Genomic DNA, 72,089 nt, shown 5'->3' on the forward strand with positions numbered 1-72,089 from the left:
ACTGAGAATAATGAAAGCTTTGCCCCCTTAATTATACTTTAAAGAGCATTTAACGTTATTAGGCCTTCATTGGTTACACCTAAATTGATTAAATTGACAATAGTCACTGGAGTGTGAAACCATGTGCACTTTCACAAAAGCAGGGATTTTTTCTGAGATTGGGTATGATTAGTGTGTGTGTGTGTGTGTGTGTGTGTGTGTGTGTGTGTGTGTGTGTGTGTGTGTGTAGTAACATGTTGAAACACACAATGGCAGCAATGAGCAATAGCTCCGTCCAACCTGCTAATGGAAGAAGAAGACGCCCATGTTCGCGGTTCATTCTCTTTTCTGCCCTCTAGTGGTGACTAAAGGTGTGTGCATAAGGGGGATGATATTTGTTCACGTCACTTTCTCTTCTTACTTTCTGCCGAACTAAAAGCCAGAATTAGCTCCAATTCCGTCTGTATTGGTAGTAAATAAAAATCTCCAAAGTGTCTTCTACGTACAGAACCGAGTTTTGGAGCGTGGTAAGTTAACCGATCGATTGTTTTTTGTTATTTGAGGCAAAAATGAAACTAATGTACTAGCGACCGGAGCAGTCCCAAGCAACTCTTAATTATTCACTTTAAATCATTTCAGTTTTGGACTACAGGAGTGTTTCCTCTTCTGTGTATTATTACAAAGCAAAAGAAATACACTATTTTTGTTTTATTTTACTCACACATCCTGGTGGCCGGTGAACGGTGCTGGATGGAGTGGGGGGAAATAAAAGCAGGCCACACTCGCCCTGTCCTCTCAGTGCTACGGGCTGCTAGGCTAAGCTAGCATAACTAAGTGGACAAAACACAACATTATATCAATATAGTTTTCATTTTCACAGACTTTCCGAGTTATGTTCATCGTTTTTGTTTCCCAAACTCGTTATCTGAATGCTATTTTATGTAGCTTTCTATCAGAATATTAGAAGTAACCGAACCGGGCTAATAGCTATACATTTTGTTTGGTGTTTGCTGTGATTTGTTGTCAAAAAAATCGGTGTACAATGACACAAAAATAAAATGTTTAGATGTTTCTGTCACAATCAGCATTTCAGAAATAAACACTTGATAAATAATGAGAGAGATGTGATCGATCTAAAAGTCAGGTCACGTTTCGACCGAGTGAAATCTACAGAGTGAAACCAATTCAACAGCAGTCACTTGGCTAAGAAAGTAAAATAAAACATTTGTATTTCCGGGTTTTTTGTTTTTATTTTTGGTCTACATGCAAAAGTCGATTTTTAGAAAGAAAACAAAAGTAATTTGCTTTTATTTATTTATTTTATTATTCTATAATAGACTGGTTTAATTTGATAACGTCTCTTCAGGGAAAAAAAAAACAAACATTTGGTATCTTTTGATGACTCATCCTGTACCGGTCTCGTGTTTATCCAATGAAATGCTCTCTGGAAGATAATTAGTCTCCGGAGGCGGGGCTTGCTGTACAGTAGCAGCTCCTTGGGGCATTTTTGCCTGTGTGCTCCTTGCACTGTGTGTTTCTTCTCGTTCCCAGACCATTTCTCTTGGTTGTGAAATAATGGTCGGCGTTTAGTGATTTCGATGAGGTTGGAATTAGTGCGAATTCGCCGTTCTTGTTGGTTTCCGTCGGATCACTTTATCACCTCCTCACACTTGTTCGGCGTGTGAATGTGTTGCTACCTCAGGCTGATCATGATGGTGATCGAATCTTTATACACTGTACACCAGGTTCCTCTATAGTGTACCTAGACCAGGTGTAACATTATGACCACCTGCCTAATATTGTGTTTGCTGCCAAAACAGCCCTGACCCGTCATTTCTATCAGAACCAGCATTAACTTCTTCAGCAATTTGAGCAACAGTAGCTCGTCTGTTGGATCGGATCACACGGGTCAGCCTTCGCTCACCACGTGAGCCTTGGCCGCCCATTCACCACTGTTCCTTCCTTGGACCACTTTGTGATAGATACTGACCACTGCAGACCGGGAACACCCCACAAGAGCTGCAGTTTTGGAGATGCTCTGATCCAGTCGTCTAGCCATCACAATTTGGCCCTTTGTCCAACTCTCTCAAATCCTTACGCTTGTCCATTTTTCCTGCTTCTAACACATCAACTTTGAGGACAAAATGTTCACTTGCTGCCTAATATATCCCACCCACTAACAGGTTCCATGATGAGGAGATAACCAGTGTTATTCACGGCACCTATCAGTGGTCATAATGTTATACCTGATCAGTGAATAATATAGTTTTATCGAGTACCATCACATTTCAGATTAATCATGTTCAATATTCTGTTCATTTACATTTTCTCCATTACTTTCTGACTATTAGCCAGAAACGTAGGATGCTACTACAAACACCTAGCAACAGTCCAGCCAAATGATACCAATAATGATGACTCATTAGCTATAGAATTACCACCCGGACATATTAGACGCCTCCTGGTTGATGCCCCTGTGGCTTTTTATCCCTGACACTGATGCCTAGAGTGCGTACAGTCCAACTCTGAAACCAGATGGCAAAAAAAATTTGATCTTGTCTAGGTGCTTATTAAATTCACTAGGCGTGGCTGAAGGAGGCTTTGAAAATTTTGGGGGAAAAAGTCTCGGGTCATCTGTATTATATTTGCGAATGCCTAGACCATCGTTTGATAAAATGACAAAGAGGGAATTAAAGAGGAGACAAAACTTTGAGTGGGACCGATCTGGCTTCCCAGTCATGTACATATTCTAGATTATTATTTTAATTATTTTCATAATTATTTGTATTTATAAGATCTTTTTGTTCAGCTCTATGTTAGGAGGTTAAATATGAATGTGGTGTTTGTGACCAAGGAGAAATTTACAGAAATATAAGTGAACCAGTAACCATCTGAAGCATTGTATTGTGTTAATAAAGTGTTTTATTAATAAAATAATATGGTTAAGGTATTGGCCTACTGATCAGAAGGTTTCCAGTTCGATTCCCGGGTCCACCAAGCTGCCACTGCTGCGCCCCTGAGCAAGGCTTTTATTTCCATAATTAGCTTCTTGCTGTTCTAGCTTCTAGGTAAATTCATATATTTTGTGTATATATAACACATCCAAATGAATTTAATGATACGCTTTTAATGAATGAGAAGATTTTAAGACTTTTTCCAGTCTCTGATTGGTCGAGATGTCATGTTTGTTTGGTGACCCTGCCCAGAAAAGCAGTTCCCAGATCCTGCGTATTTGCTCAGTTTTGAGACATGTTCACACAACCAGTTGCTGTAAAAATCCATCAATGGAAGCAGGACATTGGTGGAGTTATAGTAGTTGATCAAGGATCCTTTAGCATTGGTGCAGCAGATTTTGTTGACAAACTTTGATATATTTTCCAGACTGACTCGCTGCATTTGCTGCTCATTCGGTCCCTCGACTCTATCCACTCATACAGCGCAGTGTTCTGTGATGAGTACAAGAAACCAGGATACAAATGTGTGAAGGTTTTTAATAGAAGATATATAAATATAAGAACCGAATATTTGTGATAACCAGATGGTGAGAAACAAGAAGACGAAAATGATTTGGAACAAGATTGGAGAGAAACAAGAGCAGAAGGAAACAATAACAAAAGCACATGGAAAACTAAGGAGAAAACACATGATGTGCACTGTGAAGGGAAATAGTTGACAAATATTTACCATCCACTAGGCAAACCTTCTTATGGCCTTTATGATCCTTGATGACAAGCAGGTTTGTGTTATTTTGTATGTATGAGAATGAATGAATGAAATAAACCAATTAATTGATGCACAGCATATACACTGTATGGACAGGCCTCCTGGTTGTTAAGCGGCAGGATCCCGTGCTCTCATTGACATGGCCTGGGTTCGATTTCTGGGCAGGGAGCCAACCCAGCCAGTGAAGAGTTAACTCTCAGTACCGGTCCTAAGCCCAGATAAAATCTGAGGGTTGCATCAGGAAGGGCATCCGGCATAAAACCTTTAAATCAAAGCATGCAGACCAAATGATCCACTGTGGCGTCCCCAAACAGGGAGCATCTTAAAGATCATTATCATCATCATCATATACACTGTATGGGCAAAAGACATCTGACCAATCACACCAGTATGTGCTATGTAAATGTCCCCTTCCAGATTTCCCCCTGTTTTAGACCCTTTTAATAATCTCCACTCTTTTGGGGAGGCTTTCCACTAAATTTTGAAACGTGGCTCTGGGGATTTGTCCGTTCACCCAAAAGAGCATTACTGAGGTCAGCTACTGATGTTGGGCAAGAAAGCTTCCTGGAGTTCCTCTTCATCACAAACATGCTTTTTTGGTTAGGGTTTTTTGCAGGTCAGTTGAGCACTTCCAAACCATGTCTTCATAGACCTTTTGGGACATTATGTGGCATTCATGCTGGAATTGATTTGGGGTCCAGACTTCCACTATAGTGAAATCTTAATGCTTCATGATGAATCCTTTGTAGCACATTGTGGTGTTCTTACTTTGTGGGGAATGCCCATATATGGGCGTGAAGATGATGGTGTCCACATACTTTTGGCTATATTGCGGTGCATAGACTTATGCAGGCATGTACAGATAATGTTGACAAACCGTAAACAAAACATCTAACCTGTGATAGTAGTTCAGATTGCATGCAGCAATGCCTGCCAAGTGTAGTGCCATAACCCTGGCTCAGATCAGGGCCTCATCTAGAATACTCTGCATAGTGACCAAGAAAGGAGTAGACGGTCAGCTTAAATCTCCTCTCAGGTCATTTTCATGATTAGCTTCCTGCTGAGGATGGATGGACGGACGGACGGACGGACGGACGGACGGATGGATGGATGGGTGGGTGGGTGGCTGGATGGATGGATGATTGGATGGACGGACGGATGGATGGATGGATGGATGGATGGGTGGATGGATGGAGGCTTCAAAATAAATTTTGTTTTCCAGTTAGGAGACTTTGTTTTCCTTCCATCCTCGTCTTGATGATTTGAGTTTGGTGTGGTGAAAAAAAAGCAAGGGTCTTTTATTGGTACATTTTCAGCCCCCTCAAATATAGGATTGAATGGAAAGCACTACAGTTCGTGCATAGAAATATCCAAGAGAACTCATTTGGTCAGAGCGACAACGTTTTTTGGTGTCTGATCTCTTTGAGGACCTGAGACCCAGGTGAGACTGGAGTGTGTATCCATGTAGCATTTCCAGGGCCCCTTTAGTGATAGGGGTGCTGAGGAACCTGCTAGAGACTTCAGTCAGAAGGCAGGCAGTATCTCTGTGGACATTAGCAGAAAAGGTTGCAGTGACCTAACAGTGTTGTGTTGGTGGTCAGTTTGTCTACAGTAAATTTTGTTATCCCAAAACCTGACCGCTTCTTTCCACAGCCTGTTCGACAAGCCAATAGAGTAACCCTGGCACATTTCCTATATATCTCATGATTGATTTACACACACTTTTTTTTTTTTTTGCACTGTTCAGTAACCACATTAATGTGGAGTTGCCGTACATCCTGGAGCACCTCCCTCACAGGGGGATCAACAGCAGCTAGGACTAACTGTTTAAAAGCTAGCTGTTAAAATGTTAAGACCACTGTATGATACTGATACAGCCGTAAACAGCAGCCGTGATGTGGATCATCATATTAGCTTGAACGCATGTCTAGTGGAGTCTGCGCTGCTTACGAGCTGCCCATAAGGACCTCCTGAACATGGCTGTAGACCTAACATCCTTTCACTTCCCTGAGTAGCAAAAGCAGAGTGACTTCTTCTCAAGGTACTTCCTCACCCTAAAGTATTGAACTTGGGTTTTTTTTTTTTAACCATACTCAGTTCCCCCTTTTTTAAAGGATGTACAAAGTTACATTTTGTGGCACTAGCAAAGGAGACTAATCCTGTGGAGAAGTACCCAATATTATCTCTGGAATCTATGCAAGCAGAGGGAGTATTGAAATAATGGGAGGACATGCTATTCCTTTACAGAGAGTGGAAACTCAACACTGTATCAGGAGAAACGGCACAGTTCCCACTGTTCTCCTCATTTATGACTATAGAGATTCAGGGATCGATGTAAAAGCTCAAAAATGTGAATGAACACCGGCAGGGGAAACGCTGGCTTGGGGAGATTTTGCAGCTTCTTCTAGGGGTGTACATGGAGATCTGACTACTTGGTTTAACTAGATCCCACTAGTAACCACTATTTGATTAATTATTGTGTGTAGTATCCACAAGAGATGTGAAGGTTAGTCAAGGAGTACAACTGGACTTTTGAAAGGATGTGGTTTTGCCCTAGCTTCAACACATTTTTGCCCCATTTTGTTGCACAGGGTCCTGTTCAGCTAGGTATGGGCAGAAATGTATTATTCACATCCAGTGCAATAGATCCCTTTGGATGGATTGGATGGATTCCAGTGGTAAGTGTTTGAACAGTGGCACACAGATAAGCTCAAGCCTTTTGGGTGCTCCAGTTGTGTTGAGCTCGTCTTTCCTCCAGGAGCTGATGACTAAGGCAATATCATTCTCAACAAATGTTCCTCAGCTGAAGCACTAACTGCATGCAAATAAATATTTGCCTGGCTGAAGGACCCAAAACTTGCATGTGCTTCTGGTTGCAGATGGTTTTTGCATTATTATCTGAGTGATGTTTGACATGTAGATTTCCAAGCTGTGGGTCTGTGAGCATTTACAAAAACATGAAGCTGGGATTGTGGTGTCTGCTCTGGAACACATCTGGGGGCAAAAGTTACTCCTACATTTTCTGTAACATCACACCAGCCTGAACCAACATCCTGTTATTCAATGCAAATCAACAGTTTCAAGTGAGTTTGTGTGCCACCAAAAAAAAGTTGCTTCAGCAAGTCACTGGCAGTTCCTGTAGGTTTTTTTTTGTTTTTTTTTGTGCACATACACGGCAAACAGCAACCTCTTGGGCTGTACGAGTTTCGGTTTATGACCTGAAGCACCAGCATACTAGTCCTTGCTTAATGTTTTTCCTGTTTAAGATGGTACTGTGTTGGCACTTGAATGACCAGATCAAGCTTTTAGAGGCTCAGGTAGTTTGCGGTGGATATCGGGAGACTGATTTGTCTGGCAGTATAGTTATGATATCCCACATTGAAACCAGTGCTTGAATACTATGCTTTTCTGATGAGGCGGTCTCCCATGAGGTGAGGAAGAGCGTCTTGTGAATAGTACAGAGATATTATACTGGAGGAAGAGTACATGAAGAGATAGGCAACCAAAGGGCTGGAATAATTGTAATCTATACCATAACATTGTACCACACTCCAGCTGTAGCTATGGACTTGGGACTGATTTTGCCACACTGGTGAAACCAAATTGCCCCTAGGTGTTAATGAGTGTGTGAATGTGTGTCTATGATGCCGTGGAGTGGCAGATTGTATTCTCGCCTGTTGCCAGGATGATCTCTGGATCTTCCACAACCCTGACTAGGTTGTTTGTACCAACCAAAACTGAAATGCAACTAAAAGTTCAACTCAAGGTTACTGGTAATTATTCATTTGGAATTGCAAAATCTGTCCTTCCTCAAGCTGTCTTGAGTTTGATCCAAACAGAGTTTGTTTTCTCTTCTTCTCGGGCTGTTTGCACTACACTTTGTAAATAATTGGTTGTACGATCAGATTGTAAACGATCAGTTAACTGCCCAAATCAAGAAACGTTTGGATCGTTAGAGTGCATGTAAATGCAGTGTGTGTGTGACTTTGTGACACCACACACCGTCCTCTATTAGTGTGTAACTAATAATCATTAGAGCGTTCAGTCATCTTCTAGCGTGTCTCCTTATGTTCAGAAGGTGAACCTGACTTGGATCAGAAAATAGAATCAGATGTAAATGAACCATGTGGAAAAACTGGACTGTGATGTTTAAAACTTGATCAAAGTACTTGCAATCAGAATCTGTCTCTCATGTCTCCATTTTCTCTTTCCTGTCTCACTCTCTGCCCTCCCTTTTTCTCTCTCACTCTCTTTCCCTCACCCCCTCTCTGTCACTCCTTATTCTCTCTCTCTCTCTCTCTCTCTCGCTTGCTCTCTCTCTGTCTCTCTCTCACTCTTGCTCCCTCCCTCCCTCTCTTTCTCTCTCTCTTTCTCTTTCTCTCTCCCATCCCCCTCCCTCATTCGTCCTCTCACTCCCTCTCTTTCTGTCTCCCTTTCATTCTGTCTGTCTGTCTGTCTTTCTCTCTCTCTCTCTCTCACTCGCTCTCTCCCCTCCCTCGGTCATTCTGTTTATCTCCTCCCCTCTCTTTCTTGCTCTCTCTCTATTTGTTCTTTCCTTCTCCCTCCCTCTCTCTCTCTTTCTCTCTCTCTCTCTCTCTCTCTCTCTCTTTCTCTCTCTCTCTCTCTCTCGCTCTCTCGCTCTCTCTCTGCCTCTCTCTCTCTCTCTCTCTCCCTCCCTTTCCCTCACTGAAAAAGACTTCTCCTCCCTCATCCCTCCATTTTCTTGTCTTCCTGAATACCTCTCTCTCAGCCATTTTCTCCTGAGGTGTAACCACTACAATTCTAAAAAGCCCCCCAAAAATGAACTGGGTTTATATACATACAGTATGTTGGGACATTAAATCATGTACTGATCATGATCAAATAAACAAACTGTGTATGGTGACGGTTCTTGTATCCATGCAGTTTAATGTTCATGATAAAGATTTGAATATTAAACATTTTTTTTCCCCCTAAAGGGCAATTCAATCAGCAGAAGTTAGTGAAATGAAAAGTGTACATGTTTACTTAGCAATGTTTAAACTTGAGCAAGTTTTTGTTTTTATGTGTATCATATTTGGACGTATGCATGAAGGATTCAGTATATTGATCCAGCGTACTGATTGACCATTACTGGCCTCGGGTATATACTGAAGATTTTTACGTATTCAAATTATGACCCTCTGACTTTGTGGCCAATGCAGATTTCTTAATGCCATATTTATCACTCCTCTTCACCTCCCATTTCATTCATTATTCTTTTGTAAATGATGTCTATGGTTTTGTCTTTTAATTCATTATGTTTGCTTAGTCACTCACTCCTCTCTCTCTCTCTCTCTCTCTCTCTCTCTTTCTCTCTCTCTCATTCTTTGTTTTAACTCCTCCAAATGTATTACTGAATTTGGGTGTTTATATCTAATATGTTTTTCTTTGGGGACATGAAAGCAAATACAATTGTGTGTGTGTGTGTGTGTGTGTGCGCGCGTGTGTGTTTGCACCAGTAAGAAAGAGAGAAAAAGAAAGAGAGAGAGAGACAGGGAGAGAGAGATGGGGGAGGGGAAAGAGGAAAATTAGAGCGAGCACATACGAGAGAGAGAGAGAGAGAGAGAGAGAGACACAGTCTGACAGAAAGGGAGGGGAGAGAGAGAGAGAGAAGAGAGAGAGGAAAAAGAACAAGCTCACATACAGAGAGAACAGAGACGGTGTGTATCTGTGTGTGTTTGTGTGTAGCTATAGACAGCGGTAGAGTGTGGAGCAAAAGGGGCAAGCAGGTAAACGTGAACTTTTGACTAAAGATGAGATCGCTCAAACATCTAAAACCTCAAACCAAGAGAAATTTGGTAAGTTTATATTAGACTGTGTGTGTGTGTGTGTGAGAAGGAGAGAGAGAGAGAGAGAGAGAGAGAGAGAGAGTGTGTTTACTTGTTCTTTACTGTGTACAATACAGATTTTAATGATTGAAGAGCTGTCTTATTTTAACCAAATGTTTTTTTGCCACATCTGAGATGCTATGCTGTTATTCGTTTTCCTCTGCTGTACATTTAAATGAAAATTTTATTTTTATATGCTTTTCATTTTATTCTTCACCCTCTCCCTCTCTCTCTCTCTCTCTCTCTCTCTCTCTCTCTCTCTCACTCCCCCCTCTCTCTCTGCCTATTTTCTCTCTCCCTCTCTCTCTCCCCCCTCTCTCTGCCTCTTTTCTCTCTCCCCTCTATCTCTCTCCCTCTCCCCCCTCTCTCTTTTTCTCTCTCTCTTTCTCTTTCCCTCTCTCCCTCCCTCCCACCCTTCCTCTCTCTCTCTCTCTCCCTTCCTCCCTCTCTCTCTCTCTCTCTCTCTCTCTCACTCACCCACTCTCTTGTTCACTCACACAGTCAACCCCTCCTCTTTTTTTCCTCTCCCTCCATCACTCGCCTAATCTGTCTTTTCTGTCAGTCGAGCTTCCTTTCATGCACTCTTTCCCTCTCTGTGCATATTCATGATATCTTTTTGTTAGTATCTCTCTCTTTTTACTTATTTTGGAGAGAGTATGGTGCTCACCAATAGAAAAAAATAGAGAGCTCAGCTATCAGTGTATCGTTTCTATGTGCAATTAAATTAGTTGATTGAATTACATTGTAATTACCTGACATAATCTCCAGTTCTATCCCAAATAAAGCATTTTAATTCCTCCTGAGATGAATTGAGTGTCTCTGTGGTTTAAACAGTGAACAGGCAATGCAATCCAACATATCTTTTAGTATCTTACTTGAAGCCTAGGTTGCTCATTTATCCACTCTGAGGTATTTTATTGTGTGTCTGTTTGGCAGGAGGAGAAGACCCAGCAGCTGGTTCGATGTTATGCTGAAGCCATGCACCAGCAGATGGATGTGGGGACACAGACAGACCCAGTGGTGGTCTTGTCTCTGGCCCAGGCTGCTGTGTTGGGACTTATATCCCAGAATGAGGTCTTTGGTGCCACCATTGCACCCAACGGTTTTTATACCGGAGAGCCCAAAGAATCTCCTGCTCCGTCCATCGAGCGGATGGACTACGAGTATGCTGACCAGCTCATTGGCGCCAATGGTGACTACCTTGGTGTGAACCTTGGAGAGGACGGTCAGGCTCACCCGAGCTGTGCTGAAAGGAGGTGGCAGGGAACACCTGAAAACACAAAGCCTATAGTAGTGCACCAGAACGCGGGTTCGCATGTCAAAGGTGAGTCTGTGACCCCGGGACTGCCTTCCTGCAACCACATGATGAGCATGATGCCTAGAGAGAACATGCAGATGGTAGACAACTCTGGTTACCGCCTAGCCTCCAAAGCTCATGCCAGCAACTGCTGCTCGACCTGTGTCCGGGAACCCAAGAGCTCACATCAGCCACATAACCACCATGTTCATCCCCACCACAACAGTCACACACCTAATGAGGTTCATTCTCATGACAGAAGTCATACACTGGAGAAAAGAGGAAATGAGGACGTGCAAGAGGACGGGAATGACACAAGGATGGGGAAGGCTGGCAGTGGAGGGGAGGAGATGAGCAGCTACTTCCGTGGTAATGAGGTTGGCTATGAAGGCGGGGATATGGATGGGGTAGGAGAGTTTGATGAGAGCAACCAAGGCCTGTTCTGGGGGGAGCCTGTGGAAGGGGAGGCACCGCGGGGGCGCCGCATTGACCGATTGGACATCAACATACAGATCAACGAGTCATATTGCGTGGATGTTGGCGAAGGCTTGAAGCGCTGGAAGTGCCGCATGTGTGAAAAGTCATACACTTCCAAATATAACCTGGTTACACATATCTTGGGCCACAATGGCATTAAACCCCATGCCTGCCCACATTGTGGGAAGCTCTTCAAGCAGCCAAGCCACCTGCAGACACACCTCCTGACGCACCAAGGCACACGGCCGCACAAGTGCACCGTCTGCAAAAAAGGCTTTACTCAGACCAGCCACCTAAAACGCCACATGTTACAACACTCTGATGTCAAGCCCTTCAGCTGCCGCTTTTGCCGCCGAGGCTTTGCCTATCCCAGTGAGCTGCGAGCCCATGAGGTGAAGCATGAGCGAGGCCGCTGCCACATCTGCTCACAGTGCTCCATGGAGTTCCCCACCTATGCCCACCTCAAGCGCCATCAGGTCAGCCACCAAGGGCCGTCCAGCTTTCAGTGTAGCCACTGCAGTAAGACATTTGCCTACCGTAGTCAGTTGCAGAACCATATGCTGAAGCATCAGGCCCAACGCTCTTTTTCCTGCAGCCAGTGCGGCCTGCAGTTCCTGCAGCTCCACCAGCTACGTCAGCACTCCCTCACACACAAAGTGCTAAAGCCTCAGGCACGTGCCTCTAAGGTAAAAATGACTTCTTTTTTTTTTCCCTCTTTATGCTTTTTTTTTTTTTTTCTTTATGCCTCTAAGGTAAAAATGACTCTTTTTTTCCCCTTTATCCTTGTGTATGTATGGAACTTCTAGCACAGTTGTAACAAACTCATTTCCATTGTAAATACAGATACAGAAGTGGGTACACAAATATCTTTCATGCGTTACAGTGCAGTGGGATGAAAATCCTAGGACTAGGACAAATAACAGTGCCAGATAAACAAAGTTTACGAATGGATTTTTATTTATAATGTTTAGCTGAAAATTTTGTTTTGAAGCAGAACTATCTTTATACCCTATTCAAGAAAATGAACCCAGAGAGCCCAGTTTATTAGGTATCTTATTAAAAGCTTTTTTTGTGTTTAATAAAATGCAAATGCGGCGTATCCTTCCTTTTCGCTTTTAAATACGGGAGTAGTGCACCTTTCATCTAGGTTGCATAGAATATTAGAGAGTGGGATTTATCTGCCATCTGCTAAGAGCTATGTGTTTACATCGAATATTTCCAGCGAGATGATTATGCCTAAGACATCTTTTGGTTTGGTCGTGACAGAAAACACTGCATGGCACGGTTAGGGAGAGCGTGTAAGTGACTTAGAAGTCATATGTAAGACAGAAAATGCCTACAGTTTTAAAGGACATGAAAGAGCAACATGTTGCTGGACTGTAGTTACAGCCAGTAATTAGAAATAAGCTAGAAAATGTGTGCGCATAGAGGGTTTTTTTTGTTCTATGGTTGGTCAGTTTTCTTGTATACAACTAGCAGGAGAATCAATACTGGAATATCAATATTATCTCTGCTTTGCTCCCAGCTCCTGGCTTAACTCCTGGGGAAGAGCCCTCAAGTAATTCCTAGCTTCCTTAGCCTCTGTTTTCTTTTTTGTTTTTTTTGTAAATGGGATTGAGCAATTATCTTATCCAGATGGTTGCTTTTTAATTGACGTTTCTTATGTCCTGTTTGTTTCTTCCCCCACCACATCTCACTCTACTGCCTGTCCATCTGTCCATCTAAGTGTATTGTTGGTGTCACGAATGAGCGGTTGAATGTTTATAGGATTTTATATAGAAATATCATTGTAAGAAGCAGATAAACTGATTTTGGTATCGATCCAAACTGGGTCAAGGTCACAGCAAGGTCAAATGTCTAAAATAGTTTTTAGCTCAATAGTATTTGCTCTCGTTCTGATTGTCCTACAGAGATGTTACATTACACCTTTATGTTCAGGAATTCGAGGCTTGCTATGATTTTTGCTGTTTGTCTGCCCATCTATTTTTCCAGGATTCTTTGGATTCTGCTGGTTTTAAGTTTGACTTGTTCTCTTAGCCTCCCTAGTTTTCCTCTAACATACCAGAATTGGTGTGGTAGTAGAGGGTAAACTCGAATCTCTGTAGGATTGTGGCTCAGGATCTGAGTTTGACACCCTTGCTGTAGATGTGAAAATGTTTCGCCTGAGCTTCTAGACTGTTCGATACCCTAATCCAGTGGTCTAGTTGTGCCTGGTTAGATGTAATGTATTTGGCCAAGGCAAGATTCAAACAGATGCTGTATTGTGTTGCAGAAGACAACACAAAGGCTATTTACTGAGAGAGCTACAAGTTTGAATTTTGATGATGCCACAGCCATCCATGACTGGCTGTCCAAAGGAAAACAGCTGACCATGGCCTCTGGGATTTAGGATGCCATTGCTCTTGCGCTTGTCAGTCAGTGATATTAACCGATCATAGCTGTCTGTGAGCTTGTGTATTAGGAAGACGGCAGTTAGCGGTTTTTTCCAGATGTGTGCACGGAGGCAGCAGTTCAGAAAGATGAATGTCTTGGAGGAAACACATCAAGTGGTAGCTGTTGTGTAATAGGAAGTATTGGCTAGTAAGAGGAAGTGGTAGCTCAGAGGTTAAGACCGCAGACTACTGATCAGAAGGTTGTGAGTTCAAATCCCACTACTGTCAAGCTGCCACTGCTGGGCCCTTAAGCCAGCCTCAACTGCTTAGATTTATAAAGAGATAAATGTAAGTCGCTTTGAATAAGGGCGTCTGCTGTAAATGCAACGGTGATGCATACTTCATTTCATGGTGCATTATTATGCTGGAAGCATCCTATAAAATGCAGGCAATCTGTAGTCACGGAGGGTTGAACTTGATCAATTCTGTGGTCATGTACAGGGGTCCATACTGAGCCAAATTCTAGTTTCTCCAGCAGCAAGATGAAAACCAAGTCTTGATTTTGTGCAACCAGGCAGTTTTTTGTTTAGTTTTTTCTTGCAATGACTTGTGTCTGCTGGAGCAGTGCTTTCTCTAAGACAGCACCTGTTATGGACATGCTACACCGAGTGTGCCCCGTCTTCACAAAAGGCCACTGTGGTTGCAGTATTTCCTTCCACCCAAGCAGGTACCAAACCTGATCACCAGGATCAGCCGAGTAAACAAGTGGAAGAACTCGTTTTGGCCCCTGCTTGTTTCGGAATAACAATTGCACCAGCTTTTTGTTCTGCTCAGATCATTTGTAACTTGCCTTGGATTAAAGTGTTTGGATTTCTTTATCCAAACAAAAGGTGCAAATGTGGAAGTAGTTAACATCAGCTATCACTCCATAAAATCACGATGTTCTTTCATTTTACCCTTTCCAGCAATCAGTTTCACAACCATGCGTAAGAACACTGCTCCACTTAATTTATACCACACAATGCAATTACCTCATGCACACTGGAATGTACAGATGGTGAGAACGGGGCTGTGTACCTAATAAACTGCCAACTCGATGCATGTAAACAATCCTCTTTTTTTTTTTTTCTTTTTCTTCAAAACATCACCCAAGCCAAAAAGAAATGATTGTTATTTGCATGAGATGAATGATAAGTGCTCTCAGACTGACATCTACTGTAAATCATTCCTTGAGATGTTCACCAGTATTTTTTTTTTTCCTGTTACTTCCTGTTGCTCCTCAGGGAACAAAAGGCTTCAAGTGTGATGTATGCGCTCGTGAGTTCACATTGTCTGCAAACCTGAGGAGGCACATGCTGATCCATGCCAGTGTCAGGCCCTTTCAGTGTCACGTCTGCTTCAAGTCCTTCGTCCAGAAGCAGACTCTGAAAACCCACATGATCGTCCACCTACCTGTGAAACCCTTTAAGTGTAAGGTAAGGCTTCAGGATGTCACAGCACCACAGACGTGACTAGCAATTCACATCACATGCACGTAATCACACAGACTGACCGTATACAACCCATGGTTGCTGACTTAGAGACTTTGCTGCTAGAGCTGGTGAATTTTGTGGGTTTTTCGAAATAAAAGAAACCTAGTGACAAATTTAGCGACTTTTTGAACAGACGATACAGATGTCCAGCCAGCGTATGCTACACTACTCATAGCATTTTGATAAATATATAAGTAACTACTTTGACTAGTTTGTAAATCCTTTTTTCGGTGCCTTCATCAAAGACATCTTCTGGCTATAATGAATGTTTTTGAATTATTTTCTAGGCTTATAACACTTTCTCTTCTCTTTCATTCTTTTCTTTACTATATTGTCTTCCCAGAATCTTCCTGTTCCATGTAACACGTTTTGATATGCAAACGATCCCGACAAATCAGTGAATATGCAAATTAGTCTCTGACATCATCTGGTGCCTTTCTTAGCATACAATAGCTACTTTCCCCTGAACAAAATCAGAAATAAATACAGCATTTTTCAAATCTCATTCAGTTATGATGTCACCACTTTGTGTTGAGTTTTATTTATTTCATTATTTTTTTCCAGGTGTGTGGAAAATCATTCAACCGAATGTATAATCTTCTGGGCCACATGCATCTACATGCCGGCAGCAAGCCATTTAAGTGTGCGTACTGCTCCAGCCGATTCAACCTGAAGGGTAACCTCAGTCGACACATGAAGGTCAAGCATGGCATGGACGTATCCCCAGAGGGACAAGGTAAGGAAGATCTCAACAATTTGTAAGGCTTAAGTTCAGGTATCAGCATTAAGCTTGATTTTTGACCTATTATTTGTGTCTCAGATGCTCCTCCAGATCTGGAACCCCACGAGGATTATGAAGAAGATAACTTCAACTTCGCCGCCCCTGAAAATATGGATGCTAACGACGCGCCTAATCTCACCAAGCTCTCTGAGGTTGCTATACAGGAGCTGGACTATTATAACTTTGGAAAGGATGTGGGCAGCTACAACACAGCATGAGCCCTGTGAATAAGACTAAAGCTGATATACTGTTGAGGATCCTTTGAACTAATTGGGCACTTATCAGCCATACGCTGGTTGTTATGTATTTCCATGAGAACCACGACTTCTCTATTATTACTGATGGACAGGTGGCCATCGTGGTTTTACTCATGTTGTAACTATTCTGATTCTGTTTCATAAAAACCACTGAATTTGCTAAGAGTCTTTTGAACAATTGTAAGTTTACCCTGTGCTGCTGTGTGGCATTGCGACAGCGCGTTATTGATTTAAAGGTCCACTCGGCAAGGTTCACGACCAAAAATGAACAAAATACATATATAAAAAGTGATTATTTACTGTCTTTATGTTGATTACATAATGTACACTCACATGAGATGAAGGATTAAATGCCATTGTTTGAATGTAAGATGATGGTGAGGGTAGCATTGTCACCTCACTGGTCCGGGATCCCTGATTTGATCCTGAGGTCGGGTTAGTGTCTGTGCAGAGTTTCTCTGCATGTTCTCCTCCGTAAAATACATGATCCTGGGTGGTTCAGCTGTGCTAAATTGCCCCTAGGTGTGAAATGTATGTGTGCATGCATGCAGTTGCCTATGATGGATTGACATTAACATCATCGGTGTGTCCCTACCTCGTGCTCAGTGTTAATGAGAGAGTTTATTCTACAAGTTTTCCTTGCCATGCTTGAGATGTTGTGTCCACAAAGTCTAAGTATGGGTATAGATGCCAGCAAAGACATTTTGCACTCTCATTGGGCATAGATGTCTCTTTAGATGCCCTGAGATCTTCCATGATCTCCACTTTGGGGATGTCAGACTGCAGCATATGAGGATGTAATTTCAAACAAAGCAGTTTAATTATTCATCTCGTGCAAGCATACATAATGTATGTAAACAAAAATAAAGATCATAAATATACACTACTATATACAGACCAATGACAAATTTTAAAGAAAATACACTGTAAACTGTGTGAAAGTTTTAGGCCCCAGAGCAACCAGAGCAGTTTCAGTGTGCTTTGGTCAAAAAAAGTCTCTGGAGCTGTACTGGAGAGATGAACATCATTTTGTCTAAAATGTATGCTCTTGGTTGGTGTTTTGCTGATGCTAGTGGAGAACCCTGTCCAACAGGTCTCTTAAAAATTTATCCTTGGATGGTGACTACATTGGTCATAGCATGACTTAGATTATCTTCATCCTCATCAAATCATTTAGTGAGCCCTGTGGATGGGGGCGGAGCCATCCTGGAGGAGACCATGTCCATTGGGATAGTATTGTTTTATTATAAGAAAAGAAATGAGAAGAACTTTGTCCTGATTTGCAGTGACTGTTCACTCCTAGGAGATAAATGGACTCCTTTCATGTCAACAAAAATAAATGCCCCCCCCCTCTACAGACACTGTTTTTTTTCTTTTAATCTGTGACCCACTTGTGTATCGTCTCTTTTTGTTCACTGACTGGACCTTTTAAAAACAGCCTAACTAATATCATTAAGTTTCTTTGCCTCTACTTACTGTTGTTTATAAATGAGAGAACGTAAAAGAGCGCCCGGTGTATTTGTGCTCAGTAGAACAGTGTACTAGCGAGTGTACATACCTGAGTGTGTGTGTTTGGGCCCCAGTACCAAAGTCACTGCATGACCATCCACTACAATTTCCAGAAAGCGATACCTTCACCAACAACCAGTTATTTGTAGAGAATAATTGTTCCCATATATTAGTTTGATATTTATTTTGCACCTTTGGATTAAAAATGCATTTAATATCTTTTGAGAAGAAACCTGGTTTATCACTGACAGTTAAAGCTCTTGTCTAATCTTCATCTCATAGGAGATAGATAGGGCAACATTGCCAGTTGTGTTAGTTTCTTTAAATAAAGCATTTTCAAAGTGATGTAACTTCCATAGTCTTTCCTTTTAACCTTATCCTGATTTGGTATTGAAACGCAGTGTAAAGTCACCACAGACAGCAGGACACTTTCATAGCTCAGCTTCCAGCTCCATGATGATTTGGGTAAGGGTCTCTCTTTCACCGGGTATGTAAATCAGCCGCCATTAACACCAACACTTGAAAATACTTGAGTACTATTTTGGGTTGAGTTTTGCTTTTCATGAGTGTTATTGAAAATGAAGACTTGAAGCACTGAAGTGAGTGAATTTTTCAGTCAGAAAAACATACAAGATGCATACGAAGTATATCAACATTACGTTTTGTCATTTAGTTAGTTAAATTAGCTATCCACTTTATTTTTGTTATATTAGCTAGCTAGTAAGGTTTTAACCAGTGAGCCATATTCAAGCCTTGATTTGAGTTAGCATATTTTCCTTATGACTATTTGCGTAGCAAACTAGCTAGTCCTGCAGGTTTGGGCAAGATGTCAGCTTTGTTCTTCAGTTAGAAATACCAATATACACCTGCCTTGAGATGAATGTAGATGAAGGTAGGTATTTTCACCCAAGTAGATTTTTCCCTCCATGCTGCTACTTATAATGGCGTTAGATTGTGCATTAGCTTTTACCTTTACTTGAGTACTTTCAGTGGCCTTTTTTATTCACCCAGATTCACAATGGGTGCTCGACCATGCAGTCACTGCCATGCTATTTTCCATCTAAAAAAAAACCTCTTTGTATTGCTAATGAGGCTTTTAAAGCAGGAATGCATTTGAAAGTATTAATCATTTTAGACCTTCCTCCATGGGGGATGTTATGCTGCAGTTTTTCATTCTAGGGTTGAATAAGAGTTAAAAACTTCATTCAGTAAAGCTGAAAACATGTCTCCATGACCACCGAATCAGAGAGAACACCATGTTCAGACACTCCTCTATGTTTTGTGATCTTGCATACAGGGAGTGTAGTTCAGACCTGAAGCAGTCCTCCTGCTTTGGCTTACATGCTATATGTAACTTGGTTGTTAAGGTCAATTGGGTTTCATTCATCTTTTATTCAATTTTGTATCTGACCAGGGTTCAGGAGAACACACAATCTTGTTTGGGAAAATCGCGGCTTCAGCCAAAGCAGGCAGGCAGTAGCTTAATAAAGTGAAGGAATGTGGAAAGGACATCCGGATGCTAAGTAACTTCCTCCTACTTAATTCCAATGAGGCAGAAATACTTGTCTTAGAGGCCACAGGCAGGTAGAAGTAATCTTGCAGATTTAGCAACTCTTTGTGGCTTTTCTGTAAAGCTGGACTGACGAGCTTGACCACCGTCCTCCTAAAGCCAGACAGAGATCTGTTTCACACTAACAATATACCATAATCTCACCTTTAAACTTCTGCTGTAATAAAAACAAAGACAACTCACAAAACACTTGCACCACATATCATTTCAACACTCGTACGTATTCACAGATCTTCAGGAACTAGTTGTTTATGATGTTTCTTCATTAAGCGTAGCAAACATCTCAGCAACCTTCTCCACAGTTTTTGGTTCAAACATTAAACTGTGCAAGTTATTCATATAAAGGTTTAGGAATTAACCTACTTCAGGGCTTGTAGTATTACTATTTGTCTTCATTGTACAAACACGGTTGTATTTTTTGGTTGTTTTATTCATTCATATTTATTAATATCAATATCGATATTATAAATACTGATTATTCAACTAATAGTCATATAATTATGACACTGCTATTTATTTATATTGTGATTGTTTTACTAATCCCAGGATCATGACAGTTACACAGCCAGCAGATGGAAGCATAACACCGTGCTCCTGATATCCCTCATTTCCATCCCTTGTTTTTAGAAACTAGAACAATGTTTATTATATGATGTCGTGGAAATGCTGTTTATCAGGGGGTGAGAGATGGGTTAAGGGGTTGATCAGATTCCCTAAAATTGGGTTGATATTTCCTGATAGCAAGACCAACTGAATTTTACCAGCTGAGTAACAAGTAGTTAAATCATTACCCATCCATTATATTAATAAAAATAATAGCCCCCCCCCAAAAAAAAGCTATTCATATCCTGTATAACATTCACATTAAATTGAATCAACAGCCCTGTAATCATCTCTACCAGCCCATCTGTCTGTTCCCATTATACCAAATATACTGTAAATTTCTTCTTCATTTCTTCTTCTAAACACAGAGGAAACACCTAAACATCAGTATTTGCAATAAGTACTACTCTCATGTTTGCTTCTTCCCACTTGTCAGACTACATGACACACAATATCTGTCTTCCAAAGCTGGACACCATCTCCCCTCATTCCCTTCTCTCTCAGTGTATATTGCAAGCATTTTTTTGTAGAACACTACATACAGGGTTGCCAGGGTCAGGGTTGTTTTTTCTTTGTTTTTAATGCCAAATTAGGTTAGCTTTGGATCGAGGCTGCAAGTGGGTAAAGTCCACAGCTGGCTTTTTTTTTTTTTTGGTGTGATTGAAAAATGTTCTGCAGCCACCAAGATCATGTTTTAAAGCAAATAGTGATGAAATCAATAATAGATAATGGCAAATAAAAGGGACAGCTTAAGTGCAGGCAGTGTATCTATGATGTATGGAACAATTTTGGTTGTAAGAGATTGTCTGAACCAGGGAATGATAAAAAAAAATGTGTTTGTCATACAGCTTAGGAAGAGGAAGAAGAAGTAGGAAGAGGAAAGAAATAAAGAAGAAGCAAAAGCAGTTTCTGAAATAATTTCTGGCCTTTTGTGTGGTGTTTGATAATTAGTTGGGATCTGACATCATTTGGCTAGACAGCTGCAAAGCATCCATCAGCCTCAAGTTGTTTTTCTACCATGTTAGCATCACCACCCTGCCTTTAGCTAGTCACTCGCTGCTCCCTCTGTATGAGCTGTGTAGTTTTACTTACTGCTCATCTCTTTCCTGCCTAGTTAGTTTCTCCCTTAGCATTTTCTCCTTAAAATATTCCACAGTCTTTAACAAACAGCCAACTAATGGGCTTGTGGCTAATTTATTGCTAGCATGATTGATCTTCCTTCAAATATGCTATGCACTGGAGTCAGTTTTCCTCCATACACAAAAAAAACCCCCAAGCAGCAGATACACACTCAGTGCCTCGTGACTCCAACATCTCAAGGACAGTGTGTGTGACATCCTGCACACTGACTGCGCAGTAATACCCATGTTAACACATGAAAACTGTGATTTCTTAGAGCACTTCTTTAATGGCCAGTTATCTTTCTTGATCCTTATTGGAGAAACATATCTACATCCACATCTAGGTGCTTCTTCCAGGCTGATCGTGACTGTAAGTCAGCAGCATGTGAGTAAGGGTATAGCTCAACCCTTGTCTGCTCCAGGTGCCTGTGACAGGCTCTAAATTAGCCACAGCATCCACTCTAAAAATGGCGGCTAGCCAACTGGACTTGGATGGTGCAGTGCAACCTATCAGTGTTCACTATGCCACAGTGCAAGGGCTGTTTAATGCCGTTTTTTGCACATCCCACCTTGCACTATTTTTTTTGTATCTGTCCTTGTAATGTATTGTATTGTATTGTATTGTGTCCTTGTAGTGTATTGTCTCTTGTCTCGTACTGCTTGCACTTTATGTGGCAAACTTTTTAGTCCTTAGCTCTGTGTTGTTTTATGTAGCTACACTATATTGCCAAACGTTTTGGGACACCCATCTAAATCATTGAATTCAGGTGTTGGGCTTGGCCCTTTAGTTACAGTGAAAGGAACGCTTCATATATACCGATATATTTTGGACAATTTCATGCTCCCAACGTTGTGGGAACAGTTTGGGGATGATCCCTTCCTGTTCCAACATGACTGCGCACCAGTACACAAAGCAAGGTCCATAAAGACATGAATGAGCGAGTTTGGTGTGGTGGAACTTGGCTGGCCTGCACCTCAACCCGATAGAACACCTTTGGGATGAATTACAGCTGAGACTGCGAGCCAGGCTAACTCATCCAACATTATTACCTGACCTCACAAATGTGCTTCTAGAGGAATGGTCAAAAATTCCCATAAACACACTCCTAAACCTTGTGGAAAGCCTTCCCAGAAGTGTTGAAGCTGTTATAGCTGCAAATGGCGGGCCAAATCCATATGACATTCATGTGCATGTAAAGGCAGATGTCCCAAGACTTTTGGCAAGATAGTGTATGCATTTTAATGTAGCCCTATGGTACAGGAGGAATGTTTCATTTCATGTACTGTGTCAGCTATATATGCTCAAAATGACAGTGAAAGCTTATTGACTTGACCCTTGACTTTACTAACCGATTGACGTGGAGAACCTTACAGGCACCGTGGGTCACCCATATCCAGTCTCCATAGTGTGTGTTGTGGTAATTCACTAGCAGGTGAAGTGTGGGTTGTAATGCCTGCCATTGACGCTTGTGTTGTGTGGTCTCACCAGAAAAAGGAGGTCTCTCTCTGCCCGAGTACTTGAGTGCAGAAGCGTTGTTGACTCTCAGGTGATTGTTACACATCATGTGTGCCACACATTAGCTATTAATAGTTTGTTCCTTTTTGCCTAGAGGACTGATAAAATAGTAGTTCCAAAAAAAGGGGCTTCTCTGCAAATTATTTCGTTAAGGATTCAGTAAAGATCTAGACTTTTTTTTGGAATATTAAGGGCAGGGCTCATACTGTTCAGGTTCCCAAACCAGGGAGAAACTTGTTTTCAACCGGAAAGCCACCAGGTATCATGACTGTTAAATGTCACTACAGCCTTTTCACTGTTTGTCATGATGTCATCACTGAATTATTGTATAGAACACAGGTATGTATATTCATGTATAATGTGCACGTGCAAACCTCCCACCTATAGATAAATAAATAAATAATTATTCAAACAAGTGGGTCAACAAGCATTAGTGATTTGCTTGACAAATCTTCACCTGCATGCACTCCTTCATATTCTGCTTGCTGGAGCATGGTAGTCAGATCTGGCAGCATTCCAACCATTTGTGTTGTCCTACCTTTCCTCTTAGTCATCTTCAGGTGTGGTATCGGCGTTTGCTGAGCAGGATAAGACTGATGATAGCAGCTGCATCAGTGAGTCCCCTTAGGACTGCTGGAATACTGGAATTGCTGTCTACTTCATTCATGCTGATTAAGTTAACTTAATTTTTCTTCTTATTGGTATTGACTGATCTGATTATGACTTCCTCTAGCTGTTTAATTTAACAATTTACTTTAATTGGTTTTCTTGCTTTTTATATTATGTATAGGAGAGTAGCTTGTTACAAGGTCCCTGTACTTTGTTTGTTTCCTCAATAACAGCATACCTTATAATTTACATGAGTGGATTTTAAAGATCTGGAGTGAAATACAGTTTAGTACCAAAGTCTAGTTCCCAGTTGATTTCTATGGGAAATCATACACTAGCTGTTGAAGAGTTTTCCTTATTTGTATTATTTATTACTATTTCGGAATATTGATCAATACATTAGGACAATGATATAACATCTGTGCAGAGACCTAAACAAGTACAAATCATCAATAGATTACAAACTATACGGTAAAAAGCATGCATTAAATTACAAGAACATGTTTAGAAAAAGATGTTTAAAGGATGTTCGTCACGATCAATATCTTAACAGACATCTGTGAAGCTGAACACGTTAAATATTATTTGTTAGAAATGATCTCCAAAAAAAGACTGTTATAGGGATAAGCCTGGGAAATTCAGCTTGAATCTCCCCCTGGTGGTGCTACGACACTCCACAGCCACAATTTGTGAAATGTACAATAGACTTGAAATACAAAGAAATAATCAGCAGGCAAAAATTCCTTTAGAACTTTGGGCATAAATGTGTTTTTTTTTCTCTTTTTTTCTAAATTATCGTGTATATCGTGTACTCGGAATATTATTAGGTATTTTAAGCTAATCAGCAGAACACCTTTAATCATGGCCAAACATCATGCAGTTGTTCAATGCATCATGTTAAAACAATTTGCAGAAACGGATGGACGCTGTCACTGCAATCATATTTCTGTCATCACAACCATATATGTCTATATTTGTTTTTAAAAAGGTGTTAATTATAGATTTATCTCTGTACTAAATATGTACAGAGAACATATCCTACAACCTGAATAGATTCGCCGCTTTTATCTTTCATTTTTCAGCATTTTCTATTTGATGCAAAGTCAAATAAAAAACCTTGGGAAATAGCGCTGGGAATGTAGGCTGGGTAATCCCAATACAGAGCTAAAGATATTTTAGCAGATCTCCCGTTTTCTGCCTGAACGAATCCGCTGTCTGATTCAGGCGGAACTTTGGGAGCAGATAAAGGATGGACAAGCCCTGTTTATTTTACCCGGGACTTTCACATCATCCAGAGGAATTCAACTAGATAATCAGCCACAAAGCTTCCATAGACCATGGTTCCTGCACCCTGACATTGGCATGCTAAGACATCAGTAAACATCATCCACAAAATAGCCAATCAAGTGGAAATCTAGTCAGCTTAAATAGAGTCATTTCAGTTTCACCAGCTACATTATCTGTTTTTATTGTTTTCTAAATTACATTTTTGAAGAGCGATATTTTCAATTTAGGTATTTTCTGTGTTTTGCTAGTCCAAAGTGAAAAGAAGTTTGGTCTAACTCTATATCAGTCAATAAGTTCAGTTCAAACTAAAAATATCCAACTTTATTCTGAGGAATGTTTACATCAGTGTTAAATCTGATGTATGCTCAGTGTTTGATTTAATGTATCCTGAATCAGAATTGGAGAAATGAACGTGATGTAGTTTCTCTGTCAGACAGCTTTCTGAACTTTGTTCCCAACAGCCTTAACATGAAACATGACATATCACTGGTCACATTATTCGCACACAACTGATCTGGTTTCTGAAAAGAAGGGTGTGGTCAGTGGATACTGGCTTGAAATAATATTAAAAACAACAAAAAAAAAAAAAAAAAAAAAAAAAAAAAAAAAAATAATAATAATAATAATAATAATAATAATAATGAAGGGAGTGTCACTCTAAATGGTTCATAATCATGGTTTTAACTAAAGAAGTAAAAAAAAACATGATGAGGCATGCTGTTACAGATAAATAATAAAAGATAATGAAAAAAGATTATAAAAGGAACAGTTTTACCTCTGACTGTGCCAAAGCATTGCCACGGGACACTCCTTCTATACATGCCATTCAGAAAGCTTATAGAAACTTCATATCAAGCAACATGCACATTTTCAGTCTAGTTTAAGTGGTGCTTCCACCAAACAAATCCCTGTGTACGTTTCTGCTATAGAAACAACACACACACTATATGGGTGGTTTATAAAGGTTACTATATAAAGGTTTGTGGACACCTGACCATCATATCCATATTTGCTTGCTGAACATCCTTTTCAAGCTCTGATCCCTAACATAACAGCCTCCAATCTTAAGGGAAGACTTTTCACTAGATTTTTGGAATGCCGCTTTAGGAATTCCTGTCATAAGAGGATTATTAAGGTTAGGTGGTAATTTTGAATGGATAGGTTTGGTGGACAGACAGTCAGCATCCCAGTTGGTGGTCAGTGGGGTTGATTTTAGACCAGTTTTGGCAAAGCTTCATGGTATTCATGGAGCTCACTTTGAGCATGGGGGCATTGTCAGGCTGGAACAGGTTTGAACCTTTTAGTTCCAGTGAAGAGAGAATTTTAATACATTTTTTTTCTTTTGTGTTCTTTTAACATACAATTCGAATTTTATTTGTATGGCATTGCCGATATTGGACATTGTAACAAAGCAGCTTTGGAGAAGTATACAAATTCACGATTTTTACATTTTTAATTGAATATTTGTATTAATTAATCCCAGTTTAAAGGTGTGACAATCAGGTATCCATAAATCTTTGACCATATTGTCTATTAGACAGAGTGACATATACTTTATAAACCTTGCCAGCTCTACTGTCAGAGTTTAGGGAATGTTAATCAACAAATCCTGAACTAATCAGAATTGAACATTCAACAGCAGTGTGGTATAATAATGGTATAAAATGAATTTCTGTACTTGTTATGACCAGTCCTCCATGGAGCTGCAATGCAACAAATCTGCATTCATCAACTTAAAATGTGTTGGCATGTCATTAAGTTGAAAAGATTTTCAGCACATACTTGATCTGGCTCCAAAATTTCCAGTGTGTCTAGTGAAGTGAGAGATTAAACTGTCTTGACAGGTGAAAGACACATAAGTAGATATTAAGTGCACCAGGAAGTACTTCCCCCTTCACGGGCATGACAAAAAAAGTGCTTTCACTGCCTCCCTTTTCCCTCCAGGGAAGTAGAAGCAGAGTAAAGCTGACAGGTATGTGAAGATCACAATGACGCCAGAGACGTAAACGCCCATCTGTCCCACCTCTGTTCCAGTCACTGGTCAATTTTCTTTTCTTTCAGGACATAAAGCAAATAGGCTTTAACCTCTAGCCCTGGGGGTAAAACCTGAGCACTGAGTTCTGAATCTGATTGGAAGCTGAAATACAGGTAGGTGGGGTGAAGGGGGAATAAAACTCCTCAGAACGATGTTTCTAAACTTTGCAGTGTGGTGGACTGTATGTGGAACCAAACTCTCTGAAGACTTTTAGGATGAAAACTGTGATCACAATAAGAAGGAGTTCAGTACTGTGGTAGTAAAGCGAAAGCACAGACATGTCTCGCTTTTGCTTGAGGAAGACACCGGAGTGAGTAGCATGTGCTTTGAATTGGGGATTACACTCTCTGCATTCCTCTACTGGTCATTCACATGTCCTTATCACTTTTCCAGCCCAGCTAATAATGATGAATGCGTTGGACGGAGAACTGATAAGGGTTTGTGTCTGATACTTTCAGCGGTAAAGTGTTCAGGAGGATGCCAGCGATGTGATCAGAGATGAGTGAGTGTCAGTGATTTAAAGTAATGTTATTTATGTAATATTTGGAAAACATCTACATTTAGAGGTATAAAGAGTGTCTTCACAAATGTAAAGAAATGTGTGACTGCTATATTTGTGAAAGTCACAGTCACTTCAACTGATCAGTTAAATGGAATCCAAATCTTGTGGTTTGGTAGCGGAAAATTTCAGGATATCAAACATTCTATAGTTGACGAAATAGTCAGAAATTAATTGTGGAAATTTAAAATCTTTAAAAAGTTTGAAAACTTCCTCTTTTAGGGTAATATTTGTTTTTTTAGGACACATCCAGGGTGGATTGTTATAAAAAGGCTCCAGTTCACCATGGCCCTGACCAGAACAAAGCGCCTACTGAAACTGAATGAATGAATGAATGAATGTAAAGTTATTTTGTTTTTGTTTATCCTCCATTTGAACCAACCATGTTTAAAATAATAATAAAAAACACACATACTATAAAGATACTTGTTGAAAGATACAATTAATGCCAAAATGATGCCACAGGTGGTATGACATAAATGACATGTTTTATTTTAATATTACATTTCATGTAAAATACATGTTTTCAAAATTATATTAACATTTTTTTTAAGTAATTTAAAAATTAACTAATTTAAGCATGTTTTGTGTTCAAAATGTAATTGTAAAACAATTATTTATTATTTACACTACCAGTCAAAAGTTTGGACACACCTTTTAATTCAGTGTTTTTTGTTTAGGGATTTATTTTCTACATTCTAGAACAATACTGGAGATTTCAAAACTATGAAATAACACACATGGACTTCAGTAATCCATATGTAATGACAACAAAAAACAGTCAGTTGTTATTTTAAGACACGAAGGTCAGGTGTTCTGGAATAGTTCTTGCAAGAACAGTATTGTCAAGTGCATTTGCAAAACCCATCAAGCACCATGATGAAACTGGCTCACATGAAGACCATCCCAGTAAAGCAAGACCAAAACTGACCTCTGCTGCAGAGGAGAAGTTCATTTAGAGTTACCAGCCTCAGAAATCACCAATTAACAGCACCTCAGATTAGAGCCGTTATGAAGGCTTTACAGAGCATCAGTAGCAGACATATCTCAATATCAACTGTTCAAAGGACATTATTGTGTATTTCGGCCGCCTTCCGCATTGTTTTACAATGTAGAAAGAAATAAACATCAGGAAAGACCATGGAATTAGAAGATGTGTCCAAACTTTTGACTGGTAATGTATTGTAAAACGATAAATAATTTAAAAATAACAAATGTTACTGGATTTATTGGATGCAGAAATTCCTGTCAATATTATATCTACCTATATTTCTATATATATCAGTGCATCCTAACTGTATGTAATTTTGAGCAATTTATTAAATGTATTTCCAGCTTAGTTCCTGTACTGTAGCTTTGTGGTTTCCCTTCCCACACTCTTAACAGGCTTTGAGGTGGAATGGTTCAATAAAGAATGTCAAAAATAAACGAATAAGGGGAATAAATCTAGGCAGCTGCACTCCATACAGTCATACAGTCATTGATCAACCAAGTAGGAATATATACGATGTGTCAAGTGCTACTTTCTCTATAGGAGCAACAAACAGCTACTTGCAAGCCTATTTTTTTCTCTTTCTTGAAGACAAAAAACACAGCTTGTCATAATACTAAGAACCCAGAAATCTCAATGTCCTTTATCCTAAAGACTCCTCATGACTGAAGGAACAATTTACCATTAAACGTTACAAACTGGAAACTCATTCCATAACACAATATATTTCATCATCGCGTACTTTTATGAAAAGCATCTCAGAATACACAACACACCAAACCTGGAGATGGATCGGCTCCAACAGCAGAAGACCACATGGGGTTCCTCTCTCGTCAGCCAAGAACAGGAATCTCACCCTGCAGTGGGTAAAGATTGGGTATTTGAGTTACAGTAGCCCTTCTTTCAGCTCGAACCAGTCTTCCTTCTCCTCTAACGTCTCATCAACAATTCATTTCCAACCACAAAGCCGACTCTCACTGGATATATTTCGGCACATTCTGTGTAAGCTCAAGATTGACTGCGTGTGAAGTGAAGATCCCAGGGGATCAGCAGTGTGTCATATGCTTAAAGCACCAACAACCATGCCATGATAAAAATCACTGAGATCACCCATACCCCATTCTGATGGTTTTTATGTGAGCATTACTTTTTATTTATACAGGGTCTTTACTTTCTAGAATATATGCCATATAATGTATGTGTAAGTGACTGAGGGTTTATATATATATACTATTCTATATATATATATATATATATATATATATATATATATATGTGTGTGTGTGTGTGTGTGTGTGTGTGTGTGTGTGTGTTTTAGTATAAGCTGTTTGGTTCGAGATGACTGGACCACAAAAACCCTGCACCGTGCTGTTTTTCCGGTTTCAACCTCTTACTCTGACAAACTACCAAAATAAAAGCCCTGTTGCCGCTGCTACAGGCTAACAAAATGAACGTGTGCTACTCTACAACGACAAAAAAAAAATTGCAATTAGTGTAAAAAGTCCTGGCTAGCGAACCAGCTGGAAAGACATGCAAGTATACTTCGATTACATTATTACAAGAAAGTTTTTTTTCTTCTATATTTACGTTTCGTGATTATAGACTGCACGCCTAGGTCTTAAACGGAGTGTAGCTTTAATTTGAAAACATGGTTAGAACAACCCGGAAATGTGTGTATGCCACGTCAGAGTTGATTTCTATTGACAAATGTGTGTATCTAACCGCACAGTGTATCTAGGCGCGTTTAGAGCTGCATCTGCTGCAAAAGTCATATTTGCATAATAAAGAAATATGCTCGGTGTCGTGTTGACCATTTGGACACTGTACTCAACTCTGATTAGTGCCACTGAACTGACCTTTAAATTACCTGATAGTGAGAAACAATGTTTTTACCAGGAATTAGAAGAGGGGGTCACGTTTCATGTCGATTATCAAGTAAGGTTTCAATTAAATCTGTTTAGATTTTTTAAAAATCATATTAGTAGTAGTTGGTAATGCTGCTAAAGTTATTTTTTTTTTTGCAATATAACATGTCCATTATATTAAGTTATTACTTTATTTCTAAGTTGCAGAGTGTTGATTTGTGAAGTATCTGCTAAATGAACCTGAGAAGTGAAAGAGTATTTGGAATTGAATGAAAGAAAATTAATGAACATTTTGATACATAATCACACTGAATAGTTAGTGATCCACATTCCCTTTCTCATGACTGAAATCTGACATTTTTTTTATTTGAGAAATATTCACTGTTGTAGTTTTTATATAAAGGGTTATCTCATTGGGCTGCCTGGATCATTAGTTTGGAGAATTTCCCTATAAGAGAATGTTAGAGGAATAAAAGTACAAAATATAGTACTTCACTGGCAAAAGTTTTGTTACGAGAAAGCATTTGGGAAAAGTTCCTGGAAAATAGGTTCTAGGTACAAACAATAGTGCCGATTTGGTTACCCTGAACATGAAAGGATGTTTCTTGTGAATGTTCCCGAAATTCCCAAATCTGACAAACTTACTATTGAGACCGTGGACAAATGTCGCAGGGATGTTCCTGGAAAATTACTTTTTATTGGTAACTTTTAATAATTAGTAGCTGTTTGGCAAACTTTTAGTTCTGAAAACATGAAAGAACTTTGCAGGAAATTTTCAGTTGTGTTTTAAAATTTCACAAACGAGAACATTACCGCTTTGAAATGATTCCCAACATTCCAATAACCAAATATGAGCTACGCAGATCAGGCATAACATCATGACCACCTGCCTAATATTGTGTTGGTCCCCCTTTTTCTGCCAAAACAACCCTGACCCATCATGCACTGTGTATTCTGACACCTTTCTTTCAGAACCAGCATTAAATTCTTCAGCAATTTGAGCAACAGTAGCTCGTCTGTTGGATCAGATCACACGGGCCTGCCTTCTCTCCCCACGTGCATCAATGAGCCTTGGCCGCCCATGACCCCGTCGCCGGTTCACCACTGTTCCTTCCTTGGATCACTTTTGATAGATACTGACCACTGCAGACCGGGAACACCCCACAAGAGCTGCAGTTTTGGAGACGCTCTGATCCAGTGGTCTAGCCATTACAATTTGGCCCTTCGTCAAACTCGCACAAATCCTTACGCTTGTCCATTTTTCCTGCTTCAAACACATCAGCTTGGCAAAGCAAAAGGTTCACTTGCTGCCCACCCACTAACAGGTGCCATGTTGAGGAGATAATCAGAGTTATTCACTTCACCTCTCAGTGCTCATAATGTTATGCCTGATCGGTGTACATGCTAATGTGTTTGTTCGGTTTATGTTCCCCCGGCAGTTGAAAAAACAATACTCACAATATTTGAAATCTATTTTATATTGCAGGTTATTGCTGGTGGCAACTATGATATTGACTGTTTTGTGACAGACCCATTGAATAATGCCTTGTATGAAGAACGCAGGAAGCAGTACGACAGCTTCACCCACACTACAGCCATGAAGGGTGTTTATGCAGTCTGCTTCAGCAACGAGTTTTCAACCTTCTCTCATAAAACAGTGTATCTAGACTTCCGATCAGGCGAAGACGATCAACTACCGCCTGGTATAAACAAGCCAACAGCTCTTACACAGGTAAAATATACACTTAAACTCACATGCCGGGTAGCATCTAAATCTCAGACGCTTGATTGTTGTGTTTACACAATTTTTTGTACTCTTTACACTTTTTGAAGTAAATTTCAGTTACCTTTATAACTCATAACCATCATGAATTTCCAGATGGAGTCAACCTGCTTGTCCATCCATGAGATTCTGAAAGTGGTGGCAGACTCCCAGACCAAGTACCGTCTTCGAGAAGCTCAGGACCGCATCAGAGCTGAGGAACTAAATGTACGTGTTTCTTATTGGTCCCTCGGAGAGGCACTCATTATATGTGTGGTCAGCATTGGACAAGTTCTTATGCTGAAGAGCTTCTTCAAGGAGAAGAATACAACCAGAACATAGCCTTCTTATGACCACTCTCTAACAATCCAGCCTTAACCTAACCTGTTGTAATGATCTGCTATAACAAGGACATACTGTATTTCCAACAGAATACAAAAGGAAAAATTGGGTACTGGTGTTTACATTTAAGAAAAATAAATGAGAAATCAGTATAAGCTTTACTGGATGTAGTAATTAAAATTTTATGGGTCTTTTATATAGAGAATAGGGAATTTTATAATAGATTTAATTTTGCACCTTTAGGTCAAATTGCACTGCAAAAAATAACGTCTTAGCAAGTGGATCTACATCAGATGTAGTCGGGTTTAACTAGTATTTCCTGTGATTAGATTAAAATAAACAAAACTTAAGACTATTAAGGCTATTTCTGGTCATTTTTGTCTTATTTGAGTTGTTGTGATGGAAGCTAAAATTTCCAGAAAGAAGGAACATCATTTAACATAATAGGATAAAAATAATTAGTTAAAATTAAATCAAGAAATAGAAAAGGAAATACTAGATAAATTTGACTGTATTCTCACTTGGTAAAATCACATTTTTGCAGTGTGTTTATGAGGTCCAGGTGTGTCTTTCTCTATTTTTTCTACAAATTTCTTGCACTCATTTTGGCTCAATTATTGGACCTCTTTTCTCGGCATTCCTTTAACAGCTAGACACTTAAACTGTTTTGCCAAATGATTGAATAGAAACCAAAGAATACATTTTTTAACATTTCCAAAGACATACAATTTTCCGTGTTCATCTGTTCATCACCTTTGACAAGACAATAGACCTTTATACAAGTGCAATTAAGTGTGTCAGCTCTCAGGATGTGTCTTGAAACCGTTATATGTATAACATATCTATTGAATATTGCAGCTTCTGTATTTTTTCATGACCCTGAAGTGAATGATGGACTGCAGATTTGATTGATTATTGGCCCATATATTGTTACTGAACATAAACAATACATGTAGTTACAACAAGATTACAGTGACACATTGATTGTAAACGAGTAAACATAACACAAGACGAACTGTGCTGTTATACAAAAATAATACATGCGGTTGTGTGATACTGTTACCACTTAAACTCTGATGTGCTTCTTTGTTATCTAGCATGCAAACAGTTGTCTGTATAATTTACAGGCATTAGAGACATTTATAAAATGGGAATTAAAAAAATAGGTTGTTTATCATGTTTGATTGTTGAATATAAAATATGATGGGAAACTTTGTTTGTCATTATTTTATTTGTTGTTATTCGTTCATTTTTTAGTAACCACCTTATCCTAGGTGGATCCTATGGCAGGGTATGAGGCAGGAAAATCCACCTTCCAAGGACATATTTGTCTCAGGACACCACACACACACACACACACACTATATTGCCAAAATCTTTTGGGACGCCCCTCCAAATCATTGAATTCAGGTGTTGTTTTTCAGGGGTTGGGCTCGGCCCCTTAGTTCCAGTGAAAGGAACTCTTAATGCTTCAGCTTCATACCAAGACATTTTGGACAATTTCATGCTCCCAACTTTGTGGGAACAGTTTGGGGATGATCCCTTCCTGTTCCAACATGACTGCACACCAGTGCACAAAGCAAGGTCCATAAATACATGGATGAGCGAGTTTGGTGTGGGAGAACTTGACTGGCCTAGACAGAGTCCTGAACCTGATGGAACACCTTTGGGATGAATTAGAGCGGAGACTGCAAGCCAAGTCTTCTCGTTCTCAACATCAGTGCCTGACCTCACAAATGCGCTTCTAGAAGAATGGTCAAAAATTCCCATAAACACACTCCTAAACCTTGTGGAAAGCCTTCCCAGAAGAGTTGAAGCTGTTATAGCTGCAAAGGGCGAGTCAACTCTATATTAAAAAAATGTGTATGTAAAGGCAGACGTCCCAGTTTTGTCCTGGCTCGCAGTCAACGCTCTAATTCATCCCTAAGGTGTTCTATCAGGTTGAGGTGCAGGACAGTCATGTTCCTCCACACCAAACTCATTCATCCATGTCTTTATGGACCTTGCTTTGTGCACTGGTGTGCAGTCACGTTGGAACAGGAAGGGGTCATCCCCAAACTGTTCCCACAATGTTGGGAGCATGAAATTGTCCAAAATGTCTTGGTATGAAGCTGAAGCATTAAGAGTTCCTTTCACTGGAACTAAAGGGCCGAGCCCAACCACTGAAATATAGTGAATACATGGAAAATTTAGTGTAGCCAACCCACACTAATTTTTTTGAGAAGTGGGAGGAGACCAGAGAACCCGGAGGAAACCCACACGGACTTCTATGTGTGCAGCCAGCTGCTCGTGTGCTTGTACAGTTTCTGTGTAACGTGTAAATACTCCTCTATTATAGAGGCGTAATAAAGAATAGGAGGGTTTTATTATTATTATTATTATTATTATTATGTTATCACTACATTACTCTATTATTTTTTATTATTAAATATATAAAATATATATATATTTTTAAAATATACCATTTTTAAAGACACCAGCCATGCTTTGAAGGAATGAGTCACTAAATCGCGAGCCAATGAAATCGTTTGTAGCGCGTGACGCACAGTGAAGAGCGCTGCGAAGCAGACGGAGGAACACTTACCCTGCAACGTCGTTAAACGTTTGTTGTTTTTTTTCTCTCCAGTAATCTGAATAAATTAGACGTATTTTCATGCACTGCTTTTCATGTGCTTGTAGTACCTATAGTCTCAAGCAGTCTCAAGGAATTACCCTCTCGAATAAATATGAACAGGCTGCGTTTGCGTGTCCTGTATGTGCAACCATCAACGCATCCATCGGCGTCACATCGCGGCTACTCCAAACGCTTTGTGTCACGCAGCAGGTTGACCAAAGAGATGCAATACTGATCCATAACCACTGACATGTTGCGTCCAGCTTAATGTTTGCTCCAGCATCCAGTGAGCGGGCAGGATGTTGAGTCGAGTGTTGAGCGGCAGTGTTCGGAGTCTGGACAGAGAATTCAACTGCACTGTCCGGCTGCTGGACGACACGGAATACACCTGCACGGTACAGGTCAGTTTCGACATGTTTTCATGACGCCACACGTGTTTTCCACGCTGCTGGCTTGTTTGCTGATGTTGCGCATCAAACGATGCGAACCCCCTGCGCTGGCTCGTGCGCGTGCATGGAAGACGATTTGTCAAGCGGTTCGAACGCACACGCTACTATGTGTCTGTTTGTTTGTTTGTCTGTCTGTCTGTCTGTCTGTCTTGTGTGCATATGGTGGTGGTGCTTTGGCTACTTGCTTGAGGTGTGGTCAGGCAAACGTAAAGCTCGTATTTAAAGTTCTTAAAGCTCAGATGCTTCGACGCATGCAGCATTATACTGAGATTTCTGCTCCACACACACACACACACACACACACACACACACACACACACAATGTCCCTGGGATATCTGGGATTTAAAAGAAAAAACAATGAACAAAAGATTCACATCATTTTAGATTCAGGCTCAGAGTTCATATTTGCAGTAATACGTGCAACTCATCTTGATAGGAGGTGTTACTATGGAATTGAGCAGGAGGTTTTCGTCAAGCCATTTTAGTTCCTAGAGCAGTTTACCCTTTGATGAAGGTGGAACTAGGGTTATGAGACTGTGGCTCATGAAGCGTTAGAAGCCGTTCTAAGGACAGCTGGATATATGCCATGATCCAAATGTATCCTTGACATACCCTTAACTATAATCCGTGTTGTGTGAAAGAGACAAAACTGAAACATCTAGAGAATTGGGGAGACAGGGCGATGATGGTCCTTCTGTGCAGGGCCAAACATGGTTCCAAGGGCCTTTAAAGGTGCCATATTTCATTTTTGTTTATTAAAGATTATAGCTGTATAGGCTTCTTGGCTTATTTTGGAATAAATTATTGTAGCATGCCTTTTCTTGCCTCTCCATTTTCTTCCAGACTGTCCATTACCTATGAATATTCATAAGCAAAGACTCAATGTTGATGAATATTTATTACTAGACTTGGGATACTTCCAACATACTGATGCAGTCTGATGCGGAGTGTGAGGAAAAGAGGGACAGCACGAAGTTTCAGAGTGGTAAGTTTTTGGTGTAGTAACTGAGTAGCGGCCGATTTAACTGAAGGATTTTGGAGTCAGCGAGGTAAGGTTAGCGTACTCTGGTAAATTAGTTAGCATGGAGGAGAGAAGCACATCAACACAAGCAGACATTTTCTTTTAAATGTTTATTCATGAAATTGTTTTTGGGCATGTGATCCTGTGTTATCAGTATTATCTTGAGAGAAATGATCTGTTTGTTGAGTGTGATGAGCAAATGTAGTTATAGGGAGTTTTGTGTTTGGGAAACAAGAGAACGAATTTATTTGCATTTCCATTTCTCCAGGCTCTTTGCACTTGTCATGTTGAGGAAGTGTTTAAGTATGCTAGGTTAGTATGAGCGCACTGCAAAACTGTGAGATTTCAGGCTAGAGAACAAACAGCATGTGAGAATAATAAGAAAATTTAAGAAAAAAAGAAAAAAAAAGAGTAGTAGTCTGAATCTGGCTTTGCTGCACACTCACCACTTTATTAGGAACACTCGTACTCATGCAATTATTCCATTAACCAAGTGCATAAAATCATTCAGATGCATGTTAATGTTCACTTCAAACATCAGAATGGGGGGGAAATGTCATCTCAGTGACTGTAACTGTGGCATGGGTTTTGGTGTCAGACATGCTACTTTGAGTATTTCAGAAACTGCTGATTTTCCGGGATTTTCACTCACAACAGTCTCTTGAGTTTACACCGGATGGTGTAAAAAAAAAAAAAAAAACCCATCCAGGTCTGTGGACAGAAATGCCTTGTTTTGAGAAAGACCGGAGGAGAATAGCTAGACCCGTTTGAGCTGCTTGGAAGGCTACGGTAACCACTCTTTACAACTATGGTGAATAGAAAAGCATCTCAGAATACGCAGAACCTCTGAGCCAGATGGACTACAGCAGTAGATGTCCAATATCAGGTTCCACTCCTGTCAGCCAAGCACATCAATTTCAAACTACAGACTTCGCAGAAACAGTACAATTGACCTGTACAGTATCTTCTTGATTTTCTACAATGCTCTCCATCATCTGATTGGATCTTCTTCTTCTTTCGGCTTTTCCCTTCAGGGGTTGCCACAGCGAATCATCTCTCTCCACCTATCCCTATCTTCTGCATCCTCAACACTTACACCCACTAGCTTCATGATTTCACAAATAAATAAATTAATTAATTAATTTAATATACCCTCACCAGACAATTTAATAGGAACACCCACACCTCAGCAGATGTTCCTATTAAATTGTCTGGTGAGGGTATGTTAAATTTATTAATAAATTTATTTCTGTACATCATTTGGCAGACACCCTTATCCAGAGTGACTTACTTTTTTTGTTGTTATTGAAATGCATGTTTTTTCAGATAAGTGAGAGACTGATTCTGATGATAGCTTTAGAGAAATTTATACATGTGACAAGAGGGAAATAAAATGTTTAATAACAAAAAGATCTGGGGGTTATTGGAAAATATTTGGAGGGTAAAGGATCTGCTAAAGCCTTGTCTAAGCATCTTACTAAGTGATTATTGTATTTCTGGATTGTGTTGTATTTTTTTCTGCTATCGTGTTGTCAGATTGTTTCTGTCTGTTTCACTTCAAATGTCCAGTCTTAATGTGTGTTTCTCCCTCTGAATGATTGGTGTGCCTTGGGTGTATACATACACATCAATGAACCTGAACATGAAGGCATACAAGCCTTCATGTTGAGGTTCATTGATGTGTATGTATATTTATGTATATATTGTATATGTCATTGTCATGTTACATGAAAAATCCAGTAACTGCTGCTCATGCTGCGTCATTGAGCAGCAAAACACACTCGGAGGAAAGTGCATTCAAGCCCTTATCCACATACATGAGCTCACAGATGCCTATGATTGACGACTATGTACTTCAAATAAACTAATTATTTACCCACATCTACCTTTAATTGTTTCAAGACATTTAAGCAAAACAAGGATGTATTCTATGCATTTTTCAGGATCAGGCAAATACACTGCACACCCAAGTGAAATTCTTTTTTTTTTCCAGACTCTAGAGCTTTTATGGCACTGTTGAGTACATACGTGTGATATAAATCAGTTTGAGTGCTTGTGCTTGTTGGTGACATCATATATTTGATGCAGTTGGGAATGCCATTCTCCATTCACGACATTCCACTGTCCTTGGAATTCAAGGTGAGCTTGTGGTCTCCATAGCAACAGACAGATTCCATCATCGGTCTCCAGCTGCTTCTGCTTTCTTTTCTTTTTTTTTCTGACACAATAAAAAGTCATCTAGACACGGAGATGTGTTCCTGAAACCTACCAATGCTGAGGAAAGAGGGATTTGATGGAGAAAGCATGAGCATGGAGAGCAGAGGGAGGAAAAAAAAAGGGGGAGGTCTGTCCTCTGTTCTCCTCTCCTTTCCTCTCCTCTCCGCTCTTCATTCCCTCAAGCACTGTCCTGTCCTCATTAAGCTATTGAGGAGGTCAGAGAGGTGCAGCTAGACGTAAAATGCTTATTAGTGTAATGTGACACTTTTTCTTTTGAAGGATTGCTGACCGTATGTGGCTCCTGCCTGCAACACTGTTAGAAGGGATATCAATCCCTGTCTCTCATACATACGCCCACCCACCCACACACACGCACACACACATACGCACACACACGCTGAAACACAGTCAAGTTGTCATTTAAATTAAAAACAATTAGCTATTAAATTATTTGGATTCAACACAAAACAACACATAAATTCTATCTTTCATCACTCTTCATACTCATGCTATAAGATTGCAAAAGTCCCAGTGCCTAATATCTACAAATCAAAGTTGCTTTGTTTATTATAAGAAATTGGAACATCTTTGTACAGATTGTCCCCCCTATAATGCTAGTAATTCATAAGATTTGGGAGATTGTCAGGACATTTGGCTGATTTAGCATAAATTTAAGCATTGCACGCAAAGTCACAAGAGAAACAGGATGTTTCGGACAAAAGTCCTTCATCAACTGTGCAGGCAAGGTGCATATATATTTATATATATACCCGCTGCACCAAAGGGCCACACGCAATAAAAAAGACTACAGCTGACTCTCATTCGGTATGCTCCAAGAAAAGTACTGTTTAGTTTCTTGTCAGTTTAAAATTTATAAAAAATTCATAACAGAACAGTGAATATATATATATATAAGAATTTTTATGCTGCAATACCCATTCCATGTTTTCGCTGTTAAAACATCTTACATAACAGTTGCATGCAAATGTGTAATTGAACAGTTTAGCGAAAATGTACCTAAAGTGTGTGTTCTCAGATTTTCAGGGGAGCATTGTAGTTTCTGTGTGTGTGTGTAACTGTAATTTGGTTAAGAGATTAAATAAATAGAGACCATGATGGTTCATTTTCTAAAATGATGCTGCAAGGTGGACTGGCTAATTTAAATTGCCATTTGATGTGTGTGTGTGTTGAACTGGACAGAGTGGATTCTTGTGTTTTACCCATTGTTCCTGAAAAAGGTTCTGGATCCTGCACGATACCAATCGAGTGATTGGTATGGATTGAATGCTATTGGTGTGACTGGTGTGGATTGAATGCTATACATTTAAACACATTAATGTTTATATTAAAATATCCGTCATGTGTTTAGTGATTCTGGCGCTAATCTGTCGGTTGTTGTTGTACTTTCATAATTCTTGAGGGAAATAAGCGATTGTCTGAGTCACTGATATCACCGGGAGACCTAGGAGAAAAGGTTAAAAGGGATAAAAGTCAGGTTCTTGCTGTTAAAAACAAAAGCGCTGCTTTACTGACTCACGATCATCCAGCAACAACATATTAATCATATTATTAATGATGTGAGCATCAGAAACATCATATTAATAAGAAATTCAGCCTAGCAATACTAAATTTAGACTCAAAGTTTTAGAGTGGAGTGCAGCTATTTGACACAGTTCACAGCCCTGACACTTGGCTCAGCTAGGCAGTAATCTACGAGATGATGAGCATCATGCCGACGACGGTGCTATTAGGATGAAAGTTTAAAGCTTTGGAAGCTGATCTGAGTGTACAGTTGAGGAGGTGAGAGATCTGGACATACTAAAAGACTGAAGTGCCGCTGCATCGCTCTCATTAGCTAGAGATGAAGCGAGGGCTAAATCCCACTGGTAATGTAGCAGCCCGTGGGTAATGTAGCAACCCATTAACCAAAGTGAAAATAGACCAATACGTCACAGGAAGAAGTTAAAAAAGAAAACACTCAGAATTTCATTACAAACTAAATCTTAGACCCCATCAGTCTTCACGTTCAAGGTACATTTCACTTCTTTATACTCAAACAACGCTTGTTTTGTCCGTGTTACAGAGGGACGCAAAGGGTCGATGGCTTTTTGAGCAGATTTGCCGTCATTTGAGCCTGTTAGAGAAAGACTACTTTGGCATCAGATATGTCGACCCAGAGAAACAGAGGGTAAGTTACAGTAAAAGAAATGTCAGTGCTACGTCTATTTGTCATGCTCGTGGTTGAAAATGTCTCATTGTGTTTAATAGAAATGAGTAGATTCGTTTTCTATCATTTTTAGTTTATCAGTGGTTTTCAGCTAGCATTACTACTTTTTTTATTGAGACAAAATGGAACGTTTATGTGTACTGGATAAATAGTTTTGATTTACTGTCATAGTTCTGTCCATTGTTTATGCTGATCTTTTCATAGTTACACAGCGAAATTGTTAGACTATAGGGAAATACATATTAACTTCATGCTTACTGATAAATAAGTGGAAGAAATAATGCCATTAAATGACATAGCAAGGGTAAATCTATACATTTCTACATTCAGACGCTCAGTATGACTCATTTTATTTAACTTTGTCATTTCAGCATTGGCTAGAGTTAAACAAGCCAATAGCCAAACAGATGAGATGTAAGTTTTACTTTTCACTGTACTGTAATTTCCTGACTAAAAGTTACTTCCTGATGTACTGTACTGTGGCCTTGCAAGACTGTGAAAGACAATATGTTAGTTCTGTGATATCAATTGTTCTGCAAAATCTGATCATGTCTGAAACTCTAGATATAACTCTGTTATTCAGTTCCACTCTTTTTTGTACTCTAGCCCAGCCACCGTTTATCATGTGTTTACGGGTGAAGTTCTATCCCCCTGATCCTGCTGCTCTCAAAGAGGAGATCACCAGGTGCTTCAGTCCACTGTGACCTAAATCATCCTCATCCTCATCATCATCATCATCATTAAAAACTCGATCCATATTTTCCATATTTGAAGTACTTTTTTATTTTTTTTTTCCCTTTATTCCATTACATTAACATAAAGGTACAACTTTACATTATGGTTGCCTTAACATAGTAAGAATTAAAACTTATATGGGAAATAATCAGTGACAAGGTTGTGTAATGTGTCCTGACACACAGCTTTGATGATTTTCCTATGGTAGCACATCCTGGAGCGTTTTATTCCTCTTATACCACAGCAGTATGCCAACAATGGCAATTTATTTATGAATGTATTCAGCCTCACTTTATTTCTCTTTTGGGAGCAACTTAATAATACAGAGGAAAAACAGAAAGAAGAGAAAACACAAAGCGACAGAGTGTCCTCTGTCTCTAAGACTTTTTCCCATGGTGGAAAACTCACCAACTGTTTCAAAGCACTGGAGACTCCTTCCGCACGTGATAAATAAATCCCTCAGACACCTGAACAAGCTTATTATTTATCTAGTTATTTATTTAAATAGTAAATAGTGATTGGAATTATAACTGAAACCGTTGTATGAAATCAGTTAATACCTTTTAGCCAATCACTTTAGAGAATTCAACAGGACTGGGGTATAATTAACATTAACAAACCAAGAGCATTAGTGTTAATGAAATATTAGTAACATTTTTTTTATATTAATAATATTAGTAACATTTTAACACAAACTGATGTTTAAACAAATATAGCTGCATTACCGGTTTATTCAATACAACTAGAAATGACATAAATGGGCAAAAATTCACTGACAGGATGATGATGATTTATTAAACTCAAGTCTCCAGGTGTAATTATTAGAATTTTGCCAGTTGATGGTATAAACAAGGGTTATTGCAGATGCTGATTTGTCTTATTTGGTTTATTTGTGATGCTACTCAGTGAAATAATCTCTGTTAAAGAGACACTTCCATAACCCTAATGTAAAGTTGTTTCCAGCTTTTAATATTAATCTCAGCTGAATGTAACATTTCTATTATAATTGGGACCAGAAGTACAGTATGTGCACTAAACTGATCTAACAATGTTTTTTTTATTGATGTTGTTTTCAGATATTTGGTCTTTTTGCAGATTAAGCGAGATTTGTACCATGGCCGACTGCTATGCAAGAGCTCTGACGCTGCCCTGCTAGCTGCTCATATACTACAAGGTAATGACATGCAGGGACAGGTTTTGAGGTTTGCTGTACAACCTGGGACATGTTGCGGGTACTGAAATACATTTCATAACAGACCTGGGTATGAAAGAATACGTCTATTGAGTGCATGTGTTCATTAAATGTATCAGTTTAGTTTTCTGGGTTTTTGTGATGAAGTGAAGGTGACTTTGTCTTTGAATTTGGCTTGGGGTTTGTTCCACGCTCACGTGATTTAACAAGAAAATGAGTTAAAAACACAAAGACAGTCTATATCTCTAATGAAAATGGTTTTAAATTTCCATTAGGGCTCTCTTAGTCCTGTTTTTGGTGCTCTGTCTATTGATTACGCTCCATGCTCAGGGGAAATTAATGCTATTTAGCAAAATGTCTTACAAAATTTTCATTTCAGACGTATAGATGTATACGTTTTTGGTCAGATTGCATTTAAGAACGAAAGAAACACATTAAAATAATCAGGAAGCTGTTGCAATGTTGCATTCGAAGTGCAATTCCATGCATAACACCAGATGTGTTAATACAAGATCAACGTGAGTGGGAGAGATGACTCTGTGTGTTTACAAAGAAACGCCAATCATGTAGCGGATGTTTTGTAAATGAAGTTATATTTTGCTAAAAAAATAAATAAATAAATGTTAATTTCCCCTGTATACAGAGACTATTGGGACACCCTGTAGTTTGCCAGAATATGTCATGGTCTCAAGTGCAATACTGTGTAGAAATATTATGTATATGTAGGAGATTTTATTTCTCAGTCTTTTCTTCATCTAGCTGAAACTGGAGACTACACTCCAGAGAAGCATCCAGAAGGCTACAGCTCCAAATTCCAGTTCTTCCCCAAGCACTCGGAACGCCTCGAACGCCGCATTGCTGAAATTCACAAAACCGAGCTAATGTAAGAACATAATTATGGTTATAATTAAGCTCTATATTTGTCTTTCGATAAGCCCTGTTCATTAATAGAATGGTGTTCATAAAATAAAAGACTCCAGATGGATCTCCAGAGACTAGTGTCTTGCTGAGGCAGTGCTGTGAGGATCTTCTCAGGGGTTTTTTTTGCCTCTTAAAATGTGTCTCTTTTTTTTTTTTTCACTAAATTTGATGTGAAGATATCACTCTCTTCTTTTAACAGAGGCCAGACTCCTGAGATTTCCGAGTTAAATTTCTTAAGGAAGGCTCAGACCTTGGAGATGTACGGAGTTGATCCACACCCTTGTAAGGTCAATATCTTGCACATTTTATCTGAAATTTTTCATAGCAATCTCTGAGGCCTATCCTGGGAATAAACAGTTGTGGATTGAAACACGTACTAAAATAGTAACCCTCACTGAGTCTTTAGATTCTTTTTTCCCTTCTTTAATGCAGGATGTGTCTGGAAATGCAGCGTTTTTGGGTTTCACTCCGTCTGGCTTTGTGGTGCTTCAAGGGAACCGGCGAGTTCATTTCCTCAAATGGTCAGTTGGAGAAATCTGTCGTATTGCATTTACATGATCGGTGTGTGTGTGTCACTGTGGATAACTGTCCGCTGTTCGTCAACAGGAATGAGGTCACCAAAATGAAGTTTGAGGGGAAGACCTTCCACATTTATGCAAACCAACAGGAAGTATGTATATATTAGAATGATAACATCATGGAAATGTCATATGATAAGAATTTCCATTTCCAAAATGACATTTTTAGTTAAAAAATTTTTAAGGCATGGATTAGCTACAGTCCTGCAGGGACAGAATCCAGCACAGGTTAATGATCATGCTGCATAGAAAAAAAATCAAACTCAGCTTAATTGCCACGTTTACTAGTTATTTTAATGTAGAAATCACCAAATTATGCCTGCCCTCCAGGACTGAAGGACTAATGAAACTTATATTTTTTTCTGGCCTCATAATATTTGCCATATAACAGGCATGCCTAATCTTATCCATGGTGGGCCGATGTGACTGTGGGGGTTGATTCCAGCCAAATCAGAGCCAAATAATAGTTGAACGAAAACCAAGATTACTGGTTCAGTCTAGTGTGGCTCCTGCTCGATTGGATGAAACCCTTCAGACACACTGGCTGTTTACATTTGGATGCTTTTGCTTTATAATTTTAAATGTCAGACACGCGTATAGACGTACACCAAGCTCGCTTCTTTTATTTTCAATATGGTAATGGCAGCCAGTACTCAAGTACCAGTGTCCTCCTTTCAACTTGCCCACTGTCAGTTTTCTGATGCAATACATCAGAGATGTGATGGCTGAAAGCCTTTTTTGAGAGAGAGAAAAAAGAAAAAGAAAACGACGAAGGAGAAAATATTTCCTATGTTTAGTGCACGTTTAGTGTGTCAGTCCACATCACCATGTGCAGATCAGAAAATCGAGTCAGAAATGTGTCACATCTGCTACAATATGTGTCCAGCGCGTCAGTCCAAAATTGGAACGGTGCATCCCTATTCACGTCTTGATCTGTTTCCCTTTTCCTTCACTCAGGATCAGAAAATCATCCTGACCTACTTTGCACCAACGCCTGAAGCCTGTAAGCACCTGTGGAAGTGTGGAGTGGAGAACCAGGCTTTCTACCAGTGAGTCACCACTGAGCATGAGCATCTTTCCAAAGACCTGAATTAAGCCTATTATACTTAAATACTGAATAAGAAAAAAATAAGGCTAATATGCAGCTCTGTGCAAAAATCTTGGCCACCCTATTTCTTATTACAAATTGTACTAGAATTCTGACTTATTTCCAAACATTACTTTTTAAACAAACAATGAAACGTCACAGAAAAATGTGTGTATGTCAATAAAAAGACAATTAAGACTGACTGATGGTTTTGCAGACCTGTCGAGGGTGTACTCCTGCCTTTCGCCCAATGTGCGCTGGGATAGGCTTCAACAGACCCCCGTGACCCTAGTTAGTATAGACAATAGAGGATGGATGGATGGATGTCATGGATGGATGGATGGATGGATGGATGGATTTGCATGCAAATAAAAGCATTTGCAACAAAGTCTTCAGAAGAACTGGGAAAGATTCTCCAAGATACTCATTAAACCATAGCAGCCAAATTTCCTTATAAAACTTCACAAACTATACCCGAGACTGCTAATGTTTGCTAGAAGTAAAGAGTTGCCTTTGATTAGTTTATTACTATTTACTGATGTTTATAGCATTTTAAAATGTAGAAACATATATATCTTTTAAAGCATCTTTGTTTTACAGAATTTCTTTGCAAGTGCTTAAAACTTTGACACATTTCTGGACATAGATATGTCCAAATTCTATATATCTATGGTATAAATTTTTTTTTTTTTACAATACAAAAGCAGCTTTTACATATAATCTGTGCCTTAACCTTCAACAAGCAGGTCATGATTGACAGTGGAGAGGAAAAACTCAATAAGTTAGACCTTAGGAGAAAAAAAGACCTTCAGGAGGAATAGGACAGAGTGTCTTTGCAAATGATCATAGTTAATCAGTCAATCAATCAATATAAAAATATGTAGCAGGTACTTGTAATTGCCACGCCATGGAAAACACCTGCAGAAAGCTACTGTGGTTATATGAACCTCAGATAACCTTCAGGTGGTAAGGATAGCCAGAGTGCCGCCTTGTGTGTGTGTAGGAAACTCACGATTTTAACTCAGCTATTTTAACTCTTTTAAGTCACAAAGGTGTTCAGTGAGGTTCAGGTCAGACCTTTCTTGTTCTTCCACATCAGCCATGGCAATCCATGTCTTTATGGACCTTGCTTTGTGCACAGGGGATTTGTCATTATGAAACAGGTTTGAGCCATTGAGAAGAATAAACGTAACGATACAAAGATATCCATTTCTTCTAAAATCCTTAGGACATTTAACATTAATTAGCCATGTAACATTGGCAGCTTAACATGGCTTGAACCCCTGACCTTCTGAGCTGTAACCCAACTGAGACACCGCTGCCCTACCCTTCCAGCGAAGGAAAATCTTAAAGCTACAGCACATGAAGACATTCTAGACAATTGTTTGTGATACTCTAGTGTCTAGAGTGTCCACAAACGTTTGGCCACATATTGTATCTAGAGGTCATGGAAATATAAGTAGTAACACGTATGTAACTAGCATTCTGTTTTGCCCCTCTTATCTCCCAACTAGATTACATACAGCATCATAAATGATACTATGAAACTATTAAAACTAAACTGTATCTAACGTTGTCTTCTACTAGGTTTGAGAAATCCAGTCAAGTACGGACAGTTTCCAGCAGTAATCTCTTCTTTAAGGGGAGTCGTTTCAGATACAGGTAAATGCTCTTCAGATGGTTTTTGGTTTGTCACACTGCTTAAGTGCACTCCATTTCATGTGAACTGATATTAACTGTGTCCCAGAACCTACTGCAAAATACAAACATGGCCACTCAAGACTACACTCCCCAACAACCACAGATCTTGTCAGGTCCAGTCACCTGATTACAGACAAGAATAGACAATCACCACACCCTATATAAAGACCTTACACACTATTACTCACTGTGAAGTAATGCTCATTGTATCCCTGCATGAACTTATGCAATTTTCTTGTTTATTGTTATTCTGGTTTTGCCTTGTTGGGTTTTTTTTTTTGTTTGTGATTCTGGCTTTTACGTTCTTGTTAATGTTTGCTGACTTTTCGGACACTTTTTCCAAATGTCTCTGTCAGTTTCTTCAATAAAACTTTATTCTGCACTTGATTCCGCATTCAGCAATCCTTACCTGATACTGTGATAGACTCCTCCTCCTCCTCCTCCTGTTACATACTGAGATATGTCCACATGTTCAGTCGAAGTAAATCGATGTTAATTCAATGTTTGCGTTTTATTTTCTCACAGCGGGAAGGTGGCTAAGGAGGTGATGGAGCAAAGTGCCAAAATCAGACGAGAGCCACCAGAAATCCACCGGTGGGTTCATATTGAAGGCTTGAATAGTTTCTTGTGTGCTTTCTAAACGTCTAATCCTGTCCGATACATTGCCCTCAGGAATTGATTTTCATTTGCACATAAGTGACAGATTAACACACTGCGTGTGTTCCTCAGGGCTGGGATGGTCCCTAGTAGGAGTTGTCCTTCCATCGCTCACGGCCCACGACAGAGTAGTGTTCCACGAGCATGCAGAAGAGCAGTCCATATGTCTATAATGGAGGGTAAAGACAAACGCCTTTTTTGTGTCTTTCTGTGTCTTTTTGTTCTTCCACTGTAATATCAATGCATCCAGCTTATAGACTATACTTGAAAACTGAAGGAGTGACAAAAATGATAGAAAGAGAAAAGCAGCATTCGATGAGTGTTGATGTTAATGTAACAGCACTGGAACATTTCACTGTATCCCTCTGCTTGTCTGCGCTCGCTACATAAAATCCCCATTCTAGCAATAGTTCATTACAATGAAACCGTTACTACACTCACTACAGGCTGTGAGTCAGTCTGTGCGTTGGCATGGCAACACAAAGCCCTCTATCCAACTGCAGCTTCTTGGGAACTATTCCTGTTGACAGAGCAAAAATAAACAAGATTTTGCCACATTATGTCTAAAATGTAAGTTGAATAGAGCTCCTATTAAGACAATATCACACTCGCAATCATAATGTTACTAAATGTACTAAATATTGCCTGTGGGCCTGAGGCCTTGCGCCTACACCCGAATCACTGCTGTGCCAGATTTCAGTGGAACTGCACCCTTTCTCATGTGATGAAGTATTTATTAAACAGACAATAAGATCGATATGTTATAACATCATAAAGGGTAAAAAGGGATAAAATATATATCACATCAGTTAGGAGAACAACCCGAGCTGGTATACAATACAAAAGCAAACTGCAACTGCCCGGAAGGCGCATTAAAAAAAAAAAGAGGAAAGCTCACCAATTACTGCTGGAGACACTGCCAAATAAGTGTGTGACCTTTAACTGCCAGTTGTCTACCAGATACATCAAGCTGTAGCCGAACTCTCACTTACTCATTCTCTCACTTATTCTCTCACTTGCTCACTCACTCACTCCATTACTCGCTCACTCACTCACTCACTCACTCACTCCATTACTCACTCACTCGCTCGTTCACTCACTTTGTTACTCATTCTCTCACTTATTCTCTCACTTGCTCACTCACTCACTCCATTACTCGCTCACTCACTCACTCACTCACTCCATTACTCACTCACTCGCTCGTTCACTCACTTTGTTACTCATTCACTCACTCACTCACTCCATTACTCGCTCACTCACTCACTCCATTACTCGCTCACTCACTCACTCCATTACTCGCTCACTCACTCACTCCATTACTCACTCACTCGCTCGTTCACTCACTTTGTTACTCGCTCACTCACTCACTCACTCCATTACTCACTCACTCGCTCGTTCACTCACTTTGTTACTCACTCACTCACTTTGTCACTCACTCACTTCGTTACTCACTCACTCACTCACTTCGTTACTCACTCACTCACTTCGTTACTCACTCACTTCGTCACTCACTCACTCACTCACTTTGTTACTCACTCTCTCACTTCGTCACTCACTCACTCACTTCGTCACTCACTCACTCACTCACTCCGTCACTCACTCACTCACTTCGTCACTCACTCACTCACTCACTCCGTCACTCACTCACTCACTTCGTCACTCACTCACTCACTCCGTCACTCACTCACTCACTCCGTCACTCACTCACTCACTCACTCACTCCGTCACTCACTCACTCACTTCGTTACTCACTCATTCACTCACTTCGCTACTCACTCATTCACTTAGTTACTCATTCACTTGCTCACTCGCTCACTCACTCACTTCGCTACTCACTCACTCATTCATTCACTTAGTTACTCACTCATTCACTCACTTGCTCACTCACTCACTTAGTTACTCACTCACTCACTCATTCACTTATTCACTTGCTCACTTATTCACTTGCTTGCTCATTCACTTGCTTGCTCACTCACTCACCCACTCATGTAACTCAAACATTCAGCATGTATCTTCCACTTTCTAATGAATGTGTAGATCCACTGGGTGTCAAATAAAGGTGCAATTGACACCAATTAGCACTTTTTGTGTAATTTGCTTAATATGCAAAAAAAGGATTTTATTTTAACAAATGATTTGTTTAATGTTTGTTCATTTCCAGGTTTGGAGTCTTTACGTGACAGTGGCCACTCCACCCCAGTGCGGTCCATCATGCATGGTGACTCTTTACTGAAGTCCCATAGCAATTGTGCTGAGGGTAGAAATGGAGCATCAGAATTTTCTGAGGAATTGTACAGGCCCACTGACAGTGTGTTACCCACGCCTGTCTCCAGCAACTGTTCCCTGGACCAGGCCTTGTGTCAGCAAATGAACAGCCCTCCCAGTGTCCAAGAGGAGAAAAAAACGGAAGCAGGCATTCCAAAAAGTGGGAGTCTGGTTGTTGCTAAGTTTACAGAAAGAGTCTATCACCTCGGGAAGATCCAGACACCCACTGGTAGCATGGAGGTGAAGCAAGTAAGTAAGGTGATTGGAAGTTTGGCACGGCTTTTCTTGGTCACCCTCACGCTGCTCCTGGCCCTCCTCCTGCTTCTCATCGCTCTGACAGAGTCTGAACTTGATGTGGCCTTTCTGAGGGACATCCGACAAACAGCTGAGTTTCAGCAGTTCCACAATGAATACTTTTGCCCGCTGAGACGCTGGCTAGCCTACAAGCTGCGCTGGATGGGGGGCTAGCTCGTGAATAAATGAGAGACTGGGAATGTGTGACAGGCTTCTCCATTTTCTATCACTATTCTATTATGGCATCACGTACTTAGAACTTTCCAATCAAACCCAGGCCAAAGCCACAGACATCCCCAGTGCCATGCCACGAAGACTGTGTACATGTTTTGTTCCTCGTTATTGTAAAATTTTACTCATTAGTGTTACCTTGGTCTAAGTAGAAAATGTTAGCAATTAGACCACAGTGCTGTTGACTTCTCAATTCTGATTGGTCTGAAGGTGTAGATTAATTTTCTATAAAAGCAGCTCTGACAATAGTGCTGGCTATACTTCAAACGATAGGTTTATATTAATGCACTCATTCTAATATGTTATTATTTCTATAGAAACAACTTATTCACAGGGACTTGTATGGCAGACGATCTACATCATCTAAGGCTAATAATAAACCAATTCGCCGTTATTCAACAACGAATAAAACGTATAATCGCTGATATGATGAAGCTTTCTTTGTAGGAGATGTTTATTTGACTTGATAGAAGGAGTCTTGCGAGGCTGCTGAGGGAATGATTTTTATAGCTGCTATACGGGAACTAACTTGTCTTGTAGACGTTCCACAAAATTTAACATAACTAGAAAAGGATAAAACGCATGTGTCATTCGTTTAATGAATTCAAAATTGCCATTGTTGCCAAATGGCAAATCACTGTGGTATACTGTAAGAGGAATAAAACATTTCTGGACATGCCGTGATAGGACGATAATCTTCATGATAGGTTGTGTGATGGCGCCCAGTTGCTGATTCTTTTCCTATAACGGCACATCCAGACGTTTTACTCCATACTTAATCAATTTTGTCATCACCTACTCTGTGGTTTTAACAATAATTAGATCTCAAATGGACTGATGAAATGCTTTCACCCCTTTTTCAATTGAAATACGTCTTATCCTATTCTTTTGTCTTATTCTCTGTGCATGACCCTATGCCATGCCCTGTACCCATGTATTATGTTTTTCCCCTCAACACCATTATACATTTACTGTGTGACAAGTGACCGAATACTGCAGACAAAGATTCTTTTTTAAAATTTTAATTTATGCTGGAAAATATATAGAATAATGATGCACAGGGATGTTCTGATATGAGATAAATTGGTTGATGGATATGAGAGCCCAACAGATGTTGTCCCATGTGATTATTAGTTTGCTCTTCAGTGATGTGCCGTTAATATTCTCTGTCGAGGGTAATGACAAAGGCTTACTATGCTTGACGTAGCGGCTATATCTTTCTTTTTTTTCTTTGGAATGATACAAAAATCTGTCTGACGTGGTTTCCCTCTTGCCTTAATTATGCACCAGTTAACATATTATTTAAAAGTTTTATAGGTTTTTTTGTAGAGTGATTGCAAGTCAAAGTCGTCCTTGTCAAAGGAAAATAGTACTTCCATGTGTAGAACGTTGCTGAGCCTATTGGAGCAATATTTATTGGTTTATTGAAATATCTATGTATTTACAAAATAACAGACAATGGAACTGTATCAGTGAATGAAGTAAAGTGTCACACCAAGTGTTTTTTTTTTTTTTTCGTAATTTGTCTAAGGATGGTGCTGAAAATAAGCAGGACATTTTTCCAGATTTGACAATAATTTTTATATGAAATATGTAGCACATTTTTTTTCCACATGCCCTTCTTATACACCTCTTGGGTATTACACCGAGCAAATGATCACAGGCATTGAAACATTTCAGCCCCTGTTATGCATTTATACACTCACCAGCCACTTCAATGGGATCTCCTCTACACCTGCTCATTCGTGCAGTTATCTGAAATCAGTGCCAGACATAGCATCATACAGATCAAGAGCTTCGATTAATACTCACATCAGAAATCTGAATGAAGAGAAAGTGCTGATTTCATGGGGTTTTTGGGGACATGTCCCCAGCTGACAATAAGGCTACGGTATCTCAGATAACCACTCTTTCCAGCCGCGGTGAACAGAAAAGCATATCGGTACACATAACACGTCACATGCTGAAGAAGATGGACTACAACAGCAACAGGAAGACCACATCAAGTTCCACTCCTTTCAGCCCAGAACAGGAATCGAAGGCTACACCTCTTGGCTGCATGATTATACTCATTACGCTGCTGCCACATGATTGGCTGATTTGGATAAATCATGAATGTTCAGGTGTACTGGTATTCCTGTACCGAGTGTACATTTCTATTGATATTATAATAAAAACAAAATTGTCTCTTTAAGGCATATACTGTACATAATGTACACGCTTTTCTCTTGAAAGAACCCAAAGTGGCATGTTGGCCCCTTTATAAAACAAAAGTATATTGTGATGTATAAGAAAACGTCCTGAAACATTAAAATAAAAGGTAATAAACAGATATTTTATCTAGATTTATTTATCATACAGAACCTTCTATTTTACATTCACTTTATTCCTAAATAACGTATTACTTATATATTGCTTTAATATAGATTGTTTCCATATATTGGATCTGTTATAGAATTCTAAAGTGTACAAAATGATGAAATTGGTGAAAAGTTCTAACAGAAATTTGTTTAAAAAAAAAATAAATAAAAAGCGGAACTTTTGATTTAGGACACGTTTCATAATTGAAGATATGTTAGTAAACTGCTGCTCAGTGTGAACTGCTTTTGTCTTTTTTTTGGTATAAAGGGATTGCTATCTTATAAGATTATTTCATGTTATAGTATGATGAATTATAAGAGGTACCTACATACTTTTGCATATGTAGTGTAGTTCAGTTGTCACTCATCAGGTAGACCTACACCTGTCCATTAACATAATAAAAAGTACATTTTGGAATGTACTGTTATAGCAAAATAATCTTGCTAAAAATGTGTAGCATCATTTAGAGACAGGCAGTGGATACAGCAGTGGGTGACTGAGTGAATGGATGAATGGATGGATGGATGGATGGGTGGATGGACGTATGGATGGATGTACAGATGGATGGTTTCCTTTGTCCAAAACTGCCAAGAATATTTTTATAAAAAATATTTTGTAGTTATGAAGCAGGCAGAGCAGGGTTCAACAAATATGTTTATTTACGTTATCAGAAACTTATATAAATAATCTCACTAGCAAAATCAACCAGCACAATCAAACCCTCATGTTTTCCAGTTCAGTTAAGACTACATGAACCTTGCTGATGGTCATCAAGTACAGGACAAAGGATTAGGGCTGGCTTAAATGTAAACTAATTAATTTATGTGTGTTCTCTATAAATAATTGTAAACTTTTATAAGTATCATATATGAGTGTTGTTTTTATGCATCATTATTTAGTAATACTTTCAAATGTTATGGTCTGCACTTTGCCCTTTTCACCACCAGATGTCAGGAGCGTGCACTGTTTTGAAAGGCGTGAAGTATTTTGGACTATTTTTTCCGAAATAAAGAGTACTTAAAAGGTTAATTATTGCGACTTATTTTTTTGTCGAAATACTTAAGCTTCATAAGTCACAAATACAACCTACGATATTGCATTTCTTGTCGTGTATAAATGAATTTCAAACCTCCGGCTAAACAAAGTCAGTCAGGAGAGTCACGTGCTCAATACGTCATGGCGCACGTGATTATCCCGGGCTTAAAACAAGCCTCAGTACACTGATTCAATAAATAAATAAATAAATAAATAAACAAACAAACCCAAAACAAACGTCCCAGCCCAAATAAATAAAAAGACAGCCAAAACATCGTAACATAATCATGGACGAGCAACTATATTCATTTCCAGCACTTTTCCAGCTTGAACTGGCTGTTGTTTTTTCTCTTTGTTTTGTTTTTCCTATATAGATACTTGTCACATGTTTGTAAATGCATTTAAAATAATAATAATAATAATAATAATAATAATAATAATAATAATAAAATACTGAATATGAATACATGAATTGACCTGTATTTAATCTGTTTATGTAAAAAAAAGAGTATATATATATATATATATATATATATATATATATATATATATATATATATATATATACCAAGATTAAATTAAAAGCATTTCGATAGATGTGTGATAATCAGCTATTAAACCCAGCACCCAGCATGGGAATAAATGATGGTAATATATACATATATATATATATATATATCTATATATATATATATATACATATATATATATATATATATATATATATATATATATATATATATATAAAAATAAAGAAAATAACATCTTTCTGCACTTCCGGTGTCTTGATGTTATAAACAGAAAGAGGAGAGGAGCCATGTTATTTCGTCTACTTCTTGGAGCGCATGCGCAGTTCTTGTCAGATGATTGGCTAAGGCACAGAACATGGAGGCGGGACAAGCAGTTACACTCAGCTCGTTGAACCAGGAAAGCAATTAGCGCTTCGTTGCTAAAGGGAAAAAAAGGGGGTTAGGCTTCGCTTTGCTCGGACTTTTAAAAAAAAAAAGCACCTAAAGTCATGACCAGTAGGTATTTTGCTGATTATTGTTTGATTAAAAATATTTTTACATATTTACAATATTTACTTTAGGCACACGTCACGTACTCAATATAAATACGGAAATGTTACGCTAGCCTAATGCTAGCTTAGATGACGCTAGCTAGCAAGATGACGTGACCGTCGATGTGCGCATATTTACATAAAGAAACATACGAAATAAATATGTTAATTCATAAAGCGACCCGAGTAATGATTTATCTACATAAAATGGTTCCGATAAAATTATCTTGCCAAGATAACGTTGTTTTGTACCGCTTCATTGTAACGTCACCGAGCATTAGCATTGTTGGTAGTAAAGCGCAACAACAATTCATTAACATCATTTATTCCCATGCTGGGTTTAATAGCTGATTATCACACATCTATCGAAATGCTTTTAATTTAATCTTGGTAGACGTGACCAGGTCTTTATGTATATTTTTAATAATAAACGCATGCTTTTGTTTTAGGAGTTCATGTTGCCACGTTGGCATGTGATATTTATATAATTAATATACCTGCAGGTCTGATAAAGCGTATCTGATGTAGAGAATGAGCACGATACACAAAGGAGCTCAGCTTTCAGAAGATGTTAAGTCATTGACGTATGCAATTAAATATCTAAATCTATTTATGTTTACATAACGGTATCCCTGCTGAAAAATCCAGTTTGATCTGACCGGCTATCAGCTTCCAAAACACAATCCGAGCTGGTCAAACTGGTAGAAACATCTTTAGCAGCTGGTAAGTTACTTTCCAGCTTCATCATTGCTTGGCTAAATAGATCAATAAATGTGTGAGGGTTTTTTTTTTTTCCATAGCTGTACTACTGTTGTGTTATTTTCCTAAAATGATATTTAATCAAATCTACCCGCACTTTACCAGCTGGTAAAGATGGTCTACTTGGTTTTTCCAGCTGGTAGCTGGTCAGATCAAGCTGTATTTTTCAGCACTAAATTAAGAATTAACATGAGCAGGATGTGTTTATTGGAGACTGACATGAAATCGGAATCCTAACAGATTGTTGGTGGTGGATGTGATCTTGTCTTTTGCAGGAGGAAACCAGCGTGAACTTGCCCGACAGAAGAACGCCAAGAAGCAAAATGAGCATACCAAGGGCAGGAAGGATGATGGTCTCTCCGCTGCTGCTCGCAAGCAGAGGTAACGTCCTGCACAGCTTTATCCAGTGATGAACATCCACAGCAAATATAGACCGTAATAAACTCTTAACACAAATTGTTTTCCTTTCCTTTCAGGGATGCAGAGATAATGCAGCAGAAACAGAAGAAAGCCAACGAAAAGGGTGACCCTAAATCGAAATAACCAGCGTGGCACATTGGGACTAGCATGCATTTTTGCAGAGGTTCCCATTCATCAACAGCTTGCGGCTCACAAAAAGATGTAACCATACAGACAGCTTTAAAAAACAAAACAAAAAACTATTACTGATATTGGTTAATCAGTTGAAGAAAATAGTCTACAATGTGGTTTCAGAAAGATTTCACTTATGCAGGAAAATCTTTGAGTTAAGTAATGATACACCCATGGTTCCAATCAGTACACACTAATTAAATTGATATATAAGATTGGTTTCATTGTATTTTTAACTGGTTGAAAATATTGACGTTCCACCACGTTAAAAGCTGCGTTACTGATCTTTACTGGTTCAAATGTCATGAGATTGCATCCTAATCTTCCATCCTGTGTCTCCTTTTGAATTCACATCACCTTCCAGTGTGTACTAGACATGGAGCAGATCATTTTAAAGAGGGAGACTGCCAGTCAACATATGAATTGACTTTCGAGTTTCTGTATTTTTGTATTAAACACCCTTAATAAAGTGTACATTTTTAAACTGATTTTTTTTGCATAATTGTTTTTTTTTCTTTTTTTAAATGAAAGTGGTCAATTTAGAAGGTTATTTGGTTCATTGTGGTTTATAAGTTCTCTATGCAATGAGGATTTGTTTTATTTGCTTAATAACCTTCAACCTATGTCCCAAAATGCAAACAACAGATCTGTGACAAGGTTGTACAGTTAATTTGTGTCAACTTGAAGCATTGAAGATAGGGGTGTAAATGCAGTGCCATTATTTGTTTATGCTTGAAATATTCTGAGCTCAGTCTGTATTTTGATTTTAACCACAAGTGTGTGTGGCCAAGGCCAGTGATTTCTTTTGTGAACTCTATCATTACGCTTCTGGAAAACACACACAGGTCATGTTTTTTTCCATTCACAATTGGAATTTTTCTTTTTTCTTTTTAAATCTTATATTTTATAGTTCCATGACTTCTGCTACTGCATTATGGTTCTCGTAATAGGAGTTTGTAATACACTATAAGGGCCAAAAGTGTCCATCATGTCCTTTTGTGGTTCTTACCCAAACTGTTGCCACAAATGTAGAAGCATACAAATGTTGAGATTGTGTTTGTTTGCTGTAGAATTACAGTCTCACTTCGCTAGAACTACAAGGCCCAAACCTGGTCCAGTATGACAATGTGCACAAAGTGAGCACAGTGATGACATGGTTTGTCTACAGTAGCCCCATGAAGCACCTTTGGTATGAACTGGAATGTCAAGTGCATGCACCCCAAGCGTCCTCACCCGACATCAGAGCCTGATATCACTAATGCTTCTGTGGCATAAAGAACACAAATCCCCAAAGCAACCCTCTAAAATCTAGTGGAAAGCCTTCACAGAAGAATGGAGGTTATTTCAACAGCAAAGGGGGCACAAAAACCTGGAGTGGGATGTTAAAAATAACATAATGGTATAATAGTCAGGTCACAAACCTTTGCCCATATAGCCTTGGAACTATCTTTCCGTAATCTAGAACCTGTTAATAGCTAGACTGACTATTTTTGTTTATCAGAAAGGTTTGCTGCAGATAAAAACTGGAATAGTTTGCTTTATTAATGTCCAAATAATGAGAAACAAGCACACTGAACATACAAGTTAAATATATACACTGAAGAGAAAAATTTGAAAACACATCAGATCTCAATGGGGAAAAACGTCATGCTGGATATCTGTACTGATAAGGACTGGGTAATGTGTTAGGAACAAAAAAAATGCTGCATCGTTTGATGGAAATGAAAATTATCAACCTACAGAGGGCTGGATTTAAAGACACCCCAAAAATCAAAGTAAAAAAATGATACAGCAGGCTAGTCCATTTTACTGAAATTTCATTCTGATACCTAATGGCAGTCAGGGTACCATTGTCTAGCCTGTAGAGGTCTGCACATCCCTCCATAGATATGCCTCCCTAGACCATCACTGACCCACCACCAAGCCGGTCATGGTGAACGATGTTACAGGCAGCATAACGTTCTCCGCAGTTTCTCCAGACCGTTTCACATGTGCTCTGGGTGAACCTGCTTTCATCTGTGAAAAGCACAGGGTGCCAGTGGCAGACCTGCCAGTAGAGCTCCACGGTGCCAGGCAGTGAGCACCTCTAAAACCGTTCCTATTTAGGGGGTCATTTCATTGTTGCCCATTGAATGCACCTGTTGTTAATTTTATTAACACCAAAGATATAAGATAAGTGAGGCAGATGTAAGATATATAGTGTGGCAGCTGTAAAAGCATATTTTCTTTATCCTGTTGTGACAGTTTCTAGTTTGGGCTACTAAAGCAATCCACAAGACAAGAAAAATGTGTGATTTATGCTCCTATTTATATCATTAATTATTTATATCGTTAATGAACTTAGTTGTTGTCCCTTCAAGCAGCTGCCTGGCACACATAACTTCTTTCTTGCATCCAGCAGGATCCCCCAAGTGTGTTTCTAGGATATAAAAAGCCTACAGCCCATGGGCCTATGATACATCACGATACAACTGCATGCTCACTGCTTCAGCTCTCTGCCCTTCAGATACAGAAGAGTTTGCCTCCTAAATTAATCACTACAGGTCTTAAACAGCAGCTATCAGTATTAGCATTAAATATTTAGTTACTATTGATTTTTTTAAATCGTCATTTTTATAACTACATTTAATTTGGAAGTGTATATTTTATCTTTGAGTTTATTCAGTTTTTCACAGGAAAGAAAATCTGAAAACGAACATGTTCAGTATTACACAAAGCCTCTGCCCAACTATCAACCCACCCACTAAACCCATCAACCACCACTCAACGGTAGAGAGAAGAGAGGGGGGATCATTTAAATCATATTAATATGATAAATAAGTAAATAATCTAAATAAAGAGGAGCATGGGAGCCCCTTCTAGCAGTACCTCTGTGGTAGTCTGGTTTTCTTCCCCAGTCCAAAGACACGTGATTTCTAGCATGTGAATTGGTGTGTGTGTGTGTGTGTGTGTGTGTGTGGGATTGTGCTCTGATGATGGGTTTGAACCTGTCCAGGGTGTCCCCAGCCTTGTGCCCTAAGAGATCCCCTGAGATCCAGGCTCCCTACAACCATAAGCAGCACAGAAAATGGATGCATAGAAATCTAATTAAAATTTATAAGTAATGATATAATATAGTATAAAAAACCATAAACAATGGAATTTGGAATGTCAAGGGTAGTAATCTTTATGGCATAGTCATTTTCCCCTACTTGCTTGCTCCTGCTCTGCAGCACTTTTTCTTTCTTTTCACTTTTTCTAATCATTTTATATTTTATAATATATGTATGTATTTTATAATGTTAACAGAAAGTGATGGTTTTTCCTCCTTTTAGGGCTATGAATGTTTCTGATTGAGATTCCTTTTGTTTTCAGGAACCCAAGTGATGACTTCCTCTGAGAAATCTCAACTGGTGTCCTCGTTTCTGAGCCAGAAATCGCTGTTCAGATATCAGACTGCACATTCATACTTTATTATCAATGATTGACTTCATCTTTGGTAAAAAAAAAAATGTATGGAGTTTTCCTGACTTTATAAATTATCCATGTTGAATAGTATTACATCTTCATGTCATGGTTTAGATTTGTGGTAGGGATATACGCTTCAGCTTGATTTATTCTTACATTCATTTTGACAGTTCAGACATATTAACAGAAAACTGCCTGTTGGCTGAAATAACATGTACACCAAACAGCCATAAAATTATGACCACCTGCCTAATATTGTGTTGGTCCCTCTTTTGCGCCCAAAACAGCCCTGACCCGTCAAGGCATGGACTCCACTAGATCCCTGAAGGTGTGCTGTGGTATCTGGCACCAAGACATTAGCAGCAGATCCTTTAAGTCCTGTAAGTTTTGAGGTGGGCCCTCCATAGATCAGACTTGTTTGTCCAGCACATCCCACAGATTCTCAATTGGATTGAGATTTAGGGAATTTGGAGGCCAGGCCAACACCTCAAATACACTACAAACTGTGATGCGCTGGCCACCCATGACCCTGTCGCCCTGTGTCCTTGGACCACTTTTGATAGATACTGACCACTGCAGACCGGGAACACCCCACAAGAGCTGCAGTTTTGGAGATGCTCTGATCCAGTCATCTAGGCATCACAATTTGGCTCTTCGTCAAACTCGCTCAAATCCTTACGCTTGCCCATTTTTCCTGCTTCTAACACATCAACTTTGAGGACAAAATGTTCACTTGCTGCCTAATATATCCCACCCACTAACAGGTGCCATGATGAGATCATCAGTGTTATTCATTTCACCTGTCAGCGGTCATAATGTTATGGCTGATTGGTGTATTTATTTAACTTCTACTTTCTTTTGATGGTTGAAAGTACAAAAAAAATCTATTTGCTTTTCTTATTTTTTTAAGGTCAAAAGGATGGCTCTTTGTGTGTGTGTGTGTGTGTGTGTGTGTGCCTGTGCACACATGCCAAGGTCTTCAACAATGTGACATAAGTGATTGCTGGGATTCACTTCATTTTCTCATATCAGCACTGAGCGACATCTCCCTCTGCTCTTTGGCTCAGCGATGCAGCCTGCTGACTGAGCTGCATGTGATCTCCATCAATAGACTGCTGCTGTCCAGCTTGCTACATTATCCCAAAGTGCAGTCTGTGTAAATTATAATGTGCTTTAAAAATAGCTTTATTGTATGAAACAGGGAAATAAGACTGGACAATGACTGGGTCACATCTGTACACCTGCATGCTGCATCACGGGGCCTATGTTAAATTCATTACATCACTGTGCCACCTAGTGGCTAATTAATGCTATTACATCCAGACATGCGACGGTTTCACCTGGAAAATTCTGCGTTCATGCATTCAATTCAAAGGCAAATAAGAAAAATAAATGTAAGGGCTGTTCACCTCAGTTTTTAGGTTTATGTTTGAGAAATTCAAGAAATAAAAATCCCAAACATTTAGCAAGGGGCTAAATGAAAAGCCTACTGCAGTGAATTACACACTTTTTAAATGACTAAAAAAAAAATCAGTACAGTACAATGGGAAATTGTATTATGTAACACCCTTGTTCGTTACTGAAGATTAAATATGTTCCTATAACTGGAAATAGATGTATATTCTTTCATGATTTGTAAATAAATGTGTGCAACCGTTCAGCTTCAGAGCCTGTCCATGATGAATTTCATTTAGAATAAAAACGCATTAATACTGTGTAAGTTTCGCAAAGGACACTGGGATATTTAGCTACTGACACTTTTCTTTATAACTTCATATAAACAGCATCTATACTGTACGTTTCGATGCAGGACGTCGTGTGTGACGTAACAGAACCGGATTAGAACTTCATACGTGTGCAAATGATTCTAATTCCATGACAACCAGTCTCTAAGCATTTATGTGACTGAAGACTCAGTGTCTACACACAATACAATGGAGAAAAAAATACTGAACAACCCTGCTGTTCATATGCCCCATCATGAGAGAGGAAACTCCTTTAAAGGTGATGACAGCTACCTGCCTGATGGGGAGACCATCTTTTTTCCTGGCCCTCTGATGAGGTACTTTTTTCTCCTCTGAGAACACACACACACACACACACACACACACAGTGAGCATTCAGCAGTAATGTTCGTTATACATTTATAATCACACTCTCCGTGTCACCCAAATGAGGATGAGGTTCCCTTTTAAGTCTGGTTCCTCTCAAAGTTTCTTCCTTTTACTATCTAGTGGAGTTTTTCCTTGCCACAGTCGTCTCAGGCTTGCTCATTAGGGATGATTTTGTCCAACATTATTCTGAGACTTTTGTATTATGTTTCTTATGTCTCGTAAAGCTGCTTTGAGACAATGTCCAAATGTCCAATGTCAAAGTGTATGTGTAGTAATCCATATCCATCTATTACAGGAAAACGATCAAGAGGGAGGACGTGTTGCGTTTTAACCAGAAGAAATCCCAGGAGTGCCTACAACATGTAGATGAACCTGACCAGAAGGAGGCCTATTTCTTCTGGAAGCTTATGGAGCTGCGTTGCAGTGAAAAGGAAGTAAGTGTTGACTGTGTGTTGACTGTTACAGCAAAAATATTCATGATAAAAGCAGCGTGAGATTTAATCTGCAAATAAGCAAAATTTGTCAGAATGAATAAATATACTGTGCCTAGAGTGGCTATGGAAGTTAAAGATGTTTCTTCTACAGGAAGCACTGCTGTCTGACGTCGCTACGCTCCTGTTCAAGAGCTACAGTCTTCTGAGGAAAAGGGTATCATTTTGTTTTTAATGACTTTTTTTATTCTTGTAATATTTAATGTTATATAAACTGCACCTTTATTTATTAATACATCAGCATCGCTGTGTGTCTGTTTTGTATACTGTCATTGTGTTATGTATTTTTGTGTTGTTTTTGTTTTATTTTATGCTGTCTAATGTGCCAATTCCTGCTACAGCTAGGGGTTAACAACAAAGATAGCTGGTGTCTTCCTCTGGCGAAGCTTTTGTGCTCTGCCGTCCCAGACGACGAGATATTGGATGCTGTGGTTCAAATGGGAAAGGACCTTGGTATGGATAACATAAACAATATTTTAGGAACTTCACATGTTGTAATTAAATCATGAACTCTGGACTGTTGAATAGAACCAAATCCTTACATGCATGTTTGGTCTTTCATCTGCAGACTCCAAAGGACTGACCTATGCCACACATCTCTGTTACATGGCTGCAATGAAGGAGCTGGCGATTTTACCGGGATCCAGCTTTGAGCTCATTGGCTGTGATGGGTATTGGTTGTGTGTTTGTGTGAGAGCACATGTGTTTGATTATTTTTCCGACTTGCTACTGAGACCCTTTTCTCTTTGTACAGTTTGCCAGTCAGCCAGTCAGCCATTAGGGAATCGATTGAACGAACCGAGGTGTACGAATACGTATGCTCGTTGACCACAGGACTTCCCCACCCAAACTTCCAGGTTAGACTTTCTCATTTGATTTATTTTTATATTCTTTTTACCTCTATCAAATTTAAGCATGAACATTTTGCTAAGATGGAATTACTGTTTTAGATCTTCAAGTGCTACCACGCCAGCAGGCTAGCTGACCTCGGCCTTTTCGACCAAGCCTTTGAGTACTGCAAGACCATCGCTACAGCAATTGCTAAGTTTCCACAAGAAATCACCAAGACCACAATGGAAATGACCATTGCGGTAAATACAACTAGCAATATTTGTAAAATAGTTCCGAGGTTTTATATGCAAAGTATTTAGTCAATTTACTTTCCCTGTCTGTCGTATAGCTGTCTGAGAGGCTAAATCAAGGGATGGAAAATGAACCAAAGTGGCTGCTAAAACTTCGTCAATTGTACGAGGACGGAGAATTTAAGATGAAGAACTCAGAAGTTGGCTTTGTGACTAGTGAGATGTTCACTTTCCTGCATCCACATCAGGAAAGCCACATTACACCATGGGGTATGTTCATCCACCTTTTTGGCAAAAACTGAACTTTAAGAATCATAAAGCAAAGAATTTACAGTAATGATTAAAAGTACAGTAAAGATTTGAAGCACATGTCTGTCATATCTTTAACACATTACACTGGGCCAAAACATGTAAAGGTTTATTAAAAGGATTGAATGTAATATGGTCATATTTACATAAAGTGTACATTAGTATTTGGGTAAGAGACAGAAGAGATCTGAGCTTAAGAAGCTGAAAAGATGATTTCAGATTGACTTTTCAAAGCTAAGGCAAAGTTAAGAGACATTAAATATGCAGAGTGTGTGAAATGTGTAAGCTGTACATTTTGTCTTGAGAGTTCTCTTGTTAGAACATAGTGGGTGGAAATTATGTTTTAGCATGTATTCATCTAAAAGGTGCTTTACCATACTCTGAGACATTGACAACAGACTTCTTATTTGTAACTAAATAATTGTATATTTGTTTTACAGAGGTGCTTGACTCCCTGTACACTCCAGGAGAGCTTCTGGGTAAAGGAGGCTTCGGGATGGTCTGTGCAGGGGTCCGTAAGGCAGATGGAAAGCAGGTAACAGGACTGTACATCTACAGTTAATTTGCACAAATCAACACAATGCATCACAACTTGTGGACTGTAAATATCTTAGTGAGGTGTTCTATAAGAATGTAATTATGTCTTGTATATGTGAACAGGTTGCCATTAAATATGTGGAAAAGGAAATGAATGAGGCTTTCATCACCATCGTAAGTAAACTTCCTTTACTTCTGGGATATTGCACAGATGTTATGTGTAGAATTATGTGTACATTGAATTGTGTCTGGTAACATAAAAATAATCCACAATAGATACTTGAGTCATTACTAATCCAAACCTTTCTATCATAACGTTTCTGTTTACCAGAATTTAGACGTAATCACTCCACACCCATGCTAAACGTATCTGTTCATATTTCAGCCTGGACAGACACACAGCCTTCCTCTGGAGGTTGCATTGATGGAAATGGTGTCCAAGCCAAATCGCCATAAGAATGTCTTGGAGCTGATCGAGTGGTTCGAGATGTCCGACTGCTACATCTTGATCTTGGAGCGACCCAGCCCCTGCACAGACCTCCGACATTTCCTGGAAGATCACGGTGGTGGGCTGTCTGAACCAGTGGCACAACAACTCATGCGTCAGGTGGTTCAGGCCGCTCGCCACTGCTGTGACTGTGGTGTTCTGCACCGTGACATCAAGGCGGAGAATATTCTCATTCAACCTGACACACTGCAGCTGAAGCTGATAGACTTTGGCTGTGGTGATTTGCTGCAGGACACCCCCTACAATTATTATGCAGGTAAACACATCATCGTTATAGGACAGAATAAAAAAATGCGGTTGGAGAACGATTTTTGTGACGTTGCTGATGGTGCTCCATCTCTCTTTTTCACTCAGGAACTCGAGTATACATGCCACCTGAGTGGTTATGTGAGAAAGAATATATGGGTGTTCCTGCTACCATCTGGAGTCTGGGAGTTCTTCTGTTCAACATGGTGTGTGGATACCTGCCCTTCCAGTGCGAGGACGACATTGTTAATCGCAACATGCACTTCGCTTACGGCCTGTCTGAAGGTGAGGAAGTCCAAGTCCATCATGTTTAGACGTGTATAGTAACGTTGGAACGCTTGCATTACACAATAAATAAATCATATTAATTGATTTAAAAGAAAAAAAAATTGATCTACAATTTCTGACTAAATGTCTCTCTCATCACTATATACAGCTTGCTGTGACCTGATCTTGTGGTGTCTGGAGCGAGATCCTCACTCCCGCCCAACGTTCGAGGAAATCCTCAGCCACAAATGGTTTGAGGAACCTCAGAAGAATGTCAAGGTGAGACAGTGAGAAGAGAATAGACCTTAATATATCGAACAAAAACATGTTATAATAGGCTAGATTACCTGGCTTGTACTGCTAGGTAACAGATGGCTGTGCTTATCTAATTCTATTAGATTACACAAATATAATCACACAGAGATTAAAAATAACCATTTACATTTTTATGAGATAATCTATAAGTCAAAATAAAAACCCATTAACACACAAAGTAATCTGTGGCTGTATAAATGTTAAGCTCAAAATAATGCTAACAAATATTTAGAAGATGTTAATTTCATTCTTGTAGACTTTTTTGCAGTATCTATACAAAAGTGAAGGCTGTTTATATTTAATTAATTTCTCTTAATAATTACGTGCTTGCATTACATGTCATAAAATATCAGGCATAACCAATATGATAATAAATCATATTTAGGACCTGTGAATTTATTATGTACAATACTTTTTATGTGCAGGACCAATGTCAGGACCCGCTTCTGGAGAGACACATCACACCATGGGGTATGTTAGAATCCACTATTTCCAAAAATCTTGCTGTAATGTGTTGCTAGATATTCTTATTTCAACTTGATTTAAATGATTGTCTGTCTGTTTAACAGAGGTGTTTGAGTCTCTGTACACTCCGGGACAGCCGCTGGGTGAAGGAGGCCAAGGGACAGTCCGTGCAGGAGTCCGCAATGCAGATGGCAAGCAGGTCATATGTCTGCACATGACATTTACAGTTCATTTACACTAAGCAACAAAATGCAGGAATTGTAAAGCATTTAAAAATTATTGATGTCCCTGAGGTACAATCATAGGGTTAAACAAAAACACTTACCTGGGGCAAGGAAAACATTATGTCAGAACAGCAGAATGAAATATCATAGTATTTACAGGGAACTGGTTAGTAACTGAACAATGTAACTGATACCACTGCAATTCATTTGAATGTTTAATCTTCAGCAAATGCTGAAAATTGGTTTAATCCAGTTGTGGGTCCAGTCAACATAAAAAACTGCATTATTTGTTGTCAGTCCTCTGCAAAGTGAGACTTGCAGCAAAATGATGGCAAAATGGGAGTATGAGGCTAAGCGAATCTGAAGCCTTATTTCCCAATAAAATAGATTCATTTTATTTCTGATCACAATTGTGTACAAATAATGAATGATTTGAATATGTTCTGTTGATGGTTTATAATTAGAATGTGTATGTTTTTTTTATATGAACAGGTTGCACTTAAATATGTGGGGAAAACTCCAGAAGATAAATTCATCACCATTGTAAGTAAATTTCTACTTCTGAGATTCCAGAAAAAACATAGGGTCCAAATAACAATCACCTGATGCACCAAATGATGTGTCTGTTTACTCAGTCCTGCTAAAATAATCCCAAACAATTTACCTTCAGATTAGAGTTCACATTCAGATATTATTCCTTAGTGTCCATAATAGATATCTGAATCAAACCTTCGTATTGTATCATCACTGTTCCAGTAGTTTAGAAGAATTCACTCCAATCCAGGGCTAACTGTATCTGTTCATATTTCAGCCTGGAGAGACACAGAGCCTTCCTGTGGAGGTTGCACTAATGAAAATGGTTTCCAAGCCACTTCAATGTGAGAATGTGCTGGAGATGATCGAATGGTTTGAGATGTCCGATTGCTACATCTTGGTCCTGGAGCGACCCAGTCCCTGCATGGACCTCCAGAAATTCCTGAAACATCATGATGGCAGACTGTCAGAAGCAGTGGCTCAAAAAATCATGGGTCAGGTGGTTAAAGCTGCTCACCACTGCTGTAACGCCGGTGTTTTTCATGGTGACATCAAGCCGGAGAACCTTCTCATCAACCCTGACACACTGGAAGTAAAGCTGATTGACTTTGGCTGTGGAGATTTGCTCACTCAGACACCCTACACAGAATATAAAGGTAAGTGCATAAAAGGCACAAGACAGAATCAAAGAGAATGCAGTGTTTTGTTTTGTTTTTGCAGCGTTACTGATGGTGTTCCTTCTCTCTATTTTGCTCAGGCACTTGGAGTTTCTCTCCACCTGAGTGGGTGTGTGAAGGAGAATATTTCGGTTATCCTGCCACCGTGTGGGGTCTGGGAGTTCTCCTTTTTAACCTGGTTTGTGGATACTTGCCCTTCGTTAACAAGGACGACATAGTTTTCAATATTATGTACTTCGCTCCCGGCCTGTCTAAAGGTGAGCAAATGTAAAGCATCGCCATTTAGCACTGCTGAAGTTGTAAAATTGGCAATACAAGATGAATTGATTTTTAATAATATTAATATCTATCTAAATGTCAAAGCACTATCTAAAATTTCTCATCACTGCACACACAGGTTGCCAGAATCTGATACACTGGTGTCTGGACCCGGAGGTTGAATGTCGGCCGATGTTTCAACAAATCCTCAGCCATGAATGGTTTCAAAATAAAACAGGCCCTTGCACTATGGGCCATCACTACACTGTGCCATCGCCGCCCAGGCGCACCAGACATAGTAAACACAGTGGGTACATGCATTAAAAGGGGAAATACCAAAAGGACAAGAGTGACAATTTGGGTGTACTGAAAGTGATCACAGCAATGTACACTGATGGCAAAACGAAAACTGCCTCTCTCTCTAAACTATATAAGGACAAAAGTGACAGTTTGGGTGTAATGAAACAGATCATAGCAATGTCCAGTGATGTCCAAAGGGACAATGACTCTCCCTCTAAACTATATTACAATATCAGTTTATATATATATATATATATAGAGTCACCCAGAAAAACGTATACACATTTCAGGTAAAGAAAAATTTGTATAAATATTGTATTATTAAATTTATTGCTATACGTTATAGATTGATATACACTATATTGCCAAAAGTATTCGCTCACCCATCCAAATAATCAGAATCAGGTGTTCCAATCACTTCCATGGCCACAGGTGTATAAAATCAAGCACCGAGGCATGCAGACTGTTTTTACAAACATTTGTGAAAGAATGGGTCGCTCTCAGGAGCTCAGTGAATTCCAGCGTGGAACTGTGATAGGATGCCACCTGTGCAACAAATCCAGTCGTGAAATTTCCTCGCTCCTAAATATTCCACAGTCAACTGTCAGCTGTATTATAAGAACGTGGAAGTGTTTGGGAACGACAGCAACTCAGCCACGAAGTGGTAGGCCACGTAAACTGACGGAGCGGGGTCAGCGGATGCTGAGGCGCATAGTGCGAAGAGGTCGCCAACTTTCTGCAGAGTCAATCGCTACAGACCTCCAAACTTCATGTGGCCTTCAGATTAGCTCAAGAACAGTGTGCAGAGAGCTTCATGGAATGGGTTTCCATGGCCGAGCAGCTGCATCCAAGCCATACATCACCAAGCGCAATGCAAAGCGTCGGATGCAGTGGTGTAAAGCATGCCGCCACTGGACTCTAGAGCAGTGGAGACGCGTTCTCTGGAGTGACGAATCGCACTTCTCCATCTGGCAATCTGATGGACGAGTCTGGGTTTGGCGGTTGCCAGGAGAACGGTACTTGTCTGACTGCATTGTGCCAAGTGTAAAGTTTGGTGGAGGGGGGATTATGGTGTGGGGTTGTTTTTCAGGAGCTGGGCTTGGCCCCTTAGTTCCAGTGAAAGGAACTCTGAATGCTTCAGCATACCAAAACATTTTGGACAATTCCATGCTCCCAACTTTGTGGGAACAGTTTGGAGCTGGCCCCTTCCTCTTCCAACATGACTGTGCACCAGTGCACAAAGTAAGGTCCATAAAGACATGGATGACAGAGTCTGGTGTGGAGGAACTTGACTGGCCTGCACAGAGTCCTGACCTCAACCTGATAGAACACCTTTGGGATGAATTAGAGCGGAGACTGAGACCCAGGCCTTCTCGTCCAACATCAGTGTGTGACCTCACAAATGCACTTCTGGAAGAATGGTCAAAAATTCCCATAAACACACTCCTAAACCTTGTGGACAGCCTTCTCAGAAGAGTTGAAGCTGTTATAGCTGCAAAGGGTGGACTGACGTCATATTGAACCCTATGGATTAGGAATGGGATGTCACTTAAGTTCATATGCGAGTCAAGGCAGGTGAGCGAATACTTTTGGCAATATAGTGTATATGATGATATTATGATAATATTATTAATATTATACTAATATAACTTACATCATATTATTTTTCTTCTCCTGAAGTGTATATACATTTTTTGGCTGACTCTGTATATATAAATTGTGAAAATGAAGCCATATTGTAAAGAAATTTAAATAAAGGGGAAAGAGCCTCTAGTGGACATGTTTAGTACTGCAGGAGTCAGGCCAAAACCATGTCCAGTCAATGGTCTGATACATGTAAAAATTTGTTGTGAGCCGTTTGAGCATCACAAAATCATGAAACTAAGCAGAATCACTCATAACCAGTTAGAACAACTGGTTATGAGTGATTCTGCTTAGTTTCATGATTTTGTCTATGTAAAAAATGTGAAACATTAGGGCTTTCCACTGTTAAGATATAAGAACATTATTTTTTTTCTATTATGTCCTCACAACAGCAACATCATTCAAAATATCACAAATTCCTTCACAGTTTCACATCAGCCATGTCCTGACATTATTCTTATACATTATGGGATGTTTGAAAAACGCACCCAATGGAATTTGATAAACTCCTCCTAGGGGATTTGTATGATTTTGACCAAACAGGGTCCAATATGATCTGAAGACGTTGAGGATCTAAAGTTGATAAGGGATTTTTGATATCTCAAACGGTTCAGCCGTGAGGAGCCCTTAAACTTATGGCGATTAAAAGGAAATAGGAAGTGGCTAATAATTTCGGTGTATATTGTGTGATGTACATCAAACCTCAACTTTATGTTAAGAGAAGAAAGCTGATCACACTGATATGACAACTGTAAGTCTCGGTCATAGCGCCACCAACTGGCAGCAGGAAGTGTGTCACTTTTAGAAATCTTTAATGTTTTCTCCCTTATTTTCACCTGATTTGGTTCAAAATCAGTCAGGATAATGTCAAGACATGGCTGATGTGAAACGATGAAGGAATTTGTGATACCTTGAATCGTGTTACTATGGTGACGATTTACATGAGAACATAATGGAAGAAATGGATTCTTCTCATATCTTACGAGTGGAAAGGCCTAATGTTCCAAAATATTTCACATAGAGAGTGTAAATGTTTCTGAGAAAGGCCAGTGTTGCTGGTCTCCGGGCGAGGCACGGGGCTGTCACAGTGCCCCCTGGAACTTTGTCAGAAATATAGCTGCACAGCTCATATTCACTTGCACGTATATGCATGAGAGTCGGTATACATTTAGTTCTCATTGAGCTAAATGATGTTCATCCACCTGTCATGGGATCTGCTTAACAGGAAGTCAGTTATTTTGGGATATTTGAAAAACACACCTAATGGAATTTGATATACTCCTCCTAGGGGATTTGTATGATTTTGACCAAACAGGGTCCAATATGATCTGAAGTCGTTGAGGATCTAAAGTTGATAAGGGATTTTTGATATCTCAAACGGTTCAGCCATGAGGAGCCCCTAAACTTATGGCGATTAAAAGGAAACAGGAAGTGGCTAATAATTTCGGTGTATATCGTGTGATGTACATCAAACCTCAACTTTATGTTAAGAGAAGAAAGCTGATCACATGGACATGACTACTGTCAGTGTCAGTCATAGCGCCACCAACTGGCAGCAGGAAGTGTGTCACTTTTAGAAATCTCTAATGTTTTCCCTTACTTTCACCTGATTTGGTTGAAAGTCAGTCAGGATAATGTCAGGACATGGCTGATGTGAAACTGTGAAGGAATTTGTGATATTTTGAATGATGTTGCTGTTGTGAGGACATAATAGAAAAAAAATTAATGTTTTTATATCTTAACAGTGGAAAGTCCTAATGTTTCAAAAAAATTTACATAGAAAGAACAACTGGTTATGAGTAATTCTGCTTAGTTTCATGATTTTGTGATGCTCAAACAGCTCACAACAAATTTTTACATTTATCAGTCCATTGACTGGACATGGTTTTGGCCTGACTCCTGCAGTACTACACTATGTCCACTAGAGGCTCTTTCACATTTATTTTTATTTTTTTAAATATGGCTTCATGTTCACAATTTATATATACAGAGTCAGCCAAAAAATGTATATACACTTCAGGAGAAGAAAAAGTAGACATTTTTTCCTGGGTGACTCTCTCTCTCTATATGTAAACTGATATAGAAATATAGTTTAGAGGGAGAGTCATTGTCCCTTTGGACATCACTGGACATTGCTATGATCTGTTTCATTACACCCAAACTGTCACTTTTGCCCTTATATAGTTTAGACGGAGAGTTAGTTTTCTTGTTGCCATCAGTGGACATTGCTGTGATCACTTTCATTAGACCAATTGTCAAATTGTCACTCTTGTCCTTACTTTCACCTGATTTGGTTCAAAATCAGTCAAAATAATGTCAAGACATGGCTGATGTGAAATGGTGAAGGAATTTTTGATACTTTGAATTGTGTTACTATAGCGACGATTTACATGAGAACATAATAGAAGACAATGAATCTTCTTATATCTTACGAGTGGAAAGGCCTAATGTTTCAAAATATTTCACATAGAGAGTGTAAATGGGTATGAGAAAGTCGATTGTGGCTGGTCCCCGGGCATGGCACAGGGCTGTCACAGTGCCCCCTGGAACTTTGTCAGAAATATAGCTGCACAGCTCATCTTCACTTGCACGTATATGCATGAGACACAGTATACATTTAGATCTCATTCAGCTAAATG

At 39.4% G+C, this 72,089-nt stretch overlaps 4 protein-coding genes across 6 annotated transcripts; all 4 read left to right on the forward strand.

Moving 5' to 3' along the window:
- Positions 1-356: 356 nt before the first annotated feature.
- On the forward strand, positions 357-18,066 carry znf710b (zinc finger protein 710b). Of its 2 annotated transcripts, none has more exons than XM_058401117.1 (5): positions 357-506; positions 10,488-12,011; positions 14,981-15,172; positions 15,794-15,965; positions 16,050-18,066. In XM_058401117.1, the coding sequence occupies exons 2-5, from the start codon at positions 10,530-10,532 to the stop codon at positions 16,226-16,228; spliced, it is 2,025 nt and encodes a 674-aa protein (XP_058257100.1). In that variant the 5' UTR covers positions 357-506; positions 10,488-10,529; the 3' UTR covers positions 16,229-18,066. The 2 variants fall into 2 exon arrangements, with proteins under 2 accessions (XP_058257100.1, XP_058257099.1); XM_058401116.1 differs by lacking the exon at positions 357-506 and adding an exon at positions 9,340-9,521.
- An 11,692-nt stretch (positions 18,067-29,758) lies between these two features.
- Positions 29,759-32,566, forward strand: tmed3 (transmembrane p24 trafficking protein 3). Its single transcript, XM_058401801.1, has 3 exons — positions 29,759-30,002; positions 31,419-31,664; positions 31,812-32,566. Exons 1-3 carry the CDS (start codon positions 29,859-29,861, stop codon positions 32,034-32,036), a joined length of 615 nt encoding a protein of 204 aa, XP_058257784.1. The 5' UTR covers positions 29,759-29,858; the 3' UTR covers positions 32,037-32,566.
- Positions 32,567-34,578: 2,012 nt separating this feature from the next.
- Positions 34,579-52,558, forward strand: frmd5b (FERM domain containing 5b). 2 transcript variants are annotated; one of them, XM_058400249.1, is made up of 14 exons: positions 34,579-35,051; positions 40,422-40,526; positions 40,937-40,979; positions 41,172-41,250; positions 42,377-42,474; positions 43,252-43,375; positions 43,613-43,700; positions 43,846-43,934; positions 44,020-44,083; positions 44,949-45,040; positions 46,666-46,740; positions 47,305-47,373; positions 47,509-47,615; positions 49,598-52,558. In XM_058400249.1, exons 1-14 carry the CDS (start codon positions 34,950-34,952, stop codon positions 50,167-50,169), a joined length of 1,707 nt encoding a protein of 568 aa, XP_058256232.1. In that variant the 5' UTR covers positions 34,579-34,949; the 3' UTR covers positions 50,170-52,558. The 2 variants fall into 2 exon arrangements, with proteins under 2 accessions (XP_058256232.1, XP_058256233.1); XM_058400250.1 differs by lacking the exon at positions 34,579-35,051 and having other exon boundaries at positions 40,511-40,526; positions 41,172-41,338.
- A 1,930-nt stretch (positions 52,559-54,488) lies between these two features.
- serf2b (small EDRK-rich factor 2b) lies at positions 54,489-56,520 on the forward strand. The gene is made up of 3 exons (XM_058401866.1): positions 54,489-54,647; positions 55,717-55,822; positions 55,918-56,520. The coding sequence occupies exons 1-3, from the start codon at positions 54,641-54,643 to the stop codon at positions 55,982-55,984; spliced, it is 180 nt and encodes a 59-aa protein (XP_058257849.1). The 5' UTR covers positions 54,489-54,640; the 3' UTR covers positions 55,985-56,520.
- Positions 56,521-72,089: the final 15,569 nt, after the last annotated feature.

This window comes from Hemibagrus wyckioides, linkage group LG10, assembly GCF_019097595.1.
Source record: "Hemibagrus wyckioides isolate EC202008001 linkage group LG10, SWU_Hwy_1.0, whole genome shotgun sequence".
In the NCBI taxonomy this organism is placed as follows: domain Eukaryota; kingdom Metazoa; phylum Chordata; class Actinopteri; order Siluriformes; family Bagridae; genus Hemibagrus; species Hemibagrus wyckioides.

Coding starts and splice junctions, on each gene's coding strand:
- znf710b (XM_058401116.1), top strand. CDS start 9,477: ATGAGATCGCTCAAACATCTAAAACCTCAAACCAAGAGAAATTTG. Junction 9,522..10,487: donor CTCAAACCAAGAGAAATTTG/GTAAGTTTATAT, acceptor TCTGTTTGGCAG/GAGGAGAAGACCCAGCAGCT. Junction 15,173..15,793: donor TGAAACCCTTTAAGTGTAAG/GTAAGGCTTCAG, acceptor ATTTTTTTCCAG/GTGTGTGGAAAATCATTCAA.
- serf2b (XM_058401866.1), top strand. Junction 55,823..55,917: donor GCTGCTGCTCGCAAGCAGAG/GTAACGTCCTGC, acceptor CTTTCCTTTCAG/GGATGCAGAGATAATGCAGC.
- frmd5b (XM_058400249.1), top strand. CDS start 34,950: ATGTTGAGTCGAGTGTTGAGCGGCAGTGTTCGGAGTCTGGACAGAGAA. Junction 40,980..41,171: donor AATAGCCAAACAGATGAGAT/GTAAGTTTTACT, acceptor TTTGTACTCTAG/CCCAGCCACCGTTTATCATG. Junction 47,374..47,508: donor GAGCCACCAGAAATCCACCG/GTGGGTTCATAT, acceptor TGTGTTCCTCAG/GGCTGGGATGGTCCCTAGTA.
- tmed3 (XM_058401801.1), top strand. CDS start 29,859: ATGCTCGGTGTCGTGTTGACCATTTGGACACTGTACTCAACTCTGATT. Junction 30,003..31,418: donor CGTTTCATGTCGATTATCAA/GTAAGGTTTCAA, acceptor TTTATATTGCAG/GTTATTGCTGGTGGCAACTA. Junction 31,665..31,811: donor AGCCAACAGCTCTTACACAG/GTAAAATATACA, acceptor ATGAATTTCCAG/ATGGAGTCAACCTGCTTGTC.